The sequence below is a fragment of the Cervus elaphus genome, chromosome 20 (genome assembly GCF_910594005.1).
Source record: "Cervus elaphus chromosome 20, mCerEla1.1, whole genome shotgun sequence".
NCBI classification, from domain to species: Eukaryota; Metazoa; Chordata; class Mammalia; order Artiodactyla; family Cervidae; genus Cervus; species Cervus elaphus.
In genome coordinates this window covers 98,254,515-98,326,603 of record NC_057834.1, presented here as the reverse complement: position 1 = coordinate 98,326,603, position 72,089 = coordinate 98,254,515, and the positions used below count along the sequence as shown (strand labels likewise).

Below are 72,089 nucleotides of genomic sequence, written 5' to 3'. Positions count from 1 at the left end.
AGGCATACCCGGAGCTTGTCAGTATAGCTGAGGCATCCATGGCCATCCAAGTTATCACAGACTGGTTAATACTCCATCTGGAGTGACCGAACACAATTTGTTCCTGTAAGAAGCTGGGGGACACTGGCTGCTCCGGGTCATGTAACTACTTAGCGTGCCAGAATCTCCTTCCTTATCAGAATTAACCAAACAAATTGCTTTACCAACTTAGAATGGCTGGCACACTTACACTGTATCTATCTATCTTTTCTGTCTAGACTGGCCAAGGATCCCCCAGTTGAGTCAAATTATGCCCTGGGTACCACTTCTGGGGGTGCCCTTCCTCAATTCCCTTAAGTTTAAGCTTTGCAACCATGCTGCCCCTAGAACTCAAAGATTGGTTTCTCAGAAGCTGTCCTAAAAGTCATGGGAATTACATTATCACAGTCTAATTTTACACTGCTTTGTTCCCACCTTAATCAAGGATGAAACTCAAACATTCTTGATAAATACTTATATTTCTTCTGTTCATGAATTTCACCTCTAGCAGCACAATACAAATATCCGCTAGCTATCCCTCAAACTATGGCTTCAATTCTGAAGACCAACAAAACAGTGGTTCTATTTCCTTATTCATAACTGTGGTCTCCAAGGGGCTTGGAATGGCTTTGAATACTTTTTTTTCAAACAGTAAACACTCTGGGCCCACAGAACACTCAGCTAAGCATATCAAGGATGTTCTAAGAGGCAAGGGGCAAGGACAAGCAGCATAATGTTTTTGAGATTCATCCATGTTATAAAAAGTATCACTGCATTTTCATTGTATGTATGTACCTCAGTTTGAACACAGGAAAAGCAAGGGAATTCCAGAATTTCTTCTGCTTCACTGACTACACTAAAGCCTTTGACTGTGTTTGTTGTGCTCACAAAAAATTATGGAAAATTCTCAAAGAGATGGAAATACTAGACCACCTTACCTGCCTCCTGAGAAACCTGTATGCAGGTCAAGAAGCAACAGTTAGAACCAGACATGAAACAACAGACTGGTTCAAAATTGAGAAAGGAGTATATCAAGGCTGTATACTGTCACCTGGATTATTTAACTTATATGCAGAGTACATCATGTGAAACGCTGGGCCGGATGAAGCACAAGCTGGAATCAAGATTGCCGGGAGAAATATCAATAATCTCAGACATACAGATGACATCACTCTAATGGCAGAAAGTGAAGAGGAACTAAAAAGCCTCTTGATGAAGGCGAAAGAAGAGTAAAAGAGCTGGCTTAAAACTCAACATTCAAAAACCTAAGATTATGGAATCTAGTCCCATCACTTCATGGCAAATACACAGGGAAACAACGGAAACAGTGAGAGACTTTATTTTCTTGGGCTCCAGAATCACTATGGATGGTGATTGCAGCCATGAAATTAAAAGACACTTGCCGATTGAAGAAAAGCTATGACAATCCTAGACAGTGTATTAAAAAGCAGAGACATTACTTTGCTGACAAAGGCCCATCTAGTCAAAGATATGGTTGGACCAGTAGTCATGTATGGATATGAGAGTTGGACCATAAAGAAGACTGGGTGCCGAAGAATTGATGCTTTCAAACTGTGGTGTTGGAGAAGATTCTCGAGAGACCCTTGGACTGCAAGGAGATCCAACCAGTCAATCCTAAAGGAAATCAACCCTGAATATTCTCTGGAAGAACTGATGCTGAAGCTCTAATACTTTGGCCACCTGATGCAAAGAGCCGACTCATTGGAAAAGACCCTGATGCTGGGCAAGATAGAAGGCAGGAGATGGGGATGACAGAGGATGCTATGGTTGGATGGCGTCACCGACTCAATGGACATGAGTGTGAGCAAGCTCTAGGAGATGGTGAAGGACAGGAAAGCCTGGTGTGCTGCAGTCCAGGGGTCGCAAAGAGTCGAACACAACTGAGTGAACAACAGCAGCAACGACAACCACAGTTTGATTATCCATTCACTAACAAGTGTCTTGTTTATTCCTTGCTTCTTCATTTTGGCTATTATAAATAAAGCTGCTATGAATATTCATGTACAGGTGTATGTGTTTCATGTTTCTTGGATATTTACCTGGAAGTAGAATTGCTGGGTCATATGATTAATGTTTAACGTTTTTAAAAACTGTTTTCCAGAGTAGCTGTACCATTTAAAAACCAGCCATGTATGCCAGTTTCTCCACATCTTCCCCAGAATTTGTTATTATCACATTTTTAATTTTAGCAATTTTGGTAGGAGTATGTAATATCTCATTATGGCTTTATATTTCCCCTGTGGCTAATGATGCTGAACATCTTTTCATGTGATTATCTGCCATCTGTATATCTTCTTTGATAAATGTCTATTCGTATCTTTTGTTCATTTTCTAATTTGGATTTTTTACATGTGGAGTTTTTAGCATTCCTTACATATTATTTGCAGGAATACTTTGTCCAATAGGGAATTTACAAATACTTTCTTCCAGTCTGCATACTTATCACTTCATCTTTTTAATAGAGTTGTTCACAAAGTAAATTATTTTAATTTTCTTGGTGATGAAAATATTTGAATTGTTCCTTTATAGATGATGCATTTACTCTCAAGTCTAAGAATTGTTCACCTGGTCCTAGGTTCCAAAGATTTTCTCCTATGTTTCTCTCTGAAAGTTCTATAGTTTTGCATTTTCCATTTGAGTCCATGATTCATTTTGCACTAATATGTTTCTATAAAGTGTGGGGTTTAGGCTCTATTTTTTTTTTGCCTATAGATGCCTGTTAATCAGCTTAGCTTGCCATAGCAAAATATCATAGGCTGGGAGGTTTCAGCAACAGAAATTTATTTTCTTACAGTTCTGAACTCTAGAAGCATGAGATCAGGGTTGGGTTCTGGGTGAAGGCCCCTCTCTCCCTGGCTTGCGGAGAGCTCCCTTCTTGCTGTGTACTCACATAGAGAAGGGAGGTGTGAGAGAAAGGGAGAGAACTTTGATATCTCTCCTCCTTTTTTGTAATATGCCTTAGGACTCTACCCTTAGGATCTCATTTAACCTTAAATACCTCCTCAAAGCCCTATCTTCCAAATACAGTCACCTTAGGGATTAGAGTTTCAACATATGAATTTGTGGGAGTGTGAGGCAGACACTATTCATTCATAACATCCTATCACTCCAGGACCACTTGTTAAAAAGGTTATTCTTAAATTGTTGGTGCCCCTTTGTCAAAAATCACCTGGGCATATGTTGCAGGTCAGTTTCTGGGCTCTCTGTTCTGCCCCCCTTGATTTGTGTCTCTCTCTACCAATGCCACACTGCCTTGATTACCGTAACTATTAAGCCTTAGCATTGACAACTCTTTATTCATACTTTACTCTTCTTCTTAAAAATTATTTTGGCCATTCTAGCACATTTCCTTTCTCATGTAAATTTTAGAACAAGCTTATCTTATGTCTACCAAACCATGCTAGGATTTTAATGGAAACTGCATTAGATCACCTATAGATCACCTGACTCTTATAGGGTGACTCTTCCATAGTCACTTGGCTAATATATCCACAGGCCTCGAGAGGACATGGAATGCTGTGCAGAAGCAGGGCCAAAGGGGCAGGTTGCCTAGGACATGTTAGTGTGCCTTTATCAGTAGCAATTCTGCTTTGGGCTGAAGGCAACTGGAACTAACTGTATCCACATCCTTGTTTCTTACTATGAGTTCTTGCCAGAGTCCCAGACAAAAAATTCACAGAGCATGAATCTGAGTCCTCCCTGTGGCCTGACAATTCTAAACTTCGGGACCAATCTAGCCTCAAGGACAATCTCCAAATACCATCGACCTTACATTACTTTGCCAACAAAGGTCCGTCTGGTCAAGGCTGTGGTTTTTCCAGTGGTCATGTATGGATGTGAGAGTTGGACTGTGAAGAAAGCTGAGCACCGAAAAATTGATGCTTTTGAACTGTGGTGTTGGAGAAGACTCTTGAGAGTCCCTTGGACTGCAAGGAGATCCAACCAGCCCATCCTAAAGGAACTCAGTCCTGAATATTCACTGGAAGGACTGATGCTGAAACTGAAACTCCAATACTTTGGCCACCTCATGCGAAGAGTTGACTCACTGGAAAAGACCCTGATGCTGGGAGGGATTGGGGGCAGGAGGAGAAGGGGACGACAGAGGATGAGATGGCTGGATGGCATCACCGACTCGATGGGCATGAGTTTGAGTAGACTCTGGGGGTTGGTGATGGACAGGGAGGCCTGGCGTGCTGCGATTCATGGGGTTGCAAAGAGTCGGACACGACTAAGTGACTGAACTGAACTGAGGCTGCCAAGATTGATGAAAGCAACAAACAGAACAAGCCTGGGCAAATGGACTCTCTTTTTCTTATTAGCTATGATTTAGACCCAGTGCCTCTGTGGAGCCCTGTGGTCCCAATGAACTGAACTGGAAAAATATTCAGGACTCTTTGCCCCTTTAGCTTTAAGTCTAGGCTGGGAACTGCCTCAGAGACAGAGGAAGCCGCCCTTCCCCTGAACCCTTCCACTGGTGCCCTTGCAGTATCTACTTGACCTTCCCCGGACACAGATACCCCTTCCTTAGCCCCACAGGAAAAAAAAGAGTTCCACAGCCAAATCCAGAAGGCAAAAAGGGAAAAGCCACAACGACACCATGGCATTTGAATTCCAGCATTGTTTTTTTGGTTAATTTTTTAATCATTTTCCTTATTAGCCTGCAAGCTCGGTCCCAGCCCTGTAGCTGTTTTCCAGAGCCTTGATCCCAATCAGCGCAGCGTGGAGATGGAGCTGGAGCCATGGGGGGAGGGTAGCCTCAGTCTCTCCCTGGAGGCTGCCTTTCCCCAAGCTCTTCCTAACTGCGCAGCTGAATCTGTTTGCCTGTATTGGTGGAGAAATTGAGTTTCATAAATCATCATGCAGTTCACGTGGACGCTAACATCAGATAAACTGCCTGACAACCTAGCTGTAACAAATCATTGCTTGTTGCTATGCTGCTCCTCAGAGCTCGGAGAGAAAGATTCCATGGCGCAGTAACAACCGGTTATGTGTCCCAGGGGCAGCCGAAGCCGTGGCTTCAGCCTTTCAGTGTCTTTGCTCATGTTGCTGCCTTCTTTTTAGAAGAGACCCCTCTATCCATCACCAAATCCAGCTCAGCTGCCTTCCCTGGAGTCTCCCTGCTCCCCACCCCCAACCCCCCACCCCTCAGCCGCTGCTCCTGCAGCAAAAGCATCATGAATCATCCACACCTCCCGTTGCCCTCACAGCTCTCTTCTCTTATTGTTCTTCTAGCATGATTGGTTTTGTTCCTTATTAGATGGTAAGCTGTGGGCAGTGGGGAGCCAGGGAATGTTTCTGAGCCGGCAGAAACCTAACCAGATTTGTGTTTCCATCAGATGACTGACGGTAATGGAGCATGAGATAGTTGGGAGAAAAATCTGAGGCTGAGTCACTGGGGAGGTGGTTCTGACAATGCAAGGGATGATGGGGGTGGATTCGGCGTGGGGGTAGTCAGAATAGAGAATATTGACTTTAATTCCAATGTGTTGGTACGTTTTACCTGAAACATGCGATTTAGATCTCTCAATCAGCAAAACAAGGAAGGGATTGCTGCTGATGGATTAAATGGGATCCGGCTCGCACCGCACCTCACCTGCAGCCTGGCGTTTGGTCAGTAGCAGAGGCACCTCTCTTCCTCCCACCGCAGCAGTCAGCGTCTGGGCTCTCATCGTGGGGTGGGGTGGGGTGGGGGGCGGGTGAAGAGGGGTGTAGAAGCAAGCCAGGACAGAGGATTCACCCGTTACAGGTGAAAAGGAATGACCTAAATGGAGGTGGATGGATGGATGGCCTTCCCGCTCCTGCACCTCAGCGGTGTAATATATCTACTCACCCAAGATTTGAATTTCAAACGTGGACAACAAGAGGCCGAATTTCTACACTAAAGAAGGTTGTTAAAATTCACAGAGCAGAGAAGCTCTTTAATAGACAAGATTCATGATGGCCTTTTCACAAGGAAGCAGAAGATTTATTACAAGCACGGGTTCTAATGTACGTTGTGCCCGATGCCCTCCCTCCTTAGGACAGAGAGGAGGAGACACACCAAGGGCATTCAGCCGGGTGCTCCCTATAAGCACTTCCCATGTCCTTTGTTCATGGCTACCTGAAGCCAGGGAAGGCCAGAATGAAGTCATGCTGACCATCAGAAATTTGTTTATGCTCTAAGAATCTTTGCTTTTTTAATTTTATACCTGTAGTTTGGAAGTAATCATATGTTTCTTGTCTACCCCCTACAGGGTTTTGCTCAGATCGAGGCAAGGGAAAGGGAGTTATGACCTGGTATTAGAATCTACCCTAAGCCAGTCCATTGACTACAGAGAGTTCTTTTAGAAACACTGAGTCTGTGGCTTAAGCCGTAAAACAGCCTTCTACTGCCCTTACACAAGTCCACAATCTTCAGCATGGCTACAGGTCCCAGGATGCTCTGGCCCTACTTGTCTGTCAGCCTCAATCTGTATCACGTCCTCCTCGGCTCTTGGCCCTTCAGCTGCAACGGCCTTCTTTTCAGTTCCCTTAAGATACCATACTCTTCCTGAAGTTCTAGGTCTTTAAACATACTGTTCCCCTGCCTGGAAGATTCTTGCTCCTCATCTTCACTTGGTTGGCTCTCATCCGCCTTTTAGGATTCAAATGAAAAGAACTTCAGTCATTTGGATCACAAATATTTACTTAGTACTTACTGTCTGTCTAGCACTGACTTTTTTTAATATTCATTTATTTGACTGGGTCGGGTTTTAGTCACAGCATATGGGCCTGCTGCATGTGAGATCTTAGTTCCCTGACCAGGAATTGAACCTGTGTCATCTGCATTGCATTTGGATTCTTAACCACTGGACCATAAGGGAAGTCCCAGGCACTGTTTTAGATGATAGGGACAGTAGTGAATAAAAGGCAGAGCCCTAGATCCTGTTTACCTTATAAACTAGCATTGGGGAGAAAGAAGAAACAAGCAAGCAATGAATGGACAAGATAATTTTGGTGATTGTTGGAAAGACAAAAAAGGGGTAGGGACCTCCAGGCTCTCTGGAGAGTAGTGGTTGGGTGGAAGAGGTCTCTATATGTTGATTGGATCACCTCTTAGTGACTGGTGCTGTGACACTGATAAAAAGGATACACCAGAGAGAGGCAGCAGCAAGTGCAAAGGTCCTGAGGCAGGACAAGCTTTGTAAAGTCAAGAGGAAAAAGGCTTATTCCTAGGGCACAGTGATGGAGATAGACAGGCATACCATTGGTCAGAGAGGTAAGTGGGGCAGATCACCTAGAGCATTATAAGTCATGGGTAAGGGCCTCAGATTTTCAGTTTAAATATAAGTCACTGGGGCATTTTATGTTCACATTTTTAAAAGATTACTCTTGATGATATGGAGAATGGGTAGTAGATATGACAGAGAGAAAACATGGAAGGAAAACCTTTGGAGACTCCTGCAGAAGGCAAGGTGGACATGGTGGTGGTTCAAGAAAGGGTAATACTGGTGGAATTGAATAAAACTGGGGTTTATTTTACAATAAGAGCCTGTATATCTTGTTCATGGATTGGACATTGGGGGGAAGTAAACAGGTGAGAATACAGAAAGTAACGAGAAATACACCTAGGGAGAAATAAAGATTTCAGTGTCTGATATGCCAAGCTACCTTCTTATGGAAGACTTCCCTGATCTCCAGTTAGGGATCAGGTTAGAGCTTTTTACTGGTTGCTCTGACAGCAACCCATAGTTCTTTGTAACACTCCTAACATTTATCATTTGTCACTATTTGTTCAAAAAAATTTCCTCCACTAGACCTGAGGGGAGGGACCCACCTGTACTGTTTAACCTTGTTTTTCCAATGTTCTGCACAGTGCCTTGTAAATAGCTGTAGCTTATAATGTGATGTAATGATATTAACAACACTTAAAGAGCAGTGTCACTGTGCTAGATACTGTTCTGAGTACGTCACATGTATTAATTCATTTGACTTTCACAACAATCCCCTGAAATGAATACTATCACATCCATTTGACAGATAGGTAAACTAAGGCAGAGAGAGTCAACTTGCCCAGCTAGCAAATGCCAATAAATGAAGAGAGTTATTCATTACAAACAACATCTTATTCGTGCTGCAAGCCAACACCATGAGGTATGATTGTGTTTCCACCATCAGTTTGAGGCCAGGCATGCATGCTAAGTCTCTCTAGTTGTGTTCGACTCTTTGAGACCCCATGGACTGTAGCCTATCAGGCTCTTCTGTCCATGGGATTCTCCAGGCAAGAATACTGGAGTGGGTTGACATGCCCTCCTCCAGGAGAAGGTCCTAACTCAGGGATTGAACTTGTGTGTCTTGTATCTCCTGCGTTGCAGACAGGTTCTTTACCACTAACGCCACTGGGAAGCCCCAATTTGAGGCTGGCGAGACATATAAATCTGTTGACAGGGTAAATCATGGGAAGCAGAGTCAGTGGGCTTTGGACCATTCAGAGGCTAATTGAGAAAAAGCTGTAATTGTGAAGACAGCATAGTACAGTGGTTGAGGGCACTCACTTTGGGCCCAGACTGGCTTGGTTTGAAACACACCTCTACAACTCACCAGCTGTGTGACACCTTCATGAAACTGGGTTGGCCAAAAAGTTCCTTTGGGTTTTTCCTGTAACATTTCACCAAAAACCCAAACGAACATTTTGGTCAACCCAATACTTAACACCTATGTGACTCAGTTCCCCCACCTGTAACCCCCAGCACTATTAATAGTATCTGTCATCATTTGGAATGAATGTGATAATATCTGTAGAGCACTTAGTGTAGCTATTATGGGAAGGAACTATAATCTGCCTATGGGAAATGTCAAAACACCAGGATTCCCTGCTCCCCTCAATCTTCCCCAAAGGGCATTTGTCCTGGATTAGGATGTTAGGATTAAAGATTCACTGGGGTTAGAACGGACAGTAACCTAATTCACCCCCTCTTCTTCATCATACAGATAAACTGGGACATGCTAGGAGGATGACTAGGATGAGATGGACAAAACCCTGGGAGTCCCTTGGACTTCTGTATGTTAGAGATTTAAAAAAGACATGTACTATCCAAAGCTAGAAAAATCAGACATCATTACGATTGAAAAAAAAAAAAATTCTTCCCAATCATTTCTAAGACAACCTCTCAATTTTCTGTGATTTGAGGGTCAAAGAGCAAGGATTATTAGAGTGATCACTTACATTCTGAGTTTATTCACCCATCAATCAAAAAAAAAAAAAAAAAAAACCAGGAAAGCTTGGGCATCTCTGATTTTCTTTTTCTTTTGTTCCTTCTTTCAGTCTCCTGGCAGAGGGGTTAATGACAAATGAATTGGTCAAATCCCAGCTCATCAGAAAGAGACAGACCAGGGCTAAAAATGTGTGGTAATCAGGCCTCAAATCATCAGGATTGCCTATGCTGAAGTGGACTTAAAAATAAGATGTCTGAAAAGCCAGTCCTCCCATTTCTTTATAAAGAGCTTTCTTCAAGTTGTATTCCTTTCTGTCCAGCAATGGTTGATGACGTCATTTTCATTTCTATACCAAGGACATAAACAGTTCCTTATCAAGCACTTGGGCCACTGCACAAACCTGGCTTCAAGAAAGAACTGTCCTGATCTGACACATGATCCAAGTCAAAATATTTGAAATCCAATTTGAAACTGTGGTCTGGCATAACCAACACAATTCAGGGCTAGGTATTTAAAAGCTGATGCAGAATGTACAATCCACTGGCAGAACATTTGACCAGGGCTGGTGGATATGCAAATTGTTGCAATCTTTCCAAAAAGCAATTTAGAAATACAGATCAAGAACCTTAAGAATGCTCAGACCCCTTAACCCAGTAATTTCAGTCATAGGCATTAAACCTGAGGAAATACTCAGAGACAAGGGGTAATGTCAGTGTACAAGGTTGTTACCTAGAGCACTATTTGCAACTACAAAAGTAAAGTAGGAACCAAAGAAAATATCCAACAATAGCAAATTACTTAAATTATGCCATATTTCAATCAACCAAGTACATGGTTGTTTAAAGAAATGTTTAATAGAAGGGGAAAAACATTCCCAGTGTGACCATGGTGGGGAGGAGAGGGGAATGCAGGATTCCAAGCAACATAATTTCAATTTGTTCAATCAATTCTATCTATCCACCACATGTCATCTCTCAATCCACCTAGAAAATAATGCCTAGAAAAAAGCCTGGAAGTAAATATATTAATGGTAGTTACCTTGGAATACTAGTGTCATGGGTGTTTTCCATCTTTACACTTCTCTGCATGTTCTAAGTTTTCTATAGTGAGCGTGTGCATGCCTGCTGCGTGCTCCGTCGAGCGTTGCTCTTTGCGACCCCAGGGACTGCAACCCGCCAGGCTTCTCTGTCCATGGAATTTTCCAGTCAAGAATACTGGAGTGGTTGCCACGTCCTACTCCAGGGATCTTCCTGAGCCAGGAATCAAACCCAAGTCTCTTGCATTTCCTGCACTGGTGGGCATAATCTTTACCACTGTGCCACCTGGGAAACCCATAGTGAGTACATGCGACTTTAAATGTGAAAGAGAGTTATAAAGAATATCAGTTGCAGAAACAAGCTAACCCTAACTCTTCTTTTAAGGAAAGATCAAAGAATCATTGGGGTCCTACCTTTACTTCCCTGCCTTCATTCTCCCTCTCCTTCAGCTCTTCTGCTGTGTCATTTTTTCTAAACAATTCCTTTTTATTACATAACTCCTTATGCTTTAAAAGATTCGCTAGCTCTTCACTACATATATATATATATATACGCCATCTCTGTGCCAGGTTGGAGAAGGCAATGGCACCCCACTCCAGTACTCTCGCCTGGAAAATCCCATGGACGGAGGAACCTGGTGGGCTGCAGTCCATGGGGTCGCTGAGAGTCCGACACGACTGAGCGACTTCACTTTCACTTTCATGCACTGGAGAAGGAAATGGCAACCCGCTCCAGTGTTCTTGCCTGGAGAATCCCAGGGACGGGGGAGCCTGGTGGGCTGCCGTCTACAGGGGCGCACAGAGTCGGACACAACTGAAGCGACTTGGCAGCAGCAGCAGCTGTGCCAGGCCGGCCCCGTGCTCTCCCCCTCACCTCCCATTACACTCCACATATTGCCTGTGCCCCAGAGCAGTCTCGTACGCTCCTACCTGCAAGTTTCTTCTCCTTGGCCAGCTCCATTGCAGAAGGCCCCGTGCACGTCCAACATTCTCCTTACTTAATCAGGTCGCTTTCTGCCACATAGAGCAAACCAAAGGCTGAGATGCCGAATTTTGCACCAAAGGGCTCATCCACAAGGCACCCAAACAAAAAGATGGGAGTATAACTCTCAAACCAGCCTCCCCTGAAATGACGGGCTGGGGGTATTTACGGGATAAAGCTGAGGCGTGGGAAGCATGGGAAAAGGCGATTGGAAATTAGAAACTGTGATGTAATCGTTGTTCTGCGCAGGCGCAACTATGCTACCGGCTTCTTGATAGGCTGAAGAGTCAAGAAATGGAGACATTAGCACGTTCTGAGCGTGGAGTTTTGGGCCCTCTGATGTCAAAAGGTTATGGGCAAACACTTGTGCAAGCCCAATTGGAGGGCTGGTGGTCCTAAGAAGTCTTAACTGGCTTGAACTTAAACTGGACACAGCTGGCTCCAAGTTCTTGACAAACAACTTGGACAACTTGTTTAAGCTACTTGATGCTTGGAGTACATGCAAAGTTTTTGTAGCAACAGTTAACGCAAGCTTGCTTGGCGAAGACATGTACAGGTTTAGTTGATCTGACCAATGATTACCTTAATCTCACTCTCAGAGATTTTCACTTGTCTCCCTGTTGGGAGCACTGTTCTAGAGATTTAGGCAAATGCCTTAATTCCTCCTTGCTTTAGCTTTCCCATGTGAATAATGAGAACTGTATTGATAATAATAACATGCAACCTATACTATTGGTTGTCAAGATCAAAAGACCTAACACATGTCTAAGGCTTAGAAGAGTGTCTAGCATAATATAAGAGTTCAAGAAATGTTCCTTATTCATGTTAGAGGCTGTCAATTCCTTAAAGGCAGGATCCTAATTTCATCCCACTTTATAACTCCCACAGGACTTAGCATCTTGCTTTGTCTCTGGCTGGGTACTCAACGAATATTTGTTGGGTAAATGTGTGACTGAATGACAGTTATATGAGCCTTTCTGACCATACCCCTCACCCTTCCGGGCACCCTGTGACTAAATTGTCCCCCATCAATCATGTGGTCAGTATCAGTGCTCATTACGCACAGAGCCCGTGCAGTGGCTGTTTAACTCGGCACCAGATTTCTGCTCCTAAAGCGTTTGGGGGCAGAGGGGTTGATGCTTAATACCCTGCTCCCAGGTTTCTACTCTGTTCAGATTTTTCCATTGCAAGTTGCAGAATAGCTACCTAATATTTTCCAATCTTACTAATTTTCCTGGCCACAGCCTAAAGAAAATTGCATTAAGCCTCTCGCGTTAGCCCACACATTGTACTATCGCAAATGAACCTCAGGAACTGTGGAGTGGACTGCAGGGGGACCACCTACACAATTCATTTGCAAATTAGAGAAAAATAAATAAATGAAGGCAAAATATAACCAGTTTATTTACATAACCATTGTGTACTGGGCACTGAGATAACAGCTTCCTGCATTATCCTGCGGAAAAATGTTCTAGGCACTTAGAAGCTGTGTGATCATAGTCAAATCACACTCTAAGCCTTGGCTGCTTTCCCCAGGCCACTTCTGCCCTGCCCGGATACCTCTCCTATTCTCTGACCCACCTGTTAATTGCCTACTAGAAAACTGCTTACAAGTGCAAAGTGGAGTTAATTATTTCCTACCCTGGACCACTCACTACCCACTCAGCTGACCAAGGCAGAAATCTGGGTACACCCTCCCTCCCTTTTTTTCCCCTCACATATAATTCATTGCAAAATCATTTCAACTCTACCATGCTACACTTGCCATCCAGATTTACAGCCATGACTTCAGTTCAGGCCTCTTTCATGTCTTATCTGCTTTATGGTAACAACCTCCCAGCTGGGCCCCCACCCCAAACCCCTCTCAGTCTTTCTAGTCTAGTTTCCTCATTACAACCCATGATCTCTCCAAAATAAAAGAGTGACCTTGTCACTCTCCAGCTTTTAAGCCCTCACTGGCTCTCCATGAACTCCATCAGATGCCATCTGGCCCCTGCTTCTCTCTCATGCTTTATCTCCAATCCATCAGTTCCTCCCCTGCATACTTTGGACTTTTTATGCTACATGAGAGGTTCTCAAAACATGATTCAAGGACCCATGGGGTCCCTAAGGCCCTTTCAAGGGGCCTGAGGTCAAAGCTATTTTCATAATAATGCTAAGACATTATTTGCTTTATTCACTTTCCGTCTCTCATGAGAATTCAGTGATGTGTTCTCAAAGCTCCATAATGGGCCATATTCTAACAGATTGAATGAAAAAGCAGGTATAAAGAGCCAGCTATCTTCTATTAAGCTTGACAAGAGGTTTGCAAAAATGTAACTATGTCAGCTTCTCATTAAATATTTTTTGTTTTGGAAAATGCATTTATTAGTCATCAAAGATATACTAGCTATGTTTATTTAAACTAAAACTATTTTCAATTAATAAGCACATTAAAATTTTTTTCATTTTAACTCAGTATTTTGCAATAAATATCCAGAGATATGACCCACATAAACAAAGTCTTTCAAGGATCCTGAATAGTTTTTAACATCATAAAGGGTTTCCAGCACCTGAAAGTTTGAGAACCACAGCACTAGCCCAGTGGAACCACCCAGAGTATTCCAAAGTGTCAGCTCACGAGTGGCACCATTGATTTGAATCCATTCTCTCCCCATTCTGTCAGCTGTTCTTGAACTTGAGGGTGCCCAGTGGTGTACTGGTAAATCTTCAACAACTGGTTCTTCAGACAGACCAAGACCTAATCTATAGCATTTAGCAATTTCCAGGGTGTAAATACTCCCATGGGCTTCCCCAGTGGCTCAGAGGGCAAAGAACCTGCCTGCAATGCAGAGACCTGGGTTCAATCCCTGGGTTGGGAAGATCTGCTGGAGAAGGGAATGGTAACCCACTCCAACATTCTTGCCTGGAGAATTCCATGGACAGAGGAGTCTGGCAGGCTACAGTCCATGGAAAATACTTCTGTGGTGACCATTCTCGAGCTATCAACGTGACATCACTGAACAGTGTCGGGAAGGACAACACAGTAGCTCATGCTGTGGAGTATTTCAGCTGTACAGATACAGTCAACGTAACCCAAGAGCACAGATAATAGTAATCTGTAGTAAAAAACTAGGAATTATAGTGATGAATTTGGGGTATTTCGAGTTTGAGTATATTTGTTTTAAATATAATTAAACATAATTGTGGCTTTATATAATCTAATTTTTCACAATGGCTGCATTTAGCAACCAGCTCACAAAATTCCTGAATATTTAACAGTTGGCTCTGGTGCCTTAGAATTAACTTCCAGCATTTGACAATTTCAGATGCTCAGGCTTTACTCCAAAATTACTCACTCCCCAGGGTGGGGCCCAGGCTTTTGCATTTTTACATTTGAGTCCCCCAGCTATCATCAAGCCAGGGAGAGTCATTTGTACATTCTTCCCTTCATTAAGGACCTGTGTTGTGTCAGACACTGTTGCAAGGTGCCAGGAAGATAAAACTGAATAAAATAAAATCTCTGCTCTTGAAGAGGTGATGTTCAAGTGGAGGAGACAGGGCATAAACACAGGAGCAGAAATTATACACTGTACATGAAGATGGAAATAACTCTTTGAAGCAAATTGGGTAGGGAATGGAAAGCAACGCAGATGCGGTGGGTAGTGAAAAGTCTGAGGCAAGGGCAAGTGGGGTGGACTTGAGGAACAATGAGGGGAGCAGGCTGGGTGGAGCACGGGGGCAAGAGGTGAGTGAAAGGAGGTGAGGTCCAAGGAAGGCAGGGCTGAGCACAGAGGTGGGCAGGGGCAGTCAGCTGAGGGGCTCCAGCCTTCTCTAGAGCTCCTATCCCAGCATCGACCCTTACAGAAGAGCCAGGGTCTGCTCTGCTGTATTCTAAGTTGTCCACATTCCTACCAGACCACGCACTCTTTTAGAGCAGGGACAGTCTATTTCCCAGCATTTGGTGTAGTGTGTGATACATCATGCAAACTTCATAAATATTTGTGCTAGAGAAAAAAATTACAGCAACAAACCAGCATTTATCTGGCTCAGCTTTGACCAGCTCAGATCCCTGGGACTGAAAAACAGAAGTGCCAAGGGTGTAGACTGTGGCATTAGGTGGGCTTGAGTTTGAATCTAACTCTTGGAAACAAGTTAATTTACTATCATCCAGTGTCCTCTAGTATACACTGCAGAGGAAAATTACATCCAATTATGTTTTTTGTCCTATGCTTAGCAAAATGTCCTGGCCATGTTATCTAAAAAATTCCCCGACAGTCTTGGTCCCCTCATCCTGGTTTTTTTCCTTCACATCCCTTATCACCGAGGTTATATTACATAATATTTATGTATTTGCTCATTGTCTCCTCTCTCTACTCTCCATCCCACTAGAATGTATGTTTCATGAGGGCAAGGGTTCAGTCTGCTGCGTTCATCTCTGTATCCTCTGCACCAAGAGAGTCCTCGGTACCTAACAGGCCCCCAGTAAATATTTGATTGGTGGGTATTGATGGATGGATGAATAGGTGGATGTATAGGGATAGATGGATATATGGATAGATAGATAAAATTTGATGCTTGGATAAATGAAGGGATGGTTAGACAGGCATGTGGAGAGCTCAATAAATGTTGGTTAGTATTAACTTCATATTTTTTCAATTACTTCCTTTTGAATCAGGAGCCCCATTGGGTGGCTCACTTGCACCTGCTTGTATCGAGAGCCTGTTTCCATTTTTCATCCGTGGCACCTGCCATGGCCTCCTCAAGCTCCTGGCCTAACATCATGCATCAGTTCCAAGGCCTTTTGGTGATACCATCCTCCCCGCTGTGTTCTGTGGAGGCAAGAAGTCTACTTGAGAATTTTATTTCTTATTCTGCCAGGAAATTTTTTCAGTTTGTTACTAGAACCTGACATCCCAGAAGTTTCTCTGCCTCATACCTGATGAAGCCAACCTCAAACTGACAAGTTTCCCAGCAACAATGGGGTAATTGCACTTCAAAGCATATATTTAGCTCTTGTTTTCAATCTGTACAGAAAAGATGGTTGATGACTTTGACTTAAGAACAAAACCCTACCTTCAGATTTGTTTGACTGGTGCTCTCCCTTGAGAGAGTGAACTTAGGAATAGAACATGGAGCTATGCTCTTGGTTATAGTGATTGGGAGATTTTGGAATTCGGCAAATCTAGGCTTGAATCCTGGTTCTGCCCCTTACTAGCTCTGTGCCCTGGGAAGATAACTTAACCTTTATGAGCCTCAGTTTCCTTTGTAAAATATTGCTTCGTCTCTTAATATGCATTTATTTAGCACCTATTAAGTTCCAAGCATTGTGCTAGACTTTAGAAGTACCACCAGTGAGCAAAAGTCACACATGGCCTCATGCTCACAAATTTATACTTTCTCTGGTTGCAAAACCACTTAACAAATAACAATGCAAAGGGGAAGGACACAGTGTGATGGGAAGCTGCAATGGGGATATAACCTAGCCAGGACAGTCAGAGAAGGTTAACTGGGGCAGTAAGGGTTAAACTGAGTCAGGCAAAGAAAAGATGTGGTGAGTGGGTTGCAAGGAAAGAGGAAAAAGTTTGAGGTTTTATTGAGCTATGATTTAGAACCAGAGATGAAGATTCTGCTTTCATAAGAGATTTGGTGAGATTCTTGGAATGTCATGCCACTTTGGAGACAAAGTACGCAGCATCTGAGACAAGGCAATTACCCCAACTTCTGCATGAAATCTTGATGTTTTCTAGCATTGGGAACAGCATCATGTGAACTTGGTTTTGGACCTTTATATATTTTGGAGATTAATCCCATATTGGACTTATCATTTGTAAGTACTTTCCTCCATTCAGTAGGTTATCTTTTTCTTATTGATGGTTTCCTTTGCTGTGCAAAACCTTTAAGTTTAATTAGGTCCCATTTGTTTATTTTTGCTTTTGTTTTCTTTGCCTGAGGAGACAGAGCCAAAAAAAATATTGCTGAGATTTATGTCAGACAGTGTTCTGCTTATCTTTTCTTCTAGGAGTTTTATGGTTTCTGGTCTTACATTTAGGTCTTGAATCAACTTTGAGTTTATTTTTGTTTATGGTATGAGAAAAATGTTCTAATTTCATTCTCCTACACGTAGATGTCCAGTTTTCCCAGTACTACTTATTAAAGAGACTGTGTTTTCTCCCTTGTATATTTTTGCCTCTTTTGTCATAGATTAATTGACCGTATGTGCGTGAGTTTATTTCTGGGCTCTCTATACCATTTCATTGATCTATGTGTATGTTTTGTGCCAACAATTTTTAATTAACTGTCAATATTAAAAATTGTGAGATTCCCCACAAATATCAGAAAACAAATTTATAACACTGGGGTCCATATCTCCCAGTAGAACTGGACAGAGGCACTTCCCTATGGAAGGGCATAATCTTCCCACATATTACCATCTAGACTGCCTTCTTGCCCTCCGTGGACCTTGAGTTTGAGGTCCTCTCATTTCAAAGATGAACTGCAGTCCACAGAAGTTTCCAGAGGTGGCTAGTTGGTTAAGAACAGCAGAGCTAATATCATAGTTAGTATCTTAAGGAGTGATTCTACCAGCAGGATAGGAGGCATTTTTCACTCAGGTGGGCATTTTCAAGCAATAATTCCAAACATGTGATGAACTGCCTTGTCCTCAAACAGCCTGGCCTCATAGCACTGCTTAATTCACATTTAAATTACACTGGGAACAAATACATTGCACAATGTTCAGCTCCAGGTTGCAGAGAAAAACATACTAATAGAGCTCTGCAATTACCAGTAATTTTTCTCTGAATCCTTCTCTTTCTCTCCCACTCTGGATTAATGATTGCCTTCACAAAGAGTCCACATGAGCTTTCAGAGCTGAAGGAGTAAACAGGAGGACATGCATTAACGTGGCGAGCTGGTTACCTCCCACGCCTGAATATAGAGCTTTTAGAAATGGAATTTTTTAGATGTGCTTCTCCTACAAATATCAGGTGAACATAATCTCCAAGGCCGTGGGTGTTGGGTGGAATGACATTCACATCAGTCATGGAGTAAACATCCAGGAGCATTAAAGAGGGAAGAAAACATCAGTCCAATTTCTTTGAGTGGCAGAGGACTTACTATGTGCCTAGGGTTTGTGCTCGATGCTTTCACAGGTTTTAGTTTATTTCCTTTGCACAACTCACAAGGTTGTGAACAGAAAAAAATAAAAAAGCAAGGAAGGAAAGACACAGTATTAAACCTACATTTTTTGATTTTGGGTTCATTTTGGTGATATCAGGTAGATCTGCAGAAGAATCCCAGCCCCAGTGATCCCAGTGTGTGAGCTCAGGTTAATTATTTAATGGTTCTGAGTCTCATCTATTCCTCGTCTGTTAAATGCCCTATGCTAGGTACACAGTAATATATATTTTTTCCTTTCAGTTAGACTATGTGGTTTCCTCACTGGGGTTACTAATATTGAATACAATATAAAAAGCACTGGGGCTGGTATTTGAAAATTTGGATTCTAATTCCTACTCTGTCCTTTCCTGCTAAGACTCATAAGGAAATTATCTGGCTTTTTTCAATAATTAGAAAAACAACATTGCACATGGCAATATAATTCAAAATGTATTAAAGGTTATAAAATGAAAAGTGGGTCTTCTTCCCCATTAAGCAGTCATTGCCTTTCTTGGAGGCAATGCCTATTAACATTTACTTGAATATCCTTCTAGAAGAGTTTTCTACTATGCATATACAATTATACACACACACTCTAACCCTCAAATGGAAGCAGGCTTAAAATAAGCCTTGGAGATATTGTGTGTTGGCCCGTATCACCTCATTATTATTTTAATGTAGCTAAGCCCATATTGATAGTCATTTAGGTAATTTCCAGTCTTCTGTTAATAATAGTAATAGCTAATATTTATGGATTGTTTGGAATGTGCCAGGCACTATTCTAAGTACTTTGTATGTATTAACTCATTTAATATAACCATCCTGAATAGAAGCTATTATCATCATCCCCATTTCACATCTGAGGACAATGATGCCCAGAGGACTTGCCCCTCAGACACACAATAAATAGCAGAGGTAGAATGAACAATGCTGTAACACATCTTTGTCTGTGTAGTTTTGTGCGCATTTGTCAGAATAGCTAGCAAATGATGGCTCTTAACAGCAGTAGTGTAATCAAACTGCATTTTTGAAAGATCAATATGATAGCAGGGAGGAGAATGGACTCATCTTCTGGCACCTGTCACATTCTGCTGTGCATTTCCCTGCCCACCCCCCATCTCCCTTGTTAGATTATGAGCTTCTTAAAGGTAGGGATGCTGTACCCCAGGGATTGGCACTGGGGTAGGATATTGCTGACCCTTAATAACATGTGTGAATAATTATTTAAAAAATAAGGAAGCCTTCAAAGGTAATGATAGTTGGTATTTGGGAAGGGTTTTAAATGGTGAACAAAATTTTGATGGACAGAAAATGGAAGAAAATTATTCTTCTTTATATGAAGAAACTACAAAGGAATGACCACATAGGATGTTCGAGGAAACAGAAAACTGCCCAGGCTGTCTGGGGAAAAGGGTCCATGGTGTGATATGCTCTCAGAAGACTGGAAAGGAAACTTGGAGGCAGACATGGGGGATTACCTGAGGGACATTACCCTGAGGGAAAGAACAGAGCATCTATGAAGGCACCCATGTAGACCCATGATACTGGTGTCAGTTAAATTTTTTGAATCCCAGTTTATAAAATTGCATTTATCTCCTTACTAGGTTTCTTCACTTTCCAGCATCATAATAGATGACAGATTTGTCAGTATCAGTAGCCTGAAAAAACATCATATCAGTGCAGTGGGCATATTTTCAGTTTTCATTTATTTTAATCCTCACCAACTCCCTGAATTCACTGGCTAACATATTTATTTTTCTGAGTTCTGGGCCTGTGGGTCCAGGTTTATAGATGTAGCTTATAGATGTTCAATTCACATTCATTTATATGCAAACATACCTCTCAGTGGATTTTGTTACATTTCTGTTAATATTGAATTTCATGAAGTTATGTAGATATCTGACAACACATATTACTTTAAATACATGCTAATGTTTTTTGACACTTGATTGTTGATCCTAGCTAATATATGCAGTACGATTCAAATTGGAAATTAGTTCTGCTAGCCACTCTTACTATGTATCAGCACTGCCCAAGAGGAATATAACGTGAGCCAAAAATGAGCCACAAATATGATTTAAAATTTTCCACTAGTCACACTTTAAAAAGCAAAAAGAAATAAAAAATTAGTATGTTTCATTTCATCCACTGTATCTAAAATATTATCTCAACATGTAATAAACATTAAAATTATGAGATATTCTACTTCCATTCTTTTCATAATAATGTATGGTATATTTACAATACACCTCACTTTGGATTAGCCATATTTCAAGTGCAAAAGTTACATAATGCTAGAGGCTACTATACTGGATAGTGCAAAAACTAGAAGCTATAGGTTCCAGCTTCTTTGAATAACACCATTAGCTGGAAGAACTGTTAGACTGGTTTACATGGTCCCTGCTCCAAGGTAACAATGTAAAGCTTCTTTCAAGCTTATAATTATTTTGGAGAGAGATCTACTAAGTCTCTAGGCATAAAAGATTCCAACCATGTAATTTCTTCAGGGAAAAGTTATCCAACACCTCATGTTCTCTTTATTTCTAAACCATCATGTGTGTTTTGTAACAGTCATTTTGCTTCTTTGCTTCCCTTCAGGATTCTAGGGAGGCTCTGAGAAAGCTTCCTTTTCCAAACCTGTATAGCAGAAATAGAGAACAGAAAAGTCAACTCACTTGTCCTTGGGCTAGTCATCTTAGAATGGAAATGCATTGTGGTGGTTAAAAGCACCAAACATGCAGCAGAACACCGGGCTTCAAATGTTGGCTCTGTTGCTTACTGGTTTTGTAACATTTATCAGCCTGCAAAATGGGCATAACAGTATCTGCTTCACTGGATTGTCATGAGGATTAAATAGTATAATGTAGAACAACGACATGTACAAAAATTATATAAGTATTTGCTCTAATGTGATGTAGAAACAATGGCATATAGACTGTATAAATATTTACTATATTTAAAAATATTTTTACTTACCACTGCTAACATTAAATCTCCTCCTTTCCCTTTCTAAAGTGTAGTATTTGTCACTTAGTAATGCCTTTGCTCCTCTACAAAGAAAAACAATGAGTGCAACACAGTTTTTCAAGGAGAATTCACCTGAAAAATAGCCAAGATAGAGTGTTTTCTTTTATAAATGGAATTACTCCATTAGGGATGTTACCTAAGAAATATTATTTTTAAAATAGAATACATAAAAAGCAATATGGCAGAACCACTTAGGTATTTTCTAGTGGTTGAGAATTGATTTGAAAGTGAATAGGAAAAATTTTAAATAACTGTCTATTTAAAAGGAGCCACTGAATGAATTTTCTAAGCTCAAAATTTTGACTCTACTATGTGAGAGATGTTTATGATTCCTTCTCAATGATGTGCTTCTCCCCTCAAAATCAAGTTATAAGAAGGCATTTTGTAAACATTTTAAGTTGTTCAATAAATATTTATCCAGTAAGAGATATTTTATGGGGAAAAATCACCAGATTTAGAGCCTCCCCACTTCTCTTTAACTGAAAAAAGAAAAACACTTGAAAGCAAGGGTATGTATAGATACATATTCCCTCACTCAAAAAAAATTATGTTCAAATATAAAATGAATCTTTAAAAAAGATCTTCCTTAGAAATTTCTGATTTCAAATCCCACCTGTTTCTCCCCTTACCTTCCATCCCACTCCCCACTCCTATTTCCAGTACTTTTTTTCTTAAATTGGGGTATAACTGCTTTACAATGGTGTGCTAGTTCTGCTATACAAAAAAGTGAATCAGTTATGTGTATACATATGTCCCTTCCCTCTTAGACCTCCCTCCTCCCCAATTCCACCACTCTAGGTCACCGTAGATCACCGAGATAAGCTTCTTGCACTATATACCAGGTTCCCACTAGCTATCTGTTTTACACATGGTAGTGTATGTATGTCAAACCCAATCTTCAATTCATCCCACCCTCCCCTTCCCTAACCCCCGTGTCCACCTGACTCGTCTGTCTGTCTGCATCTCTATTCCTGTCCTGCAAATAGGTTCATCAGTACCGTTTTTATAGATTTCACATATATGCCTTAATATACAGTATTTGTTTTTCTCTTTCTGACTTACTTCACTCTGTATAACAGGCTCTAGGTTCATCCACTATCCAGTAGTTCTTGAGGAAAGACTTTTGAGGCAGAGTTTGCTTTTCACCACCCACCTCCAAGACAGCAGCAAAATGGGCAAGTAACCTCTTCAAAGATGCCTGGAGTTCTTCCTGAATCAGCCCAGGAAAGGTGATGGATTTAAACTAGCTCTGCATTGCAGGGACCCATGAACCACCCCCACCCACAACTGGCTAATTTCAAGAGGGCATGGGCTTCCATGTGTAAAATTTTTATTAGAAATCTTCACCAGTTGTGACTGGCAATGGGTAATTTTTGTTGTTGTTCAGTGAAAAAGAAATTATTACAGCTGACTGCATGCAGGAAAAGCTTTATTAAGTCATAGAACTGTTATAATTATTTTAAACAGGGATATAGAATACTCAAACATTTTTAAATGACTTATGAAACAACTGGCACATATATAGTAAGCAAGATCCACTTTAACAATTCTCTCTTCTCCCACCCTCAATGCTCAACCATAGGACATTCATTTATTTATCATGTTTAGTATTTCTGTCTCACAGCCATCTGTCAGAGCTTTTGCAGCAAAAGCGTGTTTCTTAACAATCAAATACACAATGGGGAGATATGATTAGACACTTACAGGACTTGAAATGTTTAAGAATAAGACACAATAATAGGATTACAAGAAGGGCAGTGGTATCTTTCAATTCATCTTGCTATTTCCAGCCTCTTTTTCAAACATTAATCTCTAAAGTCCATCCAAGTTCCATCCTTGAAATGCATCCTTTTTCCCTCTCCTCCAACAATGTCCATTACTTTAACAATTCGAGTTCTCTCGCCTGGGGAAAAGGAAAGTTATTAACTCACAAGGAACATTTATTGACATCTAATTGTTACAACCCAAACCACAGCACAAAAGCCAGTCAGGTACAGGTGACAGAGCACAAGGGGGTCAGTCCATGTTTTCGGGACGCTGAAGAAGAAGAGGGGGCGCGATCTTTAAGGCTCAGGGTTTACATGACGATGCACTTGCCCAGCAGCTTCTCGGCGGTCTTCGGGATCTGGGACTTCTTCTGCGGCGGCTGGGTGCCGGCAGGGGCTGCGGCGGCAGCCGGCTTCTTCTCGAAATTAATCAGCAACTGGAACAGCTCCTGGACGTTGATATTCATCTTGGCCGAGGTCTCCAAGAAGGCGCAATTCCACTCGCACGCATAGGCAGCACCTTCCTTCTCACTCACCTCCCGACGGCTCTCATCGCACTTGTTGCCCACCAGGATGACGGGGCACTTTTGCGGGTTGTTACCTTTGAGTTGACGGATCAGCTCATAGAGCGGCTTCAGCTCCTCCAGGGTTTGCTTCCTGGTGATAGAATAAACCAGGATGAAGGCGTGACCCCTGGCAATGGCAAGGCGCTGCAGGCCCCGGTAGCGGCGGCCACCGGTGGTGTCGGTGATGTGCAGCGCGCCCGCCTTGTGGCTGCAGCCTAGCGCCTGGCGGTAGGTATCTTCGATGGTCGGCAGGTACGCCTCACGGAAGTTGCCGCGCACCCACCTTTGCACCAGCGCGCTCTTGCCCACGCCGGCCGAGCCGAGCACCACCACGCGGAAATCTCTGCTCCTTCTCTGGGGCAGGCAGGTGCGGATGACGATCACGGTCGGCAGAGGCCGCAGCCGCTTCATCAGCCGTTCCTTGAGGCCGAAGCAGGAGTTGCCCATCGTCAGGTATTAGCTGAGAGGTGCGTGCACTGCTTCTCTGGCACTTGGCCCGCAGTGAGGGACACCTACGGAGGAGGAGAGAAGAGACGATGTGTGAGCGGTGAGAGTCTAGCTCAGAATGGTGTCTTGTCGCAGCGCCCGCCTAGACCACTTCTCCCTGGGGACGTGGGGTGGGGAGGCAGGGGGTGGGGTCTGCCTCGTCTCGCTCGCTAACCCCGCCCTCCTCACTCCTCCCACTTCCCTCCTCCCTCCTCCATGCTCTGCGGAGAGCTGTCTCCCTGCCCACCCCAGGAGCCCACCAAAGGCAATGCGGGTGGGGAGGAGGGCAGGAGCGCCCCGAGCCTCTTCTTCCAATAATACCTGTTTGTTGCTTTCGCGGTGGCTACACACCTATTTTTATTTTATTTTATCATGCCACACTACAGAATACCGCAATAATGGACAGCTTGCCAACCCTTAAAACGTGCACATCCGAGCGATGTTAGCAAACATTTTCACCCTAAATAAGCCCTTGCTGTTTTCTTTCCTGCTGTATTAAAAATTATGCGCATCTCTGACAAGGATCGATCACTGCGGGCAAGGGTAGGTTGCCGCAGACACCGCGATCAAGGGTGTGGTCACGGGGGACAGTGGTGGGGGCGCCCAGGAAGCCCACAGGGACCAGGATTCGTAACGCTAACAGAGACCCCTAACCTGCAGCAACTGTCCCCAGGTACCCGCTTCCCTGATAACGTGCCCATTGCTTGCCACCCCGCGATAATCCAGGCTGGTTCGCTCGCTACACCTTGCGTTTGAGTGCCCGAAAAAAGGCGAACGATAGCTTTTACCTCTTTCCGAGGCGGGAACCTCGCGGCAAATTCGCTCCTTGCCCAGGTGGCTTTGGCCGCGGCCGCAGTGGCGGCAAGTAATTGCGCAACCAAGCTCCCAGCCGCAGCCGGCAACCAGTACGCTCGGAGGCTCCGGGCGAAATGCTCCAACCAACAGTGGGACTGAGATTGGTTAGCTAGAGCCAGGGGGCGCAGACTGGGAGACTCCACTTGCACCGCTCACGGAGGGGGGATTGGGTTGTGAGGGGCTGACCGAGTCAGACGCGCCCCCGGCAGTCTCCCCGGCGTCCCCCACACAGGTACCCACAGCCCAGGCAGGGGCGGGGGTGGGAGGTGGCCCTGTGTTCACAAGTGCCCGCCCATTGAGGGGGGTCCGCTTACCCAACTGGCGATGCAGGCATTTCTCACCTACTGCAATCCAAACCACTTCTTCACTTTTTGCCCCCTGCGGGGTTAGCCTTTCCCAACCCTCGCCACCTTTTCTTCACTGCAGGAAGGCCAGTTAGCACCCTTCTCATTACTGGTGATAGACACCTCACCGCATCTCATCCACTTCACTCAATAAACATTTGTCCAGCACAAAAACCCAGTTTCTGTCTTTGTTGGCGAAGACCAACTGACACTTCTGTTATAAGACTTTGGAACCCGCCTCTTGGTAGGATTTCCTGTGGTGTAGACATGTTCTGTGTTTAGAGGTTGAGGGGTAGCCTCTACACCCTGCAACATTAAGCAATGATAATATCCATCACCACTATATGTACAATACTTCTCATTTAGTCGTCGTCACAAAAACCTCCTAGGAAAATCCAGACTGGAAATGTGGGCAGCCTCCTAGGAGTAGAGAGCGACCCCTGGCTGACAGCCAGTAAGAAAGCATGAGCCGCAGAGCTAGCAACTGGATTTTTCCAACAACCTGAATGATCTTGAAAGCAGATTCTTCTCTAGAAACTGCACGTAAGATCAGACCATCAACATCTTGATTTTAGCCTTAATTAAGCAGAGAATCCAGTTGAGCTCATCCAGACTTCCAACTTGAGAGAGTTCTGGATTTTGCAGTTGGATGTCCTATTAAGCCACAAAATTTGTGGTAGTTTGTTACACAGCAAAAGAAAACTAATTCAGCAGGTAAAATTACTTGTTCAAGTTTAAAGGGCTCATAAATGATGAACCTAGTCCCAAATCTAGTACGCCTCACTCCAAGTCTTGTTTTTTCTGCTTATTATCCTTCTGTGTCATTAAGCTGATACAGTATATTTTACTCATTAGTGAAAACATTTTTATAATTTTTCTTTCTTGTACAAAGACTCATGCATGTTAGGCAGAGATCAAGAACACGAGTTTAGAGGCAGAAAACTAGCTTTAGAATGTTTATGGGTTTTTTCCCTTGTCTTTCTTTTGAATGCATGTTAGCATTGGAAGAAAAGTTATGACCAACCTATACAGCATATTAAAAAGCAAAGACATTACTTTGCCAACAAAGGTCTGTCTAGTCAAAGCTGTGGTTTTTCCAGTAGTCATTTATGGATGTGAGAGTTGGACTATAAAGAAAGCTGAGCACCGAAGAATTGATACTTTGGAACTGTGGTGTTGGAGAAGACTCTTGAGAGTCCCTTGGACAGATGGGAGATGCAACCAATCCATCCGAAAGGATATCAGTCCTGAATATTCATTGGAAGGACTGATGTTGAAGCTGAAACTCCAGTACGTTGGCCACCTGATGCAAAGAACTGACTCATTTCAAAGGACCCTAATGGTGGGAAAGATTGAAGGCGGAAGAAGGGGATGACAGAGGATGAGAAGGTTGGATGGCATCACCGACTCAATGGACATGAGTTTGAGTAAACTCTGGAAGTTGGTGATGAACAGAGAGGCCTGGCGGCTGCAGTCCATAGGGTCACAAAGAGTTAGACATGACTGAGCAACTGAAATGATAATATGCCTTTGAGCTGTATGACGCTGGAGAAATTACTTTTCTGTAGAGGGGAACTGATATGAGAAAGAATTGTGGGGAGAATTCAAGGAGCTACTCCCTGATGCACTAATTAGAAGGCATTTAGAATACAATAGGTAATTCATAAATGACAGCTATGGGCCTTCACATAATAATATGGAAATCTGTATACACATAATCGTGTAGTCTTTGAGCATTTTTGGAAGTGCCAAAGACCTTTTTATTTAAACCAAATAAGAGTAGATTTCCACTGGGAAAACATAGCAGGTTTGGGGAAAATAAATTGAGGATAGAAGAACTTGGGGTAGGGAAGAAGAGCAGTGAGAATTCTGAGCAAGAATGAAATCTTTGCACATTCCTCCTAAACCACAAGAACCACTCTGCCTATTGAAATATGGCACCTAAAAGGTCACTTCATGGCAAAAAGAAGGAGAAAAAGTGGAAGCAGTATCAGATTTTATTTTCTTGAGCTGCAGATGGTAATGCAGCCACGAAATTAAGATGCTTGCTCCTTGGAAGAAAAGCTATGACAAACCTAGATAGCGTATTAAAAAGCAGATACATCACTTTGCTGAAAAGGTCCACATAGTCAAACTATGGTTTTTCCAGTAGTCATGTGTGGATATGAGAGTTGGACCATAAAAAAGGCTGAGCACCTAAGAATCAATGCTTTCTAATTGTGGTGCTGAAGAAGACTCTTGAGAGTCCCTTGGACTGCAAGGAGATCAAAACGGTCAATCTGAAAGGAAATCAACCCTGAATATTCATTGAAAGAACTGATGCTGAAGCTGAAGCTCCAATGTTTTGGCCACCTGATAAAAAGAGCCAATTTGTTGGAAAAGACCCTGATGAAGGGAAAGATTGAGGGCAGGAGGAGAAGGGAGTGACAGAGGATGAGATGGTTAGATGGCATCACCGACTCAATGGACACGAGTTGGAGCAAACTCAGGGAGATAGCGGAGGACAGGGAAGCCTGGTGTGCTGCAGTCTGTGCGGTTGCAAAGTTGGACATGACCTAGTGACTGAACAACAACAAGTCTTTAGGAATGAGAAAGACTAGAAAAGAGTGTCCTGAAACTGAAACTGATGGGCATCAGTTTATCCCAGAGCAGACACCTTGGCACTTGACAGGTTGTCCTCTCTATTTGGGGGTTCTGATTATTAGTGAAGTTTTCATAGTTTACCTGTCACTCCACCCACCGATTCCAATTTCATCTTCTGGAGTCTGGAACTGCATTGATCAATCTGCTCCTTTGGATGCCCTTACAGCCTTTCAGCTATTTGAAGACAATTATGTCCAATCACTAAGTCATTTATAATGCTGGAAGTGGCCTGAGGACCATCAAGTCAAACCCTTCATTTTGGTGATGAGGAAACTGAACCTCAGGGGCCATGTCATGCTCTGACCTGAGACCAAGCTTACTCTTCTCTCCTGTAGCCTCGCCTTCTGTTTGAAAACAACTGTTCTTTGGGGTGTATGGATGTCTTTTGTTCCACTGCTTTTTACTTTTTTCCCATCTTTATAATGCACATTTGTTTCTTTACAAACTAAACTAAAAATACAGGTTTCAAATACACACAAAAAAAGAGGCTCCTGAAAACACTGATATGGAAGATGAAGGAAGATGCCTTTTGAGGAAACACATTTAAAACAAAGAAAACAAAAAAGGAGGGGAAGAAAAAAATAGGAGGAGGAAGAAGACAAAGGAGGAGGAGGAAGAAGAAGAGGAGGAAGAAGAAAAAGGAGGAGGAAAGCAAGAGGGTATGGAAATATATATCCCAAAGTAAAGCCTTTAAATGCCAGAGAGATCAAATTATAAGGTTATACATAGAAATCACAAGGAATGATAAAAATACAAAACCATAGCTTCTCCATCCAAACCAGGTCTTGTACTTCAAAAATCAATAGAAAATACCTCACTTTAGAGCCCTAGCCCAGGGATCCAGCATTGCAGTAGGCCAGAGAGTCAAAGGAATGGGCCATTGAGTAGAGATCCCTGAGAAATGAAACTACTATACAGTGGTTATAAATGAACTACTATACAGTGGTTTTCATTAGTTATCTACTTTATATATAGTAGTGTATATATGTCAACTCCAATCCCCCAATTCATCTCATCACTCCTTTCCTCCTTGGTATATGTATAACTGATTCACTTTGCTATACAACAGAAACTAATAAACATTGTAAAGCAACTATACTCCAATGAGATTTATTTTTTAAAAAAGGAACACACCAGACCAAAGTTCTGGAGGAAATATTGGCTAGTTAGGACCCACAGTTTAGAGATATATCAGGGAGAAAAGATAATTAATTGAAACCAACATTGAGATGAAACAGATGTTGGAATTACCTAACAAGGATTTTAAAGCAGCCTTCATAACAATGCTTCAATAGGCACTTACAAATTTTCTTGAAACAAAAAATAAAAAATTTTAGCAAAGACCTAAATAGACATTTCTCTAAAAGAGACATACAGATGGCCAAGGCACATGAAAAGATGCTCAACATTGCTAATTAATAGAGAAATGCAAATCAAAACTATAATGAGATAACACCTCACACTAGTCAGGTTGGCCATCATCAAAAAGTCTACAAACAACAAATGCTGGAGAGGGTATGGAGAAAAGGGAACTCTTTCTCACTGTCAGTGGGAATGTAAATTGATACAGCAGCTATAGAAAACAGTATGGAGGCTCCTTAAGAAGCTAAAACTAGAGCTACCATATAATACAGCAATCCAACTCTTGGGATTATAGAATATAGAAAGTCAATCAGTTGTGTCCGACTCTTTGAGACCCCATGGACTAGATAGTCCTTGGAACTCTCCAGGCCAGAATACTGGAGTGGGTAACCTTTCCCTTTTCCAGGGCATCTTTCCAACCCAGGAATCAAACCCAGGTCTCCCACATTGTAGGCGGATTCTTTACCAGCTGAGCCACAAGGGAAACCCAAGAATACTGGAGTGGGTAGCCTATCCCTTCTCCAGCGAATCTTCCTGACCCAGGAATTGAACTGGGGTCTCCTGCATTGCAGGTGGATTCTTTACCAACTGAGCTATCAGGGAAGCACTCTTGGGATTATATCTAGAAAAAAACATCATTCGAAAGGATACATGTACCCCAGTGTTCACTGCAATGCTATTTATAATAGCCAAGACGTGGAAGCAACCTAAATGTCCACTGACAGATGAACAGGTAAAGAAGATGTGGTACATGTATACAATGGACTACCAAACCATAAAAAAGAATGAAATAATGCTGTTTGTAGCAACGTGTATTATCATACTAAGTGAAGTAAGTCAGGCAGAGGAAGACAGATATTAACATAATATTGCTTATATGCAGGATCTTTTTTAAAAATGATACAAATGAACTTATTTACAAAACAGAAACAGACTCAAAGACTTAGAGAATGAACTTATGGTTAGCAGGGGAGAAAGCGGGAAGGACAGGTTGGGAGTTTGGAATTGACAGTGGACACACTGATTTATTTAAAACAGACAACCAACAAGGACCTGCTGTATTGCATAGGGAACTCTGTTCAATACTCTGTAATAACCTAAACAGGAAAAGAATTTGAAAAAGAATAGATACATGTTTATGTATAACTGAATCACTTTGCTACACACCTAAAACTAACACATTGGTTGTTAATCAACCATACTCTGATATAAAATAAAATTTTTTAAAAGTTCAGCAAATAAAACATATAAAAAGGATGTAAATGGAAATTATGGAACTGAAAAATACAATAATAGAAATTTTTAAAACTTTCTGAATGGGCTTAATATTATAATGGAGATGACATTGGATAGAATCAATGAACTTGAGGATAAAGAAATAAAATTTACTCAATATAAACAATAGAGATAAAATAGACCAGGAAAAAAATGAGGAGAGTCTCTAGGATTTGTGGTGCAATAACCAAAATCCCAACATTTGTATCAGAGCCCCAGAAGGAGAGAAGAAACAGTTTAAATGAATATGGCAAGAAATTATGCCTGAGACTCTCCCAAATTTGGTGAAAGACACAAACTTACAGTTCCAAGAAGCTGAACAAACCCCACCAGGATAATTCCAAGGGAATCAATGCCAAGACACATAACTGAATTCTGAAAACAAAGACAAATTCTTGAAAGCAGATAGAAAGAAAGAATATATTACCTGTCAGAGGAACATTAATTCAGATGATGGCAGATATCTCATTTGAAACCACAGATACCAGAGGAAATGGCATGGCATTTTTCAAGTGCTGAAAGAAAAGAACTGTCAACTGCAAATTCTATATCCAACAAAATAGTCCTTCAAGAACAAAGCCATATTCAGATGAAGAAAAGCAAATAGGATTTTTTGCTAACAAACCTACTCTCAAAGAGTGACTAAAGGAAGTTTCTTGATGAAGGTAAAGAAGAGAGTGAAAAAGCTGGCTTAAAACTCAACATTCAAAAGACTAAAATCATGGCATCTGGTCCCATCACCTCATGGCATATGGATGGAGAAACAATGGAAATAGTGAAAGGCTTTATTTTCTTGGGCTCCAAAATCACTGTGTATGGTGACTACAGCCATGAAATTAAAAGACACTTGCTCCTTGGAAGAAAAGCTATGACAAACCTAGCCAGAGTATTAAAAAGCAGAGACATTACTTTTCCAACAAAGGTCCATCTAGTCAAAACTATGGTTTTACCAGTAGTCAGGTACAGATGTGAGAGTTGGTCTGTAAAGAAGGCTGAGCACTGAAGAATTGATGCTTTTGAACTGTGGTGTTGGAGAGACTCTTGAGAGTCCCTTGGACTGCAAGTAGATCCAACCAGTCCATCCTAAAGGAGATCAGTCTTGAATATTGATTGAAGGACTGATGGCGAAGCTGAAACTCCAATACTTTGGCCACCTGATGCGAAGAGCTGACTCACTGGAAAAGACCCTGGTGCTGGGAGGGATTGGGGGCAGGAGGAGAAGGGAGCGGCAGAGGATGAGATGGCTGGATGGCATCACCAACATGGACATGAGTTTGAGCAAGCTCTGGGAGATGGTAAAGGACAGAAAAGCCTGGCATGCTGCAGTCCATGGGATTGCAAAGAGTCATACATGACTGAGCAACTGAACAACAAACAACAAAGGAAGTTTCATAAACAGAAAGGAAAAGATAATTAGGAACTTCATAAAGGAAAGCATGATATCAAGATGGATTTTAAAAATAGGGGTAAATATGATAGACTATCCTTCTCATGGGTTTCCCTGGTGGCTTAGATGGTAAGGAATCTGCCTGCAATGCAGGAGACCCATATTTGATCCCTGGGTTGGGAAGATTCCCCTGGAGAAGGGGACAGCTATCCATTCCAGTCTTCTTGCCTAGAGAACTCCATGGACAGAGGAGCCCGGCAGGCTGCAGTCCGTGGGGTTGCAAAGAGTCAGCCACAACTGAACGACTAACACTTACTTACACTTACCTACTTATTGTTCTCATAAACTTTTACAATCATGATGATTGAAAGAAAAATTCTAATACCTGATACTCAAGGCAAGGGTGCTAAAAATTGGGAAAGGCAAAGGGACCTGAATAGAAGTAAGGTTTCCATACTTCACTCATGTAAGAATAGATTATAATGTCATATATGCATATTGCAATATCCAGAGCAATAAATTTTTATACAAAGTGATATACCCAAACACACTAAAAATAAATCAAGAGAGAATCCTATAAAAAAAAATTCCAGTAACCCACAGAAAGGTGATAAAAGAGAAGCAGAGGAAAACCAGGAAACAATAAAATTGTGTACTTAAGTTCATATATATCAAGAATCACCTTAAATGTAAATGGTATAAATATACCAATTAAAAAGGCAGATTGACAGGGTGGATAAAACAAACAAACCAAAAAAGAAACACAAGCCAACTATATGATGTTTGAAGTAAGAAGAATTCACTTCATATTCAATGACACAGGCAGGTTGAAAATAAAAGGTTTTTTTAATAATAAAAAAGAATATATGGAAACCAAAATTAAAAACAATATTACTTACAGTCACTGTAGAAAAGAAAGTACATTGTACATATACAAAGCACATAAACAGTCTGAATGCTGAAAATTACAAAATGCTAATAAAAGAAATCAAAGGAGACTTAAGTTGATGGAAAGACATAATGTCTTCATGAATTAGGAGATTCAACTTCGTAAAGATCTCTCCAAGTTGATCTATAGGTTTAATATAATTCTTGTCAAAATCTCAGCAAAGATTTTATAAGAATAAAAAAGTTTATCCTAAAATTTATATGGGAAGGCACAGTATCTAGTATAGCTAAAACACTCTTGAAAAGGAGTACAGTGAAAAGAATCATTCTTCTTGTTATTAAGGCTTACTATATAGCTAAAGTAATCATGGAGTCGTCACACTGGTGGAGAGAAAGACATGAGGATCAATGGAGCAGAACAGAGAACCCAGGAGTAAGCCTACACAAATAAGCCCAACCAATTATCAAGAAAGATGCAAACGCAATTCGCTGCAGGAAGATTGTTGTTGTCCTTTCAACAAATGGTGCTGGAGCAACTGGACACCCAAAGACAAAAACAAACAAGGAAACAGAAAGTTGACCTAATTCTCACACCTTATATAAAAATTAACTTAAAATGGATAATGGACTCCAACATAATATGTAAAAATACAAAACTTTTTTTTAAAAAGAACACCTTCAGGATTTCTAAGGAAAGAGTTCTCAGACTTGATGCCATTAGATAATCCATAAAAGGAAAATTTGATAAATTAGAGCTCATGAATATTAAAAACTTTTGTTCTGTGAAAGATCTGATGAAGGTAATGGAAAGAAAAGGTATACATTGGGAAAATATTTTCAAGCCATATATCTGGCATTGGACTATGTAAATGAATATGTAAAGAATTCTCAAAACTCAATAATAAAAAAGTCCAGTTAGAAAATGGGCAAACAATATGAATAGACATTTTGCTGAAGACCTACAAAGCAAATAACCATATGAAAAGATTTTAGCATCATTTTAGCCACTAAAGAAATGCAACTTAAAAACACAATGAGACAATGAAATATTATTCAGCCATTAAAAGGAATTGTATAATGCCAGTTGCAGTAACATGGATAGACCTACCTAGAGATTATCATATTAAGTGAACTAAGTCAGACGGAAAAAGATCAACATCATATTATAGCAAATATATGCAAAATCTAAAAAAACATGATACAAATGTACTTATTTACAGAACAGAAATAGACTCACAGATATAGAAAACAAACTGATGGCTACTAAAGAGGGAAGGGGAGGGAGAGATAAATTTAGAATCTGAAATTAACAACAGACATATACTACTATACATAAAATAGATAAACAAGAACCTGTTATATAGCACAGGGAACTGTATTTACTATTTTGTAATAACCTAAAATAGAAAAGAACCTGAAAAAGAAAATATATATGTTATATATATACTTGCTTGCTATAAAACTAATTATGCAACTAAATATACAATGCAGCATACATACCTACTGCTAGTAAACATACATACCCAGAGCTCTTGGGTATTTATCCCAGAGAAATGAACACATGTTCACACAAAATACACACGAATTTATGTGTGAATTTTGTACACAAATATCTACAGCAACTTATTCATAGTAGTCAAATGCTGAAAATAACCGAGTCACCCTTTAGCAGGTGAATGGTTAAACTATGGTACATTCCTATCATGGAATACTACTCAGAACAAGAGAGAGAGAGAGAATTATTGATACAGGTTATAATTTGGATGAAGCTCAAGAGAATTATGGTGAGTGAAAAAAAAAGCCAATTACCAAAGACTGTATACTATATGATTCCATTTATGAAACATTCTTGAAATAAAATACAGAAACCATGCTAGTAATAAGGGTTAGAAATGAAGGAAGAGGCATGGAAGGAAGATGGATATGCTTGTTAAAGGACAACAGGAGAGATTCTCATGGTTATGGAACTGTCCTGTATCTTTACTGTGGCTGTAGATTCGCAAAACTACCCATATGGTAAAATTCTATAGCTTTAAATACATACACAGATGAGTGCAAGTAAAACAGAAGAAATCTGAATAAGAGCAGTTGATTACATCAATGTAAATATCCTAGTTGTCATACTGACTACTATTTTACAAGTTACCATCTAGGAAGATTAAGTTACTCTGGATCTCTCTATGTTATTTCTTAAAATCGCATGTGAATCTTCAATTATCTCAAAGTAAAAACCATTAATATTAGGAAGCATTTGCCTAAAATAAAAGCCAAAAACAATAGGTCTTTTATGCCTCCCTGTTGCCTACAGAATTAAAGTTCAAACTATTTAGCTTCAGATTTCCAGATACTTGCAAACAGATTCCAGATCTTACCTTCCAGAAGTCTGCACACACTGGCTTAATACTTGGATATTCTTGGGAGTTGCTGTGTCTGCTTCCCCACTCAGTTCATCCTCCAGTCCCAACTCCTCCTTCATTTGCTCCAATCCTACCCTCCGTCAAGGTTCACCTCCAAATGGCAAAAGGGAGACAGTCCCTCCCTCTGGGTTCTCATGTACCTTTTTAGCTTGTATGGTGTGTGCATGCTAAGTCACTTCAATCACGTCCAACTCTTTGTGACCCTATGGACAGTAGCCCGCCATGATCCTCTGTCTATGGGGTGCTCCAGGCAAGAATATAGGAGTGGGTTGCCATGCCCTCCACCAGGGGATCTTCCCGAAACAGGGATCAAACCCACATCTCTTAAGTCTCCTGCACTGGCAAGCAGATTCTTGACCGCTAGTGCCACCTGGGAAGCTCCACCTTGTATGGTAGTTTTGTACATATCAATACTTGTTTCATACTCTTCACAAAGTGATGAGCTTTCCTCAGACAGAACTGAGATTCATTTATCTCTAACTTCCTCACAGATGCTAGTAACCACCAGCACACAGCTCTCAGAGGTAACCAGGATGGTGTAGGGTACCACAGATTCCATCAAGCGGGGCAGAAGTCACTGTAGGAGTTCCCAGCTCTGGAGCCAACTGGCTTCTCTCCAGTCCTGGTTCTACTACCTTTATAGTTTGGCCCTTAACCCTATCCTCAATATTACCAAACTAGGGGAATGCGTGGCAAGTGCTGACATGTTAAAAAGCATCTTCCTCAATACCTGGCAACAAGTAGACACTCAAAATGCAACTGGAGCTTTCTCCAGTTCCTGTTCATTCACATACTGCTTGTACAGACTTAGACAAATCATGTTTTCCTGGTGCATTCAGTTTCTTCATTGGTAAAAGGGGTTGAAAGGTCCTCTGTTTGAAGTAAGATTAATTGATTTATTTGTACAAAATTCAAGCAGAATACTGCTTATGGAATGTGAATAAGCAACATCCATTTGAGTCTTTGCTATGAGCCTAATATATTACATGTGTTTATTCATTTGAACTTCTACTATGAGTTCATGAAGTGGAACTAATACTGTCAACATTTTATAAATGAGGAGACTAGGCATCGAGAGAACTACGTGGTAGAGGTTAGGAAGTCTGGACTTCCCAGCTCTTGGACTTGTGTAGCCTGCCTCTCTAGCAGAGACAGGTGGTAATATTCAGGACCCTCCTGATCATGACTTGGTGAATCTGTTTTCTTTCAGTTTCTTTCTGAGCTCTTTCCCCCTTTTAAGCTCTGAAAGCAACTATTGGCAGTTTTCTTCCCCATTCTTCACCATAAAATATCTTCTTTGTGGTTTTGATCAGAGTTGCTTCAGACTCTCTTCTCTTATCTCCACAAGGATCTTCTTCCATTCCTATGCCTTCTATTTCTGACTGCTTTCTCCTAGCACTTTTTTTTTTCATTTATTTTTATTAGTTGGAGGCTAATTACTTTACAATATTGTAGTGGTTTTGCCATACATTGACATGAATCAGCCATGGATTTACACGTGTTCCCCATCCTGATCCCCCTTCCACCTCCCTCCCCTCTCCTAGCACTCTTCTGATGCCATAAACGGCTCTCTGTTCAGAGAGATATCAGCTACTACCTCATAAAGGATGATTCCAGATAAAACACCAGCAGTCCCTAGTCCACACATATCCTGCAGCATTTTCTGTTTTCTCCACCCAAGACTGATGCCTTCATCTGAGCCCTGGAGTATTTTTCAACCTGTGGTTCTGGGATCACCTGTATTGACACCACCTGCAACGCTTGCTAAAAGTATTCAACCCAACTTACAAGACCTACATGTCAAAATTTTTCAATTAAAAAAATACACAAGCCAAATCTACAGAATGAGAATCTATAGCTGATACCTGGCAGGGGTTGGGAGGGAAGGCTGCATTTTAACAAGGCTCTCAGGTGATTCTAATACAGAAGAAAGATTGAAACTATTTTAGAATCTTGCTTGATCAATCATCCTATCTCTAAACTAACAGAATGAATAAAGTGGGGGTTAAAAGATAAAAGGGAAGAAGAGATAATAAGAAAAAAGAAACACAAGAGGAAAAGCAAAACTGGAGAAGAAAATTGTGAATATGATTTTGAGCATAGTGAGTTGGAGATGCCTGTGGGACACGCAGGAGACCATTTCTGGTACTCAGTTGGATTATAGGAATAAAACTTCAGGGAAAGGTTGGGGCTGACTAGATAGATTTGATGACTATATGTCCTAAAACAAGAACTGGGAACCATGGTTTGCACAGATTTTTATGCTTCTCCCAGAGAAAAGAGAGAAATTTTTAATACTGAAGTGTTGATAATGTTTCAAAGTTTTAGGCAATTTGCTTCTTCTCTATTCTCAGTTTCCTTCTCTGTAACACTGGGATAATAGTGGTACCTACTCTAAAAAGTTCCTGTGACTACATAACAAGTATTTCACAAGTAAACAAATAACAAATGCTTGGGGCAGTGCTTGGACATAGTAATCACTCAGAAAATGTCAGCTATTCCTACTTACGTAAACAATAGGGCCAAATACTTTTTTAAAGATAAAAGGAAGGAAATAAATAAGGAAATAAATTAGAAAGGAAGAAATAAAACTGTCTTTGTTTGAAGGTTGCATGGTTGCCTATGCACAAAATCCCAGAGGACTGACAAAATAAAAAACCCACCTGAAATGAGTAAATGACTACAGCAAGATCATGAGATACAAGGTAAATGTACAAAATCAATCACTTTCCTTCACACCAACAATGGACATTGGAATTTGAAATTATTAACACAGAACCATTTATAGTAGCACCAAAAAACTTGAAATACTTAAGTTATAAACTTTCCAAATATATACAAGGTCTATGCATAAAAATAAAAAAGTTTAATGAAAAAAGTCAAGAAACATCTAAAAAGAAACAGTCTGTGTTCATGGATTAGAAAACTCAGTATTGTTGTCAATTCTTCCCAACTTGATTTGTAGATGCAATATGATCTGAATCAAAATCTAAGCAGTCATTTTGTGGATATCAGCAGGTTTATATGGAAGGCCAAAAAAATAGCCAACACAATACAAAGAAGAACAAAGTTGAAGGACTTCAATTACCCAACTTCAAGACTTACTGTAAAGCTACAGTGAGCAACATAGCATGGTCCCTGTGTATTCTGCCATTGTTGGATGAAGTATTTTATAAATGTCAATTAGGTCTAGTTGATTAACGGTGCTGTGTCAGTTCACCTGTGTTATTACTCATTTTCTGCCTGCTGGATCTATTAATTACTGAAGGGGTATTCAAGTCTCCAAATCCATATGAATAGATTTGTCTATTTCTCCTTTGCAGTTCCATTAGCTTTGCCTCATGTGTTTTGATGTTCTGTCATTAAGTACATACACATTAAGGACTGCTGTCTTCTTGGAGAATTGACTCTGTTACCATTACATAATGACCCTCTTTATCCCTGATAATTTCCCTTGTTCTTCAGTCTAATTTGTCCGAAATTAATATAGCTACTTCAGCTTTCTTTGATTAGTGTTACTATAGAATATCTTTCTCTATCCCTTTACTTTTAATCTATTTGTGTCTTTAAAATAGATTCATTGTGGAAAAAATATATGTATATAATCAGAACTACTTCTTTATCTACTTTAACAGCCTGTCTTTTAACCGATATATTTAGACAATTCATATTTAGTGTGATTATCAGTGTATTTGGTTTACTATCTACCATGTTTGTAGGTGTTTTACATTCACATACAAGAACACTGTACTTGTTCTTTATTTTTTCTCCCTTTTTCTGTCTTCTCTGGTTTTAACCAAGCATTTCATATAATTCCATTTTCTCTCCTCTCCTAGTCTATCAATTTACAAAATACATTTATAACAAATTTAAGTCCACTTTCAAATAACACTTCAGATGCAACACATGTGCCTTATAACATAGTATTCCCAATTAATCCCTCTCATTCCTTACGAATTTATGTCATTCATTTCACTCATCCATATGCTATAATCACCTAATGCATGGTTGCTATTATCACTTTGAACAGTTATCTATTAGATCAATTAATAAGAAAAATAAAAGATTTTATTTTACCTTTATTTATTCCATTTCTAGTGCTCTTTTATTCTTTACTTAAATCTGAAATCTGAGGAAAAGCTTTAAAGAACATGCCATCTGGAGAGAACCTTGAAGGGAAAAGAGGTTACTGGGGAAAAGACAGACAGAATGATGCCAAAAGGGCACAGAGCCAAGAAAGCACCTCTGGATGAAACAATAGTTGAATTGGAATCCCTCCTAGAAATTATCCATGGTTTAATTACCTCCTTTCCTAGGTGAATAATTTGCCCAAGGTTACACAGCTCAGAAGTTGCATAATTGGGATTCAAACCCAGGAAGAGTGACTTCAGCACCTATTCAAACTACAGAAGGATGTTAGGACCTGCTCAAAGTGGCTCAGCCAATCAGACACAGCCAGGACAAGCTCCCCGTCTCCAGACCCTCACCTTTTATTCTCCCACAGGAGCATATCCTGGAACACAAATCCCTATGGGGGTTTTAGAGACGGAGTTAACATAGTCTTCTGGGTCAAGGGTAAAAAAGGAATCAGAAATTATATTTTCTCAGGAGGGAGAGAGTATCTGTACAGTTTCACTAATTACAACTTTGAATAAGCTGCCAGCATAGTCTTAATGAAATGAGCCATAATCCTTCTTTGGAAACTTTCCTAGACAATCAGGTCTGTATAAGTGAATACTTATACCCTAGACCAAAGGGAAGGCACCAACCAAATGAAGGCTCCTTGAGGATGGGGTTGGCGGGAGAAGAGGGTCTGCCAGGGACCAGCAAATGAGGTCTTTCCTTCTTTCTTATAATATTATGTAGCAATTATAGGTTAAAGATTATGTATTCACTAACAACAAAGATAGGGGTTAAAAACATAGTGCTTACTATAAAAAAGTAATAAAATAGGTTAAGATAATGTGGCACCTCACTATTTACATAAATTAAAGATATATGCTCACCAAACAATAATATACATTTTTGCAGGAACACATACATACATATAAGATACATATTAAACACATTAGAACAGCTGCCTATGGGAGGCAAGGAAAGACAGTGAGCTATACAGGATATATATATACATACACAATTTATATTTCTTATACAGATGTAATTTATATAAGGATATATGGTTTTATATCCTTATATATATCGTGTATATGTTACAATCCTGAACAATGATGAGGTGCTGAGAGCAGCATCTGTAAATGATTCATTTTCTTTTTTTTTTTTTTCATTTATTTTTATTAGTTGGAGGCTAATTACTTTACAATATTGTAGTGGTTTTTGTCATACATTGACATGAATCAGCCATGGATTTACATGTATTCCCCATCCTGATCCCCGCTCCCACCTCCCTCTCCACCCGATTCCTCTGGGTCTTCCCAGCCCTCACACCCTGGTGTATAGAAGGCAAACAAGACATAGTTCTGAATGAATGGCTTCATTTCAACTTCCCCAGTGTTCTGAGTGTTACCTGTCAGACAGAGCAAAGACCTTTCTGTCCAAAATCTCCCTTGCCCCTGTTCCCAGTTCTCTCTGTGCCACTGTGTTCTATTAAAGTGGCAGCAAGAGCTGCCTAGAAAGAGGAATGATTATTAAAGACTGAAAATAATTATCCCCATTAAAAACAAGAAACACATTTTAGGCCCCTTTTAAGTAAAGGAGTTTAGTTTTACAATGCATTCCCTTTTGATTTTCTCCCACGTACAGTGTTTAACTGTAAAACACTCATTGGCTGAACAAAAGCATTTCTTTGTACAAGTTAATAAAGAGAAATAAGTTTTTACCCCATTGTGTCAATTTAGCAGGACTCAGAATGCTATTGTGGAACACAATGATATATGTTCCTTGTTTCACTGTTTTAAACACAAAATCATACTTCTGCCAGTTAAGTTGAATTCTGCAAGTCTGATTTTTTTTTAAGGATTTTAAAATATTATAACAGTTTTAGGCTCACAGAATTATCACAAAGATAGTAAAGAGAGTTCCCATACAGCCCACAGCCAGTTTCCCCTGTTATTAACATATTTGTATGGTACATTTGTCACAATTAATGAACCAATGTTAATACATGACTATGAACTCAAGACCATACTTCATCCCAGTTTCAACTAAGAGGACTTCCGTCTTTTAACAACTTCAACTGATTGGAAAGACCTTCCCACGTGATGAAGAGTAATATGCTTTACTCAAAGTTTACTGATTTAATGTTAATTACACCTAAAAAAAATCTTTATAGAAGCATTTAGAGTTGTGTTTGACCAAATAACTGGGTACCATGGTCTAGCCAGGTTGACACATAAAATTAATCATCATAGACAGTGTGAACACTTCCCATATGTCCCACAGCCAGTTTCCTCTATTATCACCATCTTACATTATCATGGTACATCGGTCACAATAAAGAACTGATATTGATATGTGATTATTAACTCAAGTTCATTTTTTAATTAAGATGGCCTCATTTTCCTTCCTAATGCCCTTCCTGTATCTCAGGATCCTATTCCATTTAACACATTATATTTAGTTATCATGTCTCCTTGGTTTACTCTTGGTTGTGACAAAGTTTCTCAGATTTTCCCTATTTCTGATGACCTTGACAGTTTTGAAGATTACTGGTGAGATATTTTGTACAATATCTCTCAAGTGGGGCTTGTCTGATGTTTTTCTCCTAATCAGACTGGGTAATGTTTTGGGAGGAGGACCGCAGAGGCACAGTATCATTCTCATCATACCACACCAAGGGCACACCATCAGCATGACTCACCACTGCGGATATTATCCTTGATCACCTGGTGGAGAGGTTTGTCTGCTTTCTTCACTATCAAGTTATTCTTCTCTTTCTCCCTTTCCATCCTATACTTACAAGCCTGCTTTTAAATTTTAAGATTAATTAATGAAATTACAGAGACTGGCCTTAAAACATGTCATTGCTGTTCAGTCACTAAGTTGTGTATTAAACCATGAAATCTTTACAATTAATCAAAGTATTCTTAGAAAAGAGTGAGAAGAGGTTTCCCTTCTCTTGCACCAACAGTGGGAGTGATGCTTCCTTCTGACTCATAAAGACCACAAGAAGAAACTGACTTGATAAAGTTTTAAATTGACAAGACTCAAAGAATGCTACTTTTGTTTTCCTGTATAACATGGACACATGTGAATATTTGTAAATTTCCAATTGGTTCTGCTCTTTGCTGATACACATATGTCCTTGACCACAAAATGTGAGAATACTGTTAACATAACATAGTGACAACATTAAGAATCAAATGCAGAGGTTAACAAAGGGCTATGAGAACACTGGGCTTTCCAGATGGCTCAGTGGGTAAAGAATCCACCTGCAATGCAGGAGACACAGGAGATGCAAGTTCGGATCCCTGGGTTGGGAAGACCCCCAGAGGAAGGCATAGCAACCAACTCCAGTATTCTTGCATGGAGAATCCCATGGACAGAACATAAGGTCGCAAAAGAATTGGATATGACTGAAGCGACTGAGCAGGCAGCATGCATGAGAACACTGGAAGAAAGAATTTCAACCAGGCAACTTGAGGACAGTTTCATGGAGGGTAGGACATGTGAGTATGGTTTTAAGAGACAGAGAAGGCTGAAGGACCATCACATGCACTACATGGAAAAGGAAAGAACAGGGCATAGGAAACAGAATTCATTTGTGTGTGAATTGTATGTGTGCACTTGGTGAGCAGAACTTTTGTACCAGGCTAAAGAGTTTGTGCTTTATTCTATGAGCATAGGTGTAGAGGATATGGATACTTTGGGGTAAGGAGAGTAATATGATTATGTCTAAGTTATATTAGACATGGCAACTATTTAAAGGAAATTGGGAAGATAAAAACAGAAAAAAGAAGTTGAAAGGCTTATGAAAGGATAGAAATTTTAAATCTTCTCTATACTGTAAATAGAGAAGAGAGAAAAATTTTTAGAGGTAGAATAGATAGGATTTGTACCAACACCACAGGTAACAAGTAGCAGGGACTAGAGGACCTCTTCTTCCTGTCCACATAGCTGGACTCCACTCCCTGGCCTCTATTATATTAGCTGGCACTGTATGACTGAGTTCCAGGCAGAACGTCATGCATGAAAGTCATCACTGGAAGATGACACTTCCAGGTCTATTTCACTCTCTCTCTCTTCTGGACTGAAAGGGAGAGAACCCCCAAGTTCACTCTGAGTACCATGCACTGAAGGTTGTAGAACCACAGGATAGATGGAGCCGTGTTTCCTGAATCACTGCTTCCAGAGGATCTTCCAGCCCGCTAGACCTGGAGACAAGGGAGAAGTACAGTTTTCCTGTTGAGTCATTACGTGCTTGGGCCTGTTTGCAATCCCAGCATAGCTCAGGCTACCCTAACCACACTGGAAATTGGTACTTTGAAGTTGGTGCTCCCATAACAGAAAACTAAAGCATGTGACATTGGCTGTGTGAAGAAAGATATTGGAGACAAGCAGACTGGCGAGTCCTGTTTGGCTGGGGCAAGATATTTGATAGAACTGTCACCTGAAGCACTGGGAATGGGATTGGGGTAAACCTGCATGGGAAGCCTGCATACATCAGTGTCTTCTGAACCCCGGATTTAAGGGGTTAAAGTGTAGTAACTAGGCTGGAGTGAGGCCTAACCTACATCCATACCATCCTTTATATCAGATGTTGAAAATGCCAGTTGTCTTCATCCAAGAATGGGATGGGGAAGGAGGCAGAGTTATGAGGGCCTAGAGTGCACCTGAGAAAGATTCCCTGTGGCCCACACGCCTGTGGATGTAGTCTTCTTAGCTTCCCATCCACTCCCCCTTCACAGAGCTAACCTCAAAAATGCCTCACCTGGACCGTACCTTCAAGGACAACTTGACCATGAGCTGGGAGGTCACAGTTCTAGATCTGGGGCCCAGGGCCTGAGAGAGGAAAACAGTCCCGCTTCTAACACTCCATACACTCTTCCTCCTACCACTCTGGGTCTGGGGGCTCCAGAAATGCTTTTCATCTCAGAGGTGTGCACTCTTCTGTTTGGGGTCCTAAAAGAGTGAAGCAGAAAGGATGGGTGGAGACACTGAGGCCTGGAGACAAAAAGTTCAAGGTCATATAAGTGCTTCTCCATTTAAATGGTTTGTCCGCTGATGTAGCAAGTTAGCAGCAGGGTCTTGACTTTCCTAGAACTCATAAAATCTAAGAGGAGAGCTGAGATGGATGCTATAGTGTCTACCCTATGGGTGAACTGGTCCCACTCTCATTTACAGATGGGACATTGAGGCCCAAACAGAGAAGGAGAGGAAGAGCCCACTCTCCCACGGACCTACTGTGTCCTTGGTGCCCTGCAGAACTCTTCCCATGTGTTATTTCACAACAGCACATGAGGTAAATCCTATCATCTCCATTTTGCAGATTAAAAAAACAGGCACAGAGTGGACAAATGACTTCAGAGAGGGTGAGTAACTTACCTAAAGCAGTATGTCTGATAAGTGAGGTAGCCAGGATTCAAATCCATGCAGTCTGGCTCTAGAGTCTATGCCTGCAGTCACTGTGCTAACTCTGAAGGTGGTGTAGGACCTACTGATCTGTATTTCCAGAAGGTTCATTGAGGTCTTCTTTCTCATACACAGTGTATTTCCGCTGCCTGCTGGACAGTGTTCCAGATGAGCATGCGCTGATTTGACATGGGTGAAACCCCGTGGTCAGGCCCAGCCTCATTTCTCACTTCTCTCTGTACCATCTGCCTTAGCTCACCTACACCTCTTATCCGTGAGCAGCTCTGTGACAGAGAAGGGAGCGTGACGTGAAGAGTCATGAGTTGGTTGTGAGTTCTGGCTCTGCAGTTTGTTGTCTCCAGAATAACCTTGATCAGGTATTTAATAACATCTACCTATCAGAATTATCATGAGGAGTCAGTGAAATAATGTAGATGAAGTACTTAATATAGTGCCTGGCACATGCTATGTATTTTAACAGCAGGAAAAATTATTGATGTGAAATTCTATTATTCCCAGCTTCAAACAGCTCACAGATAGCTGTTCATACTCATAGATGGTAGATAAATCCCCTGAAGACTATGCATTTTGATTTAGGGTGTGGAAAATGGTCAGTAAATAGTCACCGGAGTTAGCAGGAAAGAGCCCTCACGGGGGCTGCAAATGGTCAGTAAACCCTTCTGGTAGAAGCTGCATTGAATTCAGCCTTGAAGGTGGAATTGGTTCATCCAAGTAGAAATGAATGGGTGAAGCATGGACAAATTCTTAAAAGCACGAAGCACACGGTATTTTGCAGTGGTTACTTTTGTTCGATTAATACAGGCACCACCCAGGGGATCAGTGGGAGATATGTTTAAAAGGTAGCTGGGGGAATGATTAAAAGGGTCTTGAAATCCAGGCAAGGGAATATGAGATTTCTCCCTCCCTCCTTCTCTTTCTCTTATGACAATAATAGCAGTGGCAACAGCAAAGGCAAAAACCTCACAGAGGAAAACAGCCCAGGTACTAATCTGCGCCCTCAGATTAAAATTTAAAACCCAGGTCTCCTCATCCCACGTGTAGATGACGGAGGCTGTGGCCACACAGAAGGGTTCTGGCCCGTGTCTTTCTCTTACCACAAAGCTCTCCAAGGGCTGCCTGCTCTCAGGATGAATCACAGCAATTTGCAGCTCTGTGTTGTTGGAGACATTTCAGTTCTATGAGCCAGTCAGTGCTCAGAGAATTCTGCCTTCATTTGGTCCAAGACTAAGAGAAAAGACTTGTGGGGACCAGAGGAGGTGTAGGTTGGGTGCGAACCAGCCGGAGACTCAGAGGCCAGCACAGAGTGTGCCTGAACACCAGCCGGGCCCAAAGTCTTTAGTCAGACGGACAGCCTTTTTCTAAAGTGTTGGATCTTTATTGAGCCTCCTTCCACAAAGTCTTAAGGTTACATTCTACGTGTAGCTTTTCTTCCACGAGTTCATCTTTATTATTTTATTAATGATTAGTAGTCATAGATAATTTCTCACTTTTGTTTCATCAGTGTTTTGTTTCATCAGCATAAATTGTCACAGTAACTATTATTTTATTATAACTGACAGTATAAACAAACAATTCCATAAGATTGGTCTGATTAGGGCACAGGTGAGTTTTTTTTTTTTTAAGTTGAAATATGAAAGTGAAGTCGCTCAGTCGCGTCTGACTTTTTGTGACCCCGTGGACTGTAGCCCACCAGGCTCCTCTGTCCATGGGATTCTCCAGGCAAGAATACTGGAGTGGGTTGCCATTTCCTTCTCCAGGGGATCTTCCTGACCCAGGGATCGAACCTGGGTCTCCCACATTGTGGGCAGATGCTTTAACCTCTGAGAAACCAGGGAAGTGAAATATACCTCACTAAAAAAAATGTACAAATCATAAGCATACAACTTGATATAATCTATCACCATAATCAATAGGACATTTTTAGCACCTCCCAAAGCCAAGCACGGGCCTGTTTTCCAAAACTGCTTTCTCCCTATTTAACTACTACACAGACTTCCAAAGCTATAGTTGTGTTTTTGACCTTATATAAATGAAATCATGCAGTATATATATTCTTTTGCATTGGACTTCTGTGCTCAAAATAATGTTTGTGAGATTTGTTCGTGTTGTATGTTGCCATGGTTTTTTCCATCATAATTGCTGAAGACGATTTCACTGAATGAGTATACTATAATTTCTATTATGAATGGGCTTTTGGGTCGCTTCCAACGTGGGGCTGTTTCAAATAATGCTGCAATAAACATTCTCAAAAATGTCTTTGTACACTTGTGCTTGCACTTCTGTTGTGTACACGCCTAGGAGGAGAGCTGCTGGTCACTGGGTAGGTGTCTGTTCCAGTGCGTATTTCTTTGATTACTGATGAGGTCACGCACCTTTGATAGGTGTATCAGCTATTTGGATATCTTCTTTCCTAGAGAAGATATCCTGAATTATATATATTACTTACTGATTTGGAAAAAGTTTTTCACATATTCTGAACACAAGTCCTTTGTAAAATATGTCACATGTACCTTCTCCTACTCTGTGGCTTACTTTTTCACTCTTACAGTGATATCATTTGATAAAAGTTCTTAATTTAATGTAGTCCAATTTATCAATATTTCCTTTGTTGCTGATGAGTGTATTTCATTTAATAAGTACTTTTCTCTACCTTCACATCATGAAGATTTTTTTTTATCTTATAGAAATTTCACATTTAGAGCTACCATCAATTGAAAATTGATTTTTATGTATGTTGCAACATAATAATAAAGTTTCTTTTCTTTTTCCCATACAGTTATCCAAAAGACAACAACACTGATTGACCCATCCTCTTCCCACTGCTTTTTTAGTGTGGACTTGTAAGATCACATGTCCAAGTATGTGTGGATCTGTTTGAGGACTCTTGGTCTATTTGTCTACCTTTATACCTATATCACACTGTCTTAATTATTACAGCATTATAATAAGTATTGACATCTAGAATGCAACTTCTTTGGCCTTATTCTTTCATAGTAGCCCTTTTTATTTCCATGTATATTTCAGGAGCAGCTCATAAGTTTTTTATTAAAAAATACTACTGTGATTTTGATCAGGATTGTAAATCATGGAGTTAATGTATTACAGGGTTTTTCAATGAATAAACATTGGCTATTTCTCTACTTATATAGGTCCTCATTAATTTCTCTCAATATTGTATTATCATCTGAGCAGAGTTCTTACATGTATTTTGTAAGATTTATTCACAGGTATTTGATGCTTTTGTTGCTACTGTAATGATATGTGTTTAAAATTTTTATTTTCTAATTTTTACTGCTGTAATTGATTTTGTACCTTGACTTTGTAGTCACAAACTATGCTAAACTCACTTATTATTTCTGGTAATTTAATTGCAAATTAATTTTTACTTCATACAACAATAGTTGTAAATAACAATAGTTTTACTTCTTATGTTACATTCATTTTATCTTTTCTGTTCTTGTTGCACTTGCTAGGATTTCTGTAAAATGCTTCACAGAATTGGTGATACCGGGCACTCTAGTCTTATCTGTAGTCTCAAAGAGAAAGCTTTCAACACTTCACTATATGGTATGTATTTTTTTTTAACTAACCCTTATGGAAATAAGGAAATTCTTTTCTGTTTCTAGTTTATAAGTTTTTTTCTCATGAATAGATGTTGAATTTAATTAAATATTTCACCTATTGAAATGTCCAAAAGATTTATAGCTTTCTTACTCTTAATACAGTGAATTACACTGCCTGTTTTTTCCGATGTTAAACTACTCTTGCATTCCTACAAAATATGCAACTTGATTTTGATGAATTGCACTTTTTATATATTGCTGGATTGAGTTCGCTAATATTTTCTTTAGAATACACACATGTATGTTCATGAGTAATATTTGCCTATGATTTTTGACATCAAGTTTATGCTATGAAGGTTATATGATCTCATAAAACAAATTGGGAAGTTTTTCCTCTTTACTCTCTGTAATAGTTTTCATGGAATTAGAATTATTCTTTCTTACATGTTTCGTGTAATTCACTAGTGAAGCCAAACTGTTCTTTCTGGGAAAGACACTTGGAATTAGATTTTTTAAAATATTTATAGGACTAATTCATATATTCTATATCTTTTTGGGTCAATTTCAGTAGGGCTTCCCTGGTGGCTCAGACGGTAAAGCATCTGCCTACAATGTAGGAGACCCAGGTTCAATCCCTGAGTCAGGAAGATCCCCTGGAAAAGGGAATGGCAACCCACTCCAGTACTCTTGCCTGGAAAATCCCATGGACAGAGAAGCCTGGTAGGCTACAGAGCATGGGGTCACAAAGAGTTGGACACAACTGAGCGACTTCACTCAGTTTCAGTAAGTAATGATTTTAAGGAATACATGTCGTAAAATTTCAAATTGGCGAAAATTGTTTATATTTTCCTCTTGTTAATTCTGTAGCATTAGTTGAGTTTAAGCCAACTGTCTTTGTAGCACCTAGCACAGTGTCTATAAGCTGGTAGCATTCAACAAGTTACTTGAGGAATGAAGGGGAAACACATGACACATTGACCAAATGCTACTTCAGTCAGTTCAGTCGCTCAGTCGTGTCGGACGCTTTGCAACCCCATGGACTGCAGTACGCCAGGCTTCCCTATCCATCACCAACTCCTGCAGCTTACTCAGGCTCATGTCCATTGAGTCAGCGATGCCATCCAACCATCTCATCCTCTGTCGTTCCCTCTTCCTCCTGCCTTCAATCTTTCCCAGCATCAGGGTCTTTTCCAAGGAATCAGTCCTTCACATCAGGTGGCCAAAGTATTGGAGCTTCAGCTTCAGCATCAGTCCTGCCAACAAATATTCAGGACTGATTACCTTTAGGATTGACTGGTTGGATCTCCTTGCAGTCCAAGGGACTCTCAAGAGTATTCTCCAACACCACAGTTCAAAAGTATCAATTCTTCGGCACTCAGCTTTCTTTATAGTCCAGCTCTCACATCCATACATGACTACTGGAAAAACCAAAGCTTTAAGTAGATGGACCTCTGTTGGCAAAGTAATGTCTCTGCTTTTTAATATGCTGTCTAGGTTGGTCACAGCTTTCTTCCAAGGAGCAAGTGTCTTTTAATTTCATGGCTGCAGTCACCATCTGCAGTGATTTTGGAGCCCAAGAAAATAAAGTCTGTCACTGTTTTCATTGTTTCCCCATCTATTTGCCATGAAGTGATGGGACCGGATGCCATAATCTTAGTTTTCTGAATGTTGAGTTTTAAGCCAACTTTTTCACTCTTCTCTTTCACTTTCATCAGGAGACTCTTTAGTTCTTCTTCACTTTCTGCCATAAGGGTGGTGTCATCTGCATATCTGAGGTTATTGATATTTCTCTTGGCCATCTTGATTCCAGCTTGTGCTTCATCCAGTCCAGCATTTCGCATGATGTGCTCTGCATATAAGTTAAATAAGCAGGGTGACAATATTCAGCCTTGACGTACTCCTTTGTTCCATGTCCCGTTATAAATGTTGCTTCTTGACCTGCATACAGATTTCTCAGGAGGCAGATCAGGTGGTCTGGTATTCCCATCTCTTGAAGAATCTTCCACAGTTTGCTGTGATTCACACAGTCAAAGGCTTTGGCACAGTCAAGAAAGCAGAAGTAGCTGTTTTTCTGGAACTCTCTCACTTTTTCTATGATCCAAAAGATGTTTGCAATTTGATCTCTGGTTCCTCTGCCTTTTCTAAATCCAGCTTGAACATCTGACGTTCACAGTTCATATACTGTTGAAGCCTGGCTTGGAGAATTTTGAGCATTACTTTGCTAGCGTGTGAGATAAGTGCAATTGTGTGGTAGTTTGAGCATTCTTTGTTATTGCCCTTCTTTGAAATAGGAACGAAAACTGACCTTTTCCAGTCCTGTGGCCACTGCTGAGTTTTCCAAATTTGCTGACATATTGAGTGCAGCACTTTCACAGCACCATCTTTTAAGATTTGAAATAGCTCAACTGGAATTCCATCACCTCCACTAGCTTTGTTCGTAGTGATGCTTCCCAAGGCCCACTTGACTTCACACTTCAGGATGTCTTGTTATAGATGAGGGATCACACCATCATAGTTATCTGGGTCATGAAAATCTTCTTAGTATAGTTCTTCTGTGTATTCTTGCCACCTCTTCTTAATATCTTCTGCTTCTGTTAGGTCGATACCATTTCTGTCCTTTATTGTGCCCATCTTTGCATGAAATGCTCCCTTGATATCTCTTAATTTTCTTGAAGAGTAGTCTTTCCCATTCCATTGTGTTCCTCTGTTTCTTTGCATTGATCACTGAGGAAGGTTTTCTTACCACTCCTTGCTACTCTTTGGAACTCTGCATTCAAATGGGTATATCTTTCCTTTTCTCCTTTGCATTTAAATTCTCTTCTTTTCACAGCTATTTGTAAGGCCTCCTCAGACAACAATTTTGCCTTTTTGCATTTCTTTTTGTTGGGGATGGTCTTGATCACTGCCTCCTGTACAATGTCACAAACCTCCGTCCATAGTTCTTCAGGAACTCTGTCTATCAGATCTAAACCCTTGAATCTATTTCTCACTTCCACTGTATAATTATAAGGGATTTGATTTAGGTCATACTTGAATGGTCTAGTAGTTTTCCATACTTTATTCAATTTAAGTCTGAATTTTGCAATAAGGAGTTCATGATCTGAGCCACAGTCAGCTCCTGGTCTTGTTTTGGCTGACTGTAAAGAGTTTCTTCATCTTTGGCTACAAAGAATATAATCAATCTGATTTCGGTGTTAACCATCTGGTGATGTCCATGTGTAGAGTCTTCTCTTGTGTTGTTGGAAGAGAGTGTTTGCTATGACTGGTGTGTTCTCTTGGCAAAACTCTATTAGCCTTTGCCCTGCTTCATTCTGTATTCCAAGGCCAAATTTGCCTGTTACTCAAGGTATTTCTTGACTTCCTACTTTTGCATTCCAATCCCCTATAATGAAAAGGACATATTTTTTGTGTGTTAGTTCTAGAAGGTCTTGTAGGTCTTCATAGAACCATTCACCTTCAACTTCTTCAGCATTACTGGTCGGGGCATAGACTTGGATTACTGTGATATTGAATGGTTTGCCTTGGAAACGAACAGAGATCATTCTGTCATTTTTGAGATTGCTACTTACTGTCATGTTAAGCTGGGAAGTACACAGTTGAAGGAGACCCTTGACATGCAGGGAGCCTGTCTTTGAGGCCATGGCCTCAAAAGAGATAGCATATGTCAAACCTATCAGACATAACACCATCACCTTAAATATACATTTGTTAGCTCCCCCTTCACTATCTTGAAAGAAATTCACAAATAGTCTAAATTTTTAGAAAATAATACAATATCCTCTTGAATCAAAAATCAACAAATGAAAAGTAATTTATAATAAAAGCATATGTATTTTTACCTAGAGATGTTCAGGCCTGACTACACTAGAAACACAATAAAGTTGGCAGATGCTAGGTCCCAGTTATAATAAGCAAACCTGTACGTGTGAGATGACAACACTTAAATAATGATTACTATTATGTATATTTAACACTTTGAGGTTAAGAGTAAATGAGCATACTTGTGTGTGTGTGTGTTTGTGTGCGTGTGTGTGTATGTATAAGTAGAATCAGTATGAATACAACAGCTGCAAATGCAAACTGATACAAGTGTATTGCATTGCTAACTCAGATACCAGAAGTACTGTTGTTGATAACGGAATAGTCTAAAAAGTGAAAGTGTTAGTTGCTCAGTCATGTCCAACTCTTTACGACCCTATAGACTGTAGCCTGCCAGGCCTCTCTGTCCATAGGATACTCCATGCAAGAATACTGGAGTGGGTAGCCATTTCCTTCTCTAGGGGATCTTCCCCACCTGGGGATCAAACCCAGGTCTCCTGCATTGAAGGCAGATTCTTTACTGTCTGAACCACCAGAGAAGCCTGGAATATTCCAAAGTGGGGGGCAATTCTTAGTAAAGTTCTGAAACAAATGATGTGCACTCTTTTCTTAATTTATACGGGAGCTGCATTCCTGGAAAATTCAGTCTATGTCAAAACCCTGTAAAACTTTCTTTTAAATGTATGTAAAATAGAGTTAGGTGCTAGGCTCTTGTAACCATAGAGATTTTTATATCCATATATTTCTAATGGGACATTTTTAATTTGTATGGGACTGTCTCCCCTTGCCCAGTTTATCCCAATAGCACCCCCCAATTTTTGCAATAATCAATCCCCCCACATCCAACAAAATTTCCAATAGCCCCCGCCTCCAGCCAGGAAGCATGCATCCTTTCAGAGAACCTATACTCTGTTCCTCTGAGGTAGAGCTGCCTCTTACCCAACTGTTTCTCCCAAACTCTGCGGAAGCACCACATAGACCCTGTAGGATACAGTTAGCCTCTTAGGATTCCAAACTTGCACCACCTTTATATTTATTTTATTATTATATATATATATAATATTCAAGTATATTATTTTATACTTGAATCACCTGTATATTTCTTTTTATTATTATTCTTAAAATTACTTACCATCTTCCCAAAAGGATGTTTTGGTGAGTGGTGTGACCACCTGATGTGAAGAGCCAACTTACTAGAAAAGACCCTGATGCTGGGAAAGACTAAGGGCAAAAGAAGAAGGGGGTAACAGAGGATGATATGGTTGGATGGCACCACTGATTCAATGGACATGAGTTTGAGCAAACTCACGGAGATAATGAAGGACAGGGAAGCCTATATGCTGCAGTTCACAGGGTCGCAGAGAGTCAGACGTGACTTTGTGACTAAACAACAACAAAAAGAGGTATTCTCATAAATGGGGAAAAAAATCTGGCGTGGTGAAGAGTGAGATGAAAACAAGCAGGCAGAATGAAGCTCAGGGTGAAGCTAATACCTAAAGCACACATTTCCAAGGTCTGCACACTTTCTACATGTGAGAGGTAACATGGAAGCTGGGATGTTAATTTAGAGAGAGACACTTGATCAGTTACACAGTCAATCCCACTCTCCATGAGAGAGTGAAGAACAAAGTAAGAACATGGGCTCTGGAGCTGGACTTCTCAGATTCAACTTGACTCCGGTCTTACTAGCTTTGGGACCTTGAGTAAATCACCGTGTGCTTCAGCCCTCTTGCCTATAAACGGGATAATAACAATAATATTCTAGAATACCTACCACATGGTATTGGGAGGATTAGAAAAGCTGATGTTTATAAAGTGCCTAAAACAGTATACAGTAGCTAGCTGTATATGTTATATGAGCATTTGCCAAACAGACAAGCTGAAACAGTTGCTCAGAGAAAACACTGCATTTCCTAGCAGTGTCTCTCAGTGGTGTGGGATTGAGTTACCTAGGTTGGATGCTCAGAGGAAATTCAGCATTCATTAACCCCATCCTGCTTGTACTACAGTGCAGAAGACTATAACCAGAGAGTGGAAATCCAGTGGCCAAATTTGCACAGCTAAGCCAAGTCACTGGCTCCTATCTGCTGCTCTTACCAACACTCCTCCTACAGCTGGTCTAGGGAGGAGATGCAAAGGATGGGCCTCCAGTCTCTGCACCCAGCATGTCTCCAGGTTCCAAGACCCTGCCTTCCCCCAACGGTCTTCTTACTTTCCGAACACCTGTTTCTCTGTTAAGTACAGAAAGCAAAGAATGAAGGAAATCAAGGGAAAGTGATTCATAAACTCAAACACTCAAGGAACATGCAAATTCAAAATGGATTTCCTTTAAATACATCTCTAACTTTGGGTAGGAGGAGGAATGGATAGGTAGAGGATAAAGGCTTTGGGAAGGATTTAAAATGAAATTGTCTGAGCTGGCAAAGTTCCACCACTTTCCGGTGAGACTGCACAGAAAGCTAAAGAGCCTCCAAGCCTCTTTTTCCTCATCTGTACCACGAGGATGATAACCATTGCTCATGGGATTGCTGTGAAGACTAAATGAAGCAACATAAAGTGTCCAGCACCATGCCTGGCACAGAGCCAGGAGCCAATAAATATTATCAGGTATCAACAACCTACAAAAAGAGAGAGATTTTTCCTTTACTCTCGAAAAATAGGAAGTCATGTGTTATTCTACCCCAGAAAGATTTTATTTTGGTGTCTTTCTCCTCCATGAACACAATTATCTAGTGGAGGGGAATGGGGTGGGGGGCGGGGGGAATGGGCACAGATCTTGGAAAGAAAGGATTTGAAAGCCCAGTTACTGTCACTCTAGGCCCATGAGAAGCAGTGCAAGGCAGCATGGATGTGGCATTGAACCCAATTCAGTCACTCACTGTAGTGAGTTCCTGAGCGTGTTCTCTTCCCTCTCTGACCCTTAGACAAATATCTGTTCATTGTCCAGAATGTAATACCCATCAGGGTTTGCTACTGCTAGAGTCGTTTACTTGCTAAGTCGTGTCCGACTCTTTCGACCCCATGGACTGTAGCCTGCTAGGCTCCTCCATCCATGGGATTTTCCAGGCAAGAGTACTGGAGTGGGTTGCCATTTCCTTCTCTAGGGGATCTTCCCGACCCAGGAATCGAACCCGGGTCTCCTGCATTGCAGGTAGATTCTTTACCCACTGAGCTATGAGGGAAGCCCATTGCTTGAGTGCTGATTACTAAATAAGAAACTCTGAAAAACTGAACAAGAAATCTAGAAAGACAGGATGAATCTCCCACTGGTGATAGTTCAGAAAGACTGGCAGCAAAGGATTTTGCAAGATGCATGCTTATAAACACATTCTCCTTTTACAAGGAACATTATAAAAGTCTATACAGTTCAGTCATAATAAGAAATATTGGAAAACTAAAAAAAAACAATTATACCCTTAAAAATTCAAGAACTCAATAGCTCCACTCTACTCAAACCTGTCATGGGACAGAAAAGGCTTGTCTAATTTCAGATTTTAATTTTCAAAGGTACTGTGACCCATATACGTGTAGGCGGCAGCCGCTGAGAGTTGCAGGCTCTCCGCACACACACAGGGTTGTGGGTGGCCAGACATCTATTGTCTGAGAAGCAAGAAGAGACGAGGGGCATCCACCATGAGCCAGCTATGTGCCTGTAATATTTCATTCAACACCCCCTGCCCTGTATTAAGGGAACCCTTTTCTCCCCTCCTGCATTCTTGCCACGCCACAAAACAGGAATCTCTGCCCTCTTTGGGGTATTGGAAGTGTCAACTACAAATTGGCACTTGCCAAGTGCATTTGCTAGTAACTGAACGACAAGGGCATTTCCCATCGGCCGCTGCAGAGACTGAACTCTGTGCTGCTGCAGCTGCTGACCTTCAGCACCCCCTGAGGGAGGTCAGGGTGGAGTGAGGCACTCTGTGCTCCAGGGAATCTGCTGGGACAGGTCTTCAGATAGTTAGATATTTTCAGGAACTGATTTCATAATCCCAATCCTTGCATCTCTTCATTTCTAGGAAAGCACTAAATCCTTTCATCTGAGGTGCTGTCTCCCAGGCTGCAGTCCTCATTTTGACCCCATCAAAATTTACCTTGCAGCCTTCACGTTGTGCATCTTTTTTAGTCCACAGGAGTTAGCTTGTGCCCATCTTTCTCCCCCTCCTTCACTTCTTCCCGGGGTGGGGGGCTGGGGGAGGACTTCTCTTTTTGGTGAGGCTGGACTCTCTGTTAGGCTAGCTGTGTGTTAGATGCAGACTTTTTTTTTACTTCTGCTTTCCTGTAAGAAGGAAGAATAGTTGGATCCCAGTCCACAGTCTAGGGGGATGTGTCCTTCTCCAGAATTCATTGGTTCAAGGTAAGTTGCCCATTCTTGTGTGTCTGAGCTATATTTCCATTTCTACCCACATGCAGGTCCAGACTTGGTCAGGGTCATGCTGTTTTGAAGGTCACTTGATTGTGGGTCCAGCTGAAGTGCTCCCACGTGACTACCAATAGTTTCTCTTTTCACCTCTGTGCTGTGCTCAATCCCTCTTTGAGACCCCATGAATGGTAGCCCATCAGGCTCCTCTGTCCACGGGGATTCTCCAAGCAAGAATACTAGAGAGGGTACCCGTTTCCTTCTCCAGGAGATCTTCCCAACCCAGGGATCGAACCCAACTCTCCCACATTGCAGGTGGGTTCTTTACTGTCTGAGCCACCAGAGAAGCCCAAGAATTCTGGATTGGGTAGCCTATCCCTTCTCTAGGGGAACTTCCCCACTCAGGAACTGAGCTGGGATCTCCTGCATTGCAGGCGGATTCTTTACCAGCTAACTGACTATAAATATGATTAGTTTTAAATTGTTCCATAACCATATAAGTCCTCCTACCCAAAAGAGCTGGAAGGGGCCTCAAAAGTGATATGACTCAAGCCTCTATGGTCCAGGTAAAAACTCTAGAACTGAAAGTCCTCCTGTCAGCTTGCCCTCCCAGACCCCACTGAGGCTGGCAGCATAAAGACGTGTGCTCAGTCCCTGGCTTGGCCTCACCACCTGAAGCACTGCCTTAGCCCTGCAGAGCTGGGTGAGCATACCCTGCATAGGACCTCACTGCGTCTCAGCATCCTTCACAGAGATCCCTTGCCTCAAATTGTTCTGTGCTTATTTTCATTCACTCAGAAGCACCTGAGTCTTCCTTCTCTTGGCCCTGCTCAGACCCCTTTGTGTTGCTGTGAAACTGTCACCAGGGTCTCAGGGTGTGTTCTGCTCTGGATCTGACCCCTGTGAATTGGAACCTGCATGAAGGTCTCCTGCCCGGCTACCCAGGGCACTTTCTGCCCACATCAGGTGAGCACTTGCTGTGAATTATAGTTGGACTTCTCTTAATAGCGGAATCTAATTAAATTGAACAATAGTTTTATCTCATCGTGTGATTCAGAGATGGTTGCTAGGGAAACCACTGGGAATATGTTTAATTTGTAAATCCTATAATTGCCCTAAATTAGAGTAATTCGTGCTCTTGCTTCAGTTGCATTTGGACTGAGCCAGCTAGCAAGCAGGTAAGGAAGAGAGAATGCTCACAGGTGAGCTCCCACAGCAATCTGTTCACACTCCTCATATTGTGGTTTTTCCTTCCCTTTGCTGAAAAAGGTACAGGGATTAGAGAGAAGGCCAGAAGGTGTCCTTCCAGTGGACTCAGAAAACTAGAAAACCCCAGAAAGGGTCTCTCCCTCCCTATGAATTCAGTTGGTCATTGCAGAGAGACTGGGGGCAACACCAGTAGCAATGGAGAGAGATAAAAGAACATCTGCAAAGACTTACTTTAAAATGGATTCGGAGGCCTAACACTGTCATTCAAAGGGGGCTGCTAACTCCAAGTGAAGAGAATCAAACTACTCGGAAAGTTTTATCTTCAGCAAAAACAGGGTGGTCTAAATGAAAGACCCTGGTGTTAAGATTTGGAAGAGGTCCTGACATTCTCCCTGCCCAGCATCTTCTTGATCCACATCTGTATTCAGAGAGTCACCCATACTTTGCTCTTGAACATTTCCAGTTGATGAGGCACCCACTCCTCGCCAAGGCAGCCAGTTCTGTTTTTAAACAGCCCTGATTGTTAAGAAATCTGCCTTATATTGAGTCAAAAAAAGGGGTGCGGGATGGGTGGCACACTCCCTGATTGATGCAGTCGACTGGCTAAGCTCCCAGAGGCTTGTTTATAAGCTCAGAAGCATCCTTCCTCTGTCACAGATGCTCATCACCAACAAGCCACGCTGGCACTGGGGCCCAGGAGAATCCATACAGCTGGGGACTCCTACCTTCAGATGGAGGGGAGCAGCAGCAGGGACAAAAACAGAATGTTCCCTGACACAGCGCTTGATTAAGAACAAAGAGAACAGCCGCTGTCTCTAGGGCCCGGCAATGTTTATCTCATCGTGATAAAAAACCAAAATCAAAGCACAGACCCTGTTGCCTGGAGTAAATGTCATGAAACTCTTCTCTATACAATAGCAGGATCAATAGAGGACGACTCAGAGCTTCAGATGTCACTAAGTCTGGGTGGATCATCACGCTCCCTTCTGGAAACACTATAGTTCTGTGAACGTGGCTGACTGTGACATTAGCTTGTGGCTGCCGTATCCCAGTGGTGACTCACGCTGGAGTCTGCAGTCACTGAGAACCCCCCGGCTGCATCTCCTTTGTAGGTGCAACATTACGTGGCCCTTACCTCAGCTCTCTTGGGACCGTGGATGTCCAGGGCTTCTAGATCCTTGTCTGCACCTGCTGTCGTTTATGAGTTCACCTTCAGCATTTTAAAATTCAGGACCACAGGGATTGCAGTCTCCTGGCTCTTTGGCACCTCTCCTGGTTTTTAAGTTCCCAGGAGGTCACTGCCTGTGGATAATTGATCTCATCAGCATGTTCCTATTCGCCTCAGCTCTAATTTATCCAGACCAGTGTGTTTAATGAAAATAAATGTCTAATCTGCCCTTTATCAGTGTCTAGTCTCTTTTTCTAATTCCTTGACTGAAAAGTTGGAGGGGCTGAGGGGTCCTGCTCTTTCTCTGATCTACTGAAGCATCATAGTTTATCTGATAATATTTATCTTACCCATGTGAGAGATAATAGTTTAGGATTTTGGAGAAAGACTTCCAACATGAGTGTTTTGTATTTTGCATAGCCCTTTCACATTGTTTGGTACCCCTTGTTTATGTGCTAATTGTTTTAACAACTTCCGGGTCTATAAAAAAGGACACGTGTTAAATTCTTATTCACTCTTATTGAAAATCTAGTTTTCTGTGCCACAAATTCATAACCAAGGTTTGCCTCACTGGAGAGAAAGAACCCAGGTAGAAGTAACTGGTCATGAATGGCAACTTTGCAAGTTTCAAACTATGGAATGATGGCAGACATCATCAAAGGAGCCCTGGGCTCTCTAGGAAGTCCAAATCCCAGACAAAAAAGAATCCTAGTTTTCTCTCAGAATTCTGTTCAAGAATTACTAAGAAACTAGCTACAGTGTAAAACTGTAAATTATACTCATTAGAATGTGGGGGGTGTAGGTAACCTCAGATTTAAGAGCAAGGAGTTGGAATACGTCTGATTTAGGAAGCAGGGGTGGGAAAAAAGGTCTGGGTTCCGAGGCTACATCTATGGGAAACCCATCAGTAGTACACATCGGAAGTCAGAGGAATGCACAAAGACATTCAGTAGGAAAGAGGGAAAGGATCCTTCCATAAACTGTGAGTACGTGTGTGTGGCTTTTCTACCTCAGTTGTGCATCTTTGGTTAACTCACCTTACTGCTCAGATTCCCAGTTTCTTCATCTTTTAAAAGGAGTCTTAAACGGAGATAATAACGCCTTTAGGCTCTAGGATTGTCCTGAAAACCAAACGAGGTCATGAAGAATATTAGAAATGCCCACGACTGTCTGCCTCCTCCCTCTCACACAGGGTACTCACCTCTCCCTGCTTCAGGAGAGCCCCTGCTCTGGATTCTGTAGGGGACACAATCCCCTCCCCCAACTCCCTTCTCTACTGTGGTTGATTAGAAAGAGCTGAACAGTTACACCAAAGAGAAGGGAGCTGGTCTCAAAGAAAGCCAGCAATATGCTGAACTGAGTTACTTGGAACACCTTCCTTCTTTTGGGATTTTTCACTGAGAACTGAATTTTTCACTGAGAACTGATTAATTTAAATTTAAATAGCCACATGGAGCTAGTGGCAATCATACTGAATGGCATAGGCTTATAGATTCATTCTCTGAAAAGGGTAAAAAACAGAAATCAAAGAGCTGAAAAAAATTGAAGAGATTTTCTTATCACAGGAAAAATTCTCACACCAAGATGCTGTGGATTCAGAGAAATGCCAAATACAAAGAAAAGAAATGGAATCACCTAAAGGTATTCAAACACCCCTTGGGAGGTAGAGATGACTGTGAACACCAGATAATTTCTGTCCTCAACAGCTATACCAAAATTCCCTGAGAGTAGAATCCAATAGTGAAGTGCTACAAAGCACGTCTGGCACTATGGAGACTAGATACTATGGAGTCTCCCCTAGTATGAAATGAATACAACCTGATAAAACACACCTTTGATTTTATTCCTAGGTTTGTGAGAAGCAATGTATGACTCATCCACACGCACACTCACCCTTTCCCAAAGATCTGAACCCACTGTGATAACTGATAAGTACGGGAGAAAGATAGGGCTGGCAAATGCTGACACTAAAATAAAAAATCAAAGCTAAGTGAATCAAGATGAAGAGATTAAGCCTGGATTCTAGTAGGGGGACTAAAGTCTTTATATATGGGTAACACCCTCTGATGGAGAAGGCAACGGCACCCCACTCCAGTACTCTTGCCTGGAAAATCCCAGGGATGGAGGAGCCTGGTGGGCTGCAGTCCACGGGGTCACACAGAGTCGGACGCGACTGAAGCGACTTAGCAGCAGCAGCAGCAACAACACCCTGTGACTCTTGGCAAATGCAATTCTGCTCTAGAGAAAAGCTTCCTCAACTAAGCAATTAGGGTTTCTAGGATTTCCACAGATGAAGATCAAAATAGAAGCTCTTAATAAAATTTAAGAAACAAAAACATAAGAAAGCAAATAACTTTGGGCCAGAGACAGAAGAAACAACGTACATCAGATTTAGATCTTCAAAGATTTTAAATATTAAAATAACTATATATGTGAAATAACTATGTATGAAATCCTTAAAGACAGAGATGACAAAGTCACAGAAATAGAATGCAATGGGCAGACCATCAAAAATAAAATGGTAGAGTTGAAAAATTAAATATAATTTTATAAACAAAATATATTATTATTATCAAATAAAACCCAGGGGATAGGTTAAAAAGAAGAATAGAGAATTAGCGAAGTAGAAGACAGAGTTGGAGAAACTAAACAGAATATATCCCAGTGAGACTCAGAAGAGGATAAATGAGAAAGAAAGATTAATAAATGGTTATAGGTTCCAAGTGAAGACAGAAAATTAAGCACACACATCTACATATAAACAATTTTATTCCCTTCCCAAAATCTATTATTAAAAAAAAAGATATATGCTCACAAATATGGGTAAAATATAAGAAAAAAAACAAATTTTTGGAAAAGGGAAATGAGGTGAACACATGATACCAGACTTACTAGAACTGAGCAAGCTAAATCATAAATTGGTGGTGAGGAATTCATTGAAATCCAGCCAATCTGAAAGATAAAACAAACACTAGGAAAGCAGAAGGGAGGATATAACACAGAAAAGAGCATACATTAGTGTAACATGAAACAAGAACATGATACAGGAGAATTACCAAATCAAAAGTTCTTTGAAAAAACTATTCAAACTGGATTAATCAATCTCTGGTAAGATTGAGAAGAAGAGAGAAGGAATGAATATACATGAACAAAGGGACATGTCTACAAAATGTTTTTAAAAAGTGGTACTAGAATAAACTACTTTATGCCCATACACTGAAAGAAATGAAAACATTCCTAAAAATATACTGCTTATGAAAGTAATTGAAGAAGAAATGGAAATCTAAGTAACTTTATAATTATTAAATAGACTGAAAGAGTAGTCCAAACTGTTTTTGCAAAGAAAAGGGTTAAATGGCTTTATTAGCATATGATTCTCTCTCTATGCAGAAGAGCAAATAGTAAAGCAGAGCCAAGACATTTTGAAGACAAACAGGATGAAGGAACTTTCTTTTCTGGATTACAAGGCTTACTAAAAAGCTAATGTTATTAAAACAGTGTGGTTTTGAGGTCAGGATAGTCAAACTTATCAATGAAACAAACGAGGGAAATAGGTCTACATTTATCATATGGTAAGTTGCTACATGAAGAGAGTGACCTTGAAAATCATGGGCAGAGCATTCCATAAAACGTGCTGAGGTGACTGGTTATCCATATAAGAAAACTTGAAAGGTAATCCTAATTCTCATATACAAAAGTTAATTCCCAATGGATAAAAATTTTAAATATGCAAAAGGTTTTTAGAAGAAATTTCAAATACCTTTGTAACCTTGCAATTTATTAAAATGATTTCTTCAAAAAGACACAAAAACTACCAACAAAAAATGAAAATATTGACAGGACTTCCCTGGTGGTCTAGTGGTTAGACTGTGCTCCCAGTGAAGGGGGCCTGGGTTCAATTTCTGGTCAGGGAACTAGATCCCATATACTACAACTAAGACTGGCATAACCAAAGAAATAAAACAAATAAATTAAAAAAAAACATTGATAATACATCTACATTAATACTATCAAAAGACACCATAAAGTGAAAACACCAAGATAATTCTAAGAGATATAACTAACAAGGAATTAATATTCAGATTGCATTTTTTTTTAATTCTACAAATTAGGACAACTTAATGAAAGTGGGAACAGAACAGGAACAAACAAGCATTTCACAGAAGAGGAAGCACAAATGACAAATAAACATGAAATTATGTTTAATCTCATTAGCAATCAGGGTAATGAAAACTAAGACCAAGAAGACTATATTACACACACTAGATTGAGAAAATTGAGATAATAGCTGGTGTTTATGAGAATGTGGTTTAACAGGGACTTTCACACACTGCCAGCAGCAGTGAAATTCATACAATCACTTTGCAAAACAATTTGGTGCCGCACAGAAGTTGAAAGTCTGACTCTTTGACCGATCCACTTCATTCCTAAATACATACCTGAAGACATTTGCCCACGTGCACTGGGAGACCTGTGTGAGAAAGTGAAAATGAATGAACTACAGCTATTTGCATCAACTCAAATAAATCTCACAAACATAGCTTTGAATTTTTTAAAAATGTAACTCACCTAAGGTATGATCTTTTCCTAACACTTCCAAAACGAGCAAGATGAAACAATACATTGTTTAAATATTCATAAGAATGTGATAAAATATGAAAATAAGGCAAAGGAGCAGTAAACAACCCAAGTCACTCATGATCTTCTCAGGCTAAGGGGTGGACCTGATGCTGGGTTCACCTCCCTGACAATAATGGGGGTGAGGGGACCCTGGGCGCTCCTTGCTGGGGGGCTGTGCCACAGTCAGTAGAGTACCCTCACTTTTCAGAGGAGCCTAACCAAGACCCTGGCGGGAGACAGTGGCGCTGCGCTCAGCAGCCTTTGAATGAGGCTGGGACCCTTGCCTCTAGCGCCGGGACGCTGGCTCAGTTGTCATTTGGGAATGATTCAACCCTCCTGAGGGGGCCTTTGAAACACGCAGGGGAAAGTTTCTGGTTGTCACAGAGACAGGAGAACCCAAAGGCTAGCGGTGGCCGTGATGAGACACACCTGCTGCCCCATCCTTGGAGCCCTCGCGTCTCTCTCCATCCTTTGATTCTGTGTCTCCGCTCCTGCCCGGCCCCGCAACTGCGGGACAAGTCTCCTCCCAAACCCCTTAGGACAGCGGGCTGCCGGTCCTAACTAGGAGCTTGAGGGCTGCAGACGCTCTGGTCTCACTTCTTTCGTGCTGGGAATTGAGTCCTCCTCGCAGTTAAGATATCGTTGAATTCGGTTGCGAGGACAGGTACAGACCACTCGCTCGCTGGTCCTGGAGCCCAGGAGCTGAAAACCGGCTTGCTCCAGTTCTGGCTGCATTCTTAGAACAGCTCTGCGTTCGGGGCTCCGTCGGCCTGTGCTAAGCTGAGCAGCGCCCTCCCCGGGACACCCTGGGAACATACACCCGGGCTGCTCAGAAAATGTAAACACCCATGGCTGTGAGTTGAAAGGATCTGACCACCGCCAGCTCACCAGCTTGCGAGTGTCTTTGCGAACACGGGATTCAGGAGGCCCTCTAGCAGAAGGCAGCCTCATGCCAGGGAGCACAGCTGGATGAGAAGTGAGAACCTGCTCCCTTGGTCAGGCACTCTGGTGCAGTGCACAGGCTGTACAACCGTACCTAGCGGCCGAATCCAGTGTCTCCCTATCAATCTGGTGACCCACCCTTGGCCTCACTCAAGAGGAGCCTTTCTGGGACTGCCTAGTGGTTGCTGGAACCAGACTCCAGTTCTAAAGAGATGGGTCCAGGTGTCCAGCCCCCATGGCCTGACATTTAAGGCTGTTTACACTTTGCTTCCAGTCTGCTTTTCTATCCATTGCATATCAGAGCATCTTCTAGGCAGGCTACTCTAGTCACAGCTTTCCAAATAATGCTTGTGGAAGTTCATCTTCACATTCACACACTCGTCCTTTATCCTGCCCTGTTACCCACTTGAAGACTCAGTTCATTTTCACTTCTCTGAGAGGTCCACTCGGATCGGCTCAGCTCAGGAATCACTGAAAAGCACCCAGTGTACTTCCCATTGGTCACTGGCTACACAGCCCATGTACTGAGGGCTGGGGCTCCCTAAGAAGGTTGTAAGTTTCTCAAAGGTGGGAAGATGTTGAAGGGACTAGGCCCCCATGCTGCCCTATTTAAGAACCTTGCTGGAAGGTATTATTCTTTGTGAAATAAGCAGACAAAGAAAGACAAAGACTGCATATTTTCACTTGTGTGTGGAATCTAAAAATAATAATAATAAAACGAATGAGCAAATACAACAAAACAGAAATAGACTCACAGATAGAAAGAACACAGATAGATAGTGATCACCAGTAGGAAACCGGATGAAGGAAGGGAGTGAGATGGGAGTAGGGGATTAAGAAGCACAAACTACTGTGTATAAAATAAGCTCCAAGGTTATATTGTACAGCACAGGAAATATAACCAATATTTTATGATAACTTGAAGTGGAGTATGGGGCTTCCCTGGTGGCTCAGAGGTTAAAAGCTCCAAGGTTATATTGTACAGCACAGGAAATATAACCAATATTTTATGATAACTTGAAGTGGAGTATGGGGCTTCCCTGGTGGCTCAGAGGTTAAAGCGTCTGCTTGCAACGTGGGAGACCCAGGTTCGATCCCTGGGTCAGGAAGATCCCCTGGAGAAGCAAACGGCAACTCAGTCCAGTATTCTTGCCTGGAGAGTCCCATGGAGGGAGGAGCCTGGCAGGCTACAGAGTCCATGGGGTCGCAAAGAGACACGACTGAGCGACTTCACTTTCACTTTAAAGTGGAGTATAATCCATAAAAAATACTAAATCACTATTGTATACTTAAAACTAATAGAATATCATGAGTCAACTATACTTCCATACAAAAAGATAAATAAGAATCTCACTGAGTACTTACCATGGTAACAAATAGCTTCTTCTATTCTCCCAGATCAAAACAAAACAAACATACATACACACACTTGAAGAGCAAGGAATTTGGCTCCCTGCCTGGATTGGTAATGAGAACATCAGGACAAGATTGAGGCCAAATCCTTGATCTTGGTTTAATAATTTGCCCATGAACTTTGCCTGGGCTACTTTGGTCCTATCTCAAAGAAAGTGCTTCATTCTGAAGATAATGGGCCGCCTGTAGCCCATACCCCCAAATGCCAGAGCGGGATGCCCTCTCTCTCCATGAATGCTCAAAGACCACGTGAGCTGAAACTCCCATAACAAGAAAAGCAGCCATGCCTCATAGGTGGGGGCCTCACCTAGATGCTGACTGAGTCAGATTTATAAGTTTAAGAAAGAGATGCTTTGGATGCTTTTCAAAATCTTTGGTGAGTCTGTAGCAATCTCAGCCCACTGAAAAACTCAAATCCATCACAGCTCAGCACAGCTCATGTTTCAGAAGATGCCTGGAAAAGAGCATCTTGGCTGAGTTTCCCTAGTAAGGCCATCATTCCACAGGTGCGACTAAGCCCCTATGTGATCCGGGCTCAGCTCCCGGTTCCAGAGACATCGCTGGGAGCAAAACAGACGGAACCCTTTGCTCTCCTGAGCTTCCTCTCCAGCCCGGTGCTCTGCTCACTTTTCACACACTCCAAGCGCTTCAGCAAGTGTTAAGGCTGTGAAAGGAAGGTCACAGGAGCCCTCTGGGGTAGTGAACGAAGCACACACACCATTCAGAAGAATCTCCTCAAACCCCAACTGTTCCAAGTCCGTGGAACCAGTAGCCTCCACAGGACCCGGGAGCCTGATAGAAATGCAGACTCTCAGGCTCCTCCCGAGATCTTGAGTCAGAAACAGCACATAAGCTCCCAGGTGAACCATGTGCAGAGGAAGGTCTGGAAAGTACTGTAGTAGAGCATGTCCCACACAGACAAGAGTAGGTGGTCAAAGAAGTGTGAGGAAGAACCTACCTGTTCCTCCCTTGCAAACTCAAAGTTGGCTTGTGAAAGATGCAGATGTCCTCAGAAAAGGAACTTGCTTAAAATGCCAAGGTTCCTCAAACTTCCTTGAGAGCCCAGCAAAGACTCAGCAGCTGTAAACATTCACTGGAACTAGCATCCTCTGAAACACATCTTGGGCAAAATCATAATGGCTCTCTGACAGTTATGGTGCCAACTTACTTGGTTTAAACAGTTCCAGATGAAATGACCCCATAGCATGAGAACTGACAGCTTTGCTGGGCCACAGATTTGAGTCATGTCCACTGCTGGGGCTCTGGGCAAAGTTCTCAGCTCTGCAGGGCTTTTGCAGGGGGTGGAGGGGACCCAGGGACTGCTCATTCATGTGGTTGGGTTGGTCTCTGCTTACAACTGAGTCAGTGACAAACTCATGGGGTAATAAAAATACTGCATCTCAGTGAATTCTGGCCACCACATACTCACCCCCATGGTGAAAGCTAAGCCGAATAGTTGGTTGACTTGCAGTGTGATGATGTACACAGGAAATACTGCATTCAACATGGAACATGTCATTTGGAGAAACTCAGGAGCCAGCATATGCATTCTTTGTTGGTCATTTAGGAAACTGGAAAAGGATCTGGGGTACATTATAACCACAGATGTCAAGAATCCGTGATGTTGATGATCACAGCTAACATTTATGGAGCATTTCTGACATGCCAAGCCTGTCCTAACTCACCTTTCCCTACAACAACGCAATGAGATAAACAGTATGAATCATTTTACACATGAGGAAACAGTGGCACGGAGCTGGGTTCCTCACTTCAATCCTGTTTCTGCTGAATGCACTGTCTGAGATCTAGGTGACAGGACCAAACCAGTCAGAGGATGAAGGGGACCCTTGGGCCCCCTCCATCCTCCCAGTCAGCCCCCAAGAGCAGAGCTCCTTCCCCAGACTGCCAGCCAGGCAGTGGCCATGACTCATATTCGTGCCTCAGTAAAACTTCCAGTTACCATGCTGTGGTCTTCCTACTTAAATAGTAGCAACCAAGAAAGTTGCATCTCCTTTGGGAAAATGTCTCTCCTGTCTGCAATTTGGGGGTGCCCCTCCAGGTGTGAGGTAACCCTCAGAGGGCAGGTGCAGGCTGCAGCAGCCTCACTGGGGGGCCGGGGCTGGGAGAGGATGCTGGTTTGCCTGATTCTGCATTTCTGTCATGCCCCAGGTGGTGTCGATGCTGCTGCGGTGACCTGGAGGGCGAGGCCACTGATATGGACCACAGGTAGGACTGAACTTACTTCTGTAAGGCTCTAGTGTCCAGCCAGCAGAGAAGGCAATGGCAACCCACTCTAGTATTCTTGCCTGGAGAATCCCAGGGACGGCGGAGCCCTGGTGGGCTTCTGTCTATGGGATCGCACAGAGTCGGACACGACTGAAGCGACTTAGCAGCAGCAGCATCCAGCCACTACCTGGCCTCTGGCAGGCTTCTTCCCCTGGGCCTCAGCCCCTTCTCTTTAGAGTTCAGAATAGTGATACCCCTTCCCTCCCACCCTCACATAAAGCTACTGAGAATTTCTCACCAAGTATGTGTGACAGTTCCTGGAAGCTCCTGTTTCAACTCACTGACTGCTTCTCAAGAAGTCCTTTCTGGGGCTCCCTTGAGCTTTTGGCTGCTCCAGGCTGGTGGATCTGGATCATGTGAGAGCTGGTCCCATCACCCCTCTCTCAGGGATATGCAGATCTGCTGCTTTCAGATCGCATGACAGAAGCCCAGAGATGAGGATGAAATCTCTGTTCTGTGTTCAGATAAAACCCAGTGATAAACTGTCTTTGCTTTTTGGAATGACACTTAGAAGTCCCTGGGACCTAGAGGTCAGTTAGTCAGTTTATGATGTTCTCCTCATGTTGGGACACAGAATAGGGTGGTGGTAACGGAGCCATCCAGGCACAGTCGTGAGAGTTGGCTGTGTGACCCAGGACAAACGACTTAACCTCTCTGAGCTTCAGCATGTTGCTCTCTAAGTGATGTAAATGAAGAACATGTGTCATGGGGCTGCCATGAGATGCTGGCACATGAGTGCTTCCTACAGAGTATAATGCTGTATAATGCTGTTAATTAGATGGTTACAAGAGGGGATTCTAGGGTATACAATGTTAGAATACTTTCAAAATTTGCTTTTAAAAACATCAAGTTTCTGAAGATATTTAAAAAAAAATGAAATTTAGCAATATGTCCTTTCTCTATAAAACTGACATTTTATGAAGTTGGGCACACATGATAAAAGGAAAATTAGCAAGTAGAAATCTAGGGCTTATAAAATGTGAGGACTCCCTCACTTGTCCTGGGCCCCACGGCTCTCCACCCTCCCTCCAGCATCTGGCTGCTGCTTTCCCTGGAGCCTGGCAGGCTCTCCACCTTCCAGTCAAGAGACGCCAGCTCTCCCCTGGAGCTGACCCAAAGCCCTCTTGCTGTAAGCTGACCCTGTGCCCCAGCGATCCAGGCTGAGCAGGGAAGAACTTTCAGTTTCATCATTAACCTCCAGGTTGCCTCCTGCCCTTCGTGCTGACCTGGAGACACAGGACTCACAAGGACCTTGAGACAGAAGCCTGGAGCAACAGGTCAGAGATTCTGCCCCTCCAGTGGCTTCCTAGACCCTCTCATCTGAAGATCATCTTAGGAGAAGGAGGACAAGGACAACATTTGTCAGGGCCTGCTGTGAGCAGGCACTCACCATGTATTAATCTGCCTGTAACTACGTGGGATAAGAGACTGGCTCAGGGCCACACAGAGACTAAGATGGATGAGTGGCTGAACCACACAAGTAGGTCAGAGTTTGCCTTTCCATTTCATGTCAGTGTCTGCACAGTCTTTGGGACAGGGAGAGAAATGTATCTGCTAGAAATGACAGTAAAGGCAGTGAAGGGACTTGGTTAAGGACAGACTCTAGAAAAAAAAATGAATTAAACCTGGCTCAGTTATTTCCCAGCTGTCTGTGCTTAATGGCTCAGTCATGTCCGACTCTTTGTGACCCCATGGACTGCAGCCTGCCAGGCTCCTCTGTCCAAGGGGATTCTCTAGGCAAGAATACCGGAGTTGATTGCCACACCCTTCTCCAGGGTCCCAGCTGTTTTAACTTCAGCGAAATCGTTAACCTCTCTTGTGTATCAATTTATTCAGCTTTAGAATGATGGAAATACATACTTATTTCTTAGGATTGATTTTAGGATTAAAAAGAGTTGATAAATATCAAAGAATTAAAATATTACCTTGCACATACATAGCAGGAACTCTATAAATGTTAGATATTATCATTGTTGTTATTGAATTAAATCCCATGAAGGTAGGAATATCTGTACGTTTTGGTCACTGGTCTGCTTTAGAACAGGCTTCCCAGATGGCTCAGTGGTAAAGAATTCATCTGCAATAAAGCAAATGCAGGTTCGATCCCTGGGTTGGGAAGATGTCCTGGAGAAGGAAAAGGCAACCCACTCTAGTATGCTTGCCTGGGAAATCCCACCGATAGAGGAGCCTGGCAGGCTATAGTCCATGGGGTCACAAGAGTTAGATACAACTTAGCGACTGAACAATAACTGTGGCTGGTACTTAGGTGCTCCATCAATATTTGGGGTGGGGAGTAAATATATATCATTATTACAATCAGTTAAATGGCCATCATCAAGAAATCTAAAAACAATAAATGCTGGAGAGGGTGTGAAGAAAAGGGAAACTTCTTCCACTGTTGATGGGAATGTAAATTGAGACAGCCACTATGGAGAACAGTATGGAGGTTCCTTAAAAGACTAAAAATAGAGCTACCATATGACCCAGCAATTTCACTCCTAGGTACAAATCCAGAGAAAACCATAATTCAAAACCATACATGCACCCAAATGTTCACTGAAGCATCAGCATTATTTACAATAGCCAGGACATGGAAGCAACTTAAATGTCCAGTGACAGAGTAATGGAGAAAGAAGATGTAATACACATATATGATGGAATACTATTCAGTCATAAAAATGAACAAAATAGTGCCATTTACAGAGTTGTGGATGGACCTAGAGACTCAGAGAGAGTGAAAAACTCAGAAAAACAAATATTTATAATATTGTTTATATGTGGCATCAGAAAAATGATATAGATGAACTTATTTGCAAAGCAGATATAGACACACAGATGCAGAGAAGAAGTGTATGGATACCAAGGGGGCAGTACAGGGTGGATGAAGTGGGAGATTGGGATTGACATATATACACCCCTATGTACAAAATAGATCACTAATAAAAACCTACTGTATAGCACATGGAACTCAACTCATACTTTGTGGTAACCTAAATGGGAAGAAAATCCAAAAAAGAAGGGATGTATGTATACATATAGCTGATTCACTTTGCTGGACAGTAGCACTAACACAGCATTGTAAGGCAACCATGGAGTGAAAGCGTTAATCACTTAGTTGTGTCCAGCTTTTTGCGACCCCATCGACTATAGCCCACCAGGCTCCTCTGTCCATGGAATTCTCCAGGCAAGAATACTGGAGTGGGTAACCCTTCCCTTCTCCAGGGGATCTTCCTGATCCAGGCATTGAACCTGGGTTTACTTCATTGCAGGCGGATTCTTTACCATCTGAGCCATTGGCAAAGCAACTATACTCTTAAACTTAAAACAAAAAAACCCCCCAAAAACCCACCTTATTTTGTAATGCAGACATTATTTCTTTTAACCAGCAGAGGGCAGCAAGTAGCTGTGAGTGACAATTCTGGACAAGGGTGGTTTTAAATGTTAATTTTGAAGGCTAACAGGACTATCCCCTCCTGAGGCAGTTTGTGGTTTGAAAGTTTGGTATTGCACCTATATGAGTGATCCCTATCCCTCCCACTTACCTTTATGCAGGTTAGGATGATTGGTAGAAATTCCAACCCACAATAAACCTTGGCTTGATTCTTCTCACAGGGCCAACTCATTTCCAATTTCCTTCTTACTTTCATTCTCCCTTCCCTCTCTCCCTCCCGTCCCTCCTCCCTTCTCTTTCTCTAATTCTCTCTCTCTCTCACTCACATACACACACACTCATACACATACTCTCTCACTCATTCCAAAGCATCAAGCTAGTATAC

At 41.6% G+C, this 72,089-nt stretch overlaps 1 protein-coding gene and 1 long non-coding RNA gene across 2 annotated transcripts; both read right to left on the bottom strand.

The window, feature by feature from the left end:
• Positions 1-22,810: 22,810 nt before the first annotated feature.
• Positions 22,811-25,173, bottom strand: DIRAS3 (DIRAS family GTPase 3). The gene is made up of 2 exons (XM_043877933.1): positions 25,005-25,173; positions 22,811-24,242 (listed from the first exon to the last, which is right to left on the bottom strand). Exon 2 carries the CDS (start codon positions 24,175-24,177, stop codon positions 23,476-23,478), a length of 702 nt encoding a protein of 233 aa, XP_043733868.1. The 5' UTR covers positions 24,178-24,242; positions 25,005-25,173; the 3' UTR covers positions 22,811-23,475.
• A 15,540-nt stretch (positions 25,174-40,713) lies between these two features.
• Positions 40,714-67,861, bottom strand: LOC122678187. Its single transcript, XR_006336019.1, has 8 exons — positions 66,986-67,861; positions 63,492-63,523; positions 60,090-60,173; positions 59,020-59,186; positions 56,410-56,594; positions 54,416-54,549; positions 44,275-44,465; positions 40,714-43,717 (listed from the first exon to the last, which is right to left on the bottom strand). It is a non-coding gene; the product is annotated as an uncharacterized LOC122678187 (long non-coding RNA).
• Positions 67,862-72,089: the final 4,228 nt, after the last annotated feature.

What these genes read in the sequence shown, in the direction of transcription:
- DIRAS3 (XM_043877933.1), bottom strand. Translation starts at nt 24,177, where the DNA reads ATGGGCAACTCCTGCTTCGGCCTCAAGGAACGGCTGATGAAGCGGCTG.